The following is a 72,089-nucleotide window of genomic DNA, read 5'->3' as shown; positions in this document are numbered from 1 at the left end:
AAACAACGTAGAAGTATTCCACAGTCTTCTTTAGACGATATTTATACTAAAAAGGCCAAAGGAGCATATCTGAGATCCCGAGCCAAGTGGATCGAGGATGGCGAAAAAAGTACAGCATTTTTCTGTAGATTAGAAAAGATAAGACAAGAGAGAAACGCCATAAATAGAAACCAAGGGTTTGTCCTATTTTTAGATTTTTACAAAGCCTTCGACATGATAGAGCATGAATTTATGTTTCAAGCCCTTGATTTGTTGGGTTTTGGAGGTAACTTCATTAATGTAATCAAATTACTGTATAGAGATACTAACAGTTCAGTGTGTCTTCCACGTGGCACCTCACAAAGATTTAGGATTTGCAAAGGAATAAAACAAGGATGTCCAATCTCGCCATTGTTGTTTATTGCAGCAACAGAAATGCTTTCCATTCTGATTAAAAATGCTGAGTTTGGTAAGATATCTATCCTGGGTAAAGAGCTCTCTATCAGCCAGTTAGCCGATGATACAACTATTTTCCTAAATAACCTGAATGAAATCCCCAAAATTCTGCAGATCATTAAAACTTTCTCAAAAGCTTCAGGGTTAAATCTGAATTTAAACAAATGTGAGATCTTACCCTTAAATGATTGTACTATTTCTAACACTTTTAATATTCCTGTTAAATCCACTGTCAAATATTTGGGTGTGTATATAACCAAGAATAAGACTGATTTAGATAACCTTAATATTTGGGAGAAAATTCAAATCTGTAGAACTCATTTGAATAACTGGGCTCAGAGAGACTTATCGATTCTAGGTGGAATTTTTCTCACCAAAATGGAAAGTATCTCCAGGCTAGTATACCCTGCATATGCGGTAGGAGTGCCTAAATCAGCAATCAAATCTATTAACCAGCTAAACATTGATTTTATATGGAAACGTAAAACCCACTATATTATGCAAGGTAATTTAGTCAAACGTTTTGAAGATGGAGGTTTGCAAGCTATTGAATTTGACAGCTTAAATGGCACCCTAAAAATAAATTGGCTTAGGTCATTTTTAAGAAGTCAAAATAGCCTTTGGTTTCACATTCCAAGCAAAATATTCTCAGATCTAGGCGGAATTAACCATTTACTTAGATGTGATTTTGACATAAAAAAAACTCCCCATAAAGCTCTCTTCCTTTCACCAGCAAGTTTTATTATACTGGAAATTAATATACAAACTATAGCCCACACAACACTCCCCTATGGAACTGTCGTTACATAAAAGTTGGAAACAAATCAATCTTTATGAAAAAATGGTACGATGAGGGCATCTGGTCAGTGATGCACTTGTTAAATGATAGAGGTAAAATTTTATTAGAAGATGAATTATAATCTGCAAATAAATAACAAAGAATTTCAAAAAATTACTAAGGCTATCCCTCAAAACATTCTATGTACAGCATATAATCTTTTTCAAAACCCTGACTATAGATCCCCTGACCTCCCTGAACTCTTGGTAAATGGGCATAACATTACAGCTAACAGGCTAAAAAACTCCCAAATTAGGGAATTATTTACTAATGTTTTTTTTCCCTTATACATCCAATCCAAATTCCATCTCACATCTGTTCTCCGGTGATCAAAAGAAAGAGATCAGAAAAAATTACCTAAAACTTCCCATTCCTCCCAAAGCTAAGGAGGTCCACTACAAAATCCTCTCTGGTATTTACCCTTCCAAAGAATTTCTCAGACGTCGCTTTGCTATTGATAATAATTCTTGCTCTTTTTGTAATGGGGATATTGAATCAACAGAACATTTATTTTATGATTGTATATTCTGTAAAGCCCTGTGGAACGATGTGCACTACTGGCTCTTTCCAAAGATTCCAAACTTAATTGAATTTTCTAAAAATGATCTTATCTTTGGTTCTCTAAGAAAAGAAAAGAAAAGAAAAGAAAAGAAGCTTGAAAATGTTCTAAAATAATGATTATTATGGGCAAATTCTTCATTCACAAATGTCGTTTTCTGAAAACAAAGCCGTCCTTTTTTACTTTTCACAAAGAACTCTGCCTCTTCTTCTCATCTGTAAAATTTATGGACAAAAAACAAGCTCTGGATCTGAATCATATGATTATTAAACTAGATCTGCTAGAAAACCTAAGGTATAACTTATTTTATGTCTTTTAATTATCTTTTAATTATCTTTTTTTCTGGTTACAGCAGGATGATTATGTTAGTTTAAATGAATCAACACCCCCGAGTCATTCTAACTACCAGACACCTCGAAGCACAGGCCGAGGGGGCGGTGTGGCAGCAATTTTTCACAGCAGCCTATTAATCAACCAAAGACCCAGACAGACTTTTAATTCATTTGAAAGCCTGATGCTTAGCCTCGTCCACCCCAGCTGTGAAACTCAGAAACCAGTCTTACTTGTTATCATCTATCGTCCACCTGGGCCTTACACAGAGTTTCTCTCTGATTTCTCAGACTTTTTATCTGATTTAGTGCTCAGCTCTGATAAAATAATTATTGTGGGTGATTTTAACATTTATGTAGATGCTAAAAATGACAGCCTCAACATTGCATTTAATCTGTTATTAGACTCAATTGGCTTCTCTCAAAATGTAAAAGAACCCACCCACCACTTTAATCACACTCTAGATCTTGTTTTAACATATGGCATAGAAACTGAACATTTAACAGTGTTTCCTGAAAACCCTCTGCTGTCTGATCATTTCCTGATAACATTTACATTTACAATAATTGATTACACAGCAGTGGAGAGTAGACTTTATCAAAGTAGATGTCTTTCTGAAAGCGCTGTAACTAAGTTTAAGAATATAATCCACCCACTGTTACAGAGGTGTGGAGTCGAGTCACATGACTTGGACTCGAGTCAGACTCGAGTCATTAATTTTATGACTTTAGACTTGACTTGAAAAAATGTTCTAAGACTTGTGACTTGACTTGGACTTTTAAACCAATGACCTGGGACTTGAATTGGACTTGAACCGGTTTACTTGAAAAGACTTGATATTTCACCCCAAATCTAAACTTACTAATAACGCATATTATATAGAAAGTGTGCACCATTTATTCAATTCATTCATTCATTTATTCAAACCACACTCCGTACGTAGGTGTGTGTGAGCTGTAGCACAGCCAATCAAATTAACCAGATTTTTTTTTTAAGAAGAAAAAAAAACGCTCAAAAATGCTGCAAGGAGTTATTTTTTTCAGGTACATAAACTATGAAGTAGTCAACAAAAAAATGAAATGCAATATGCAAAACATGCAAGAAGAGAATCACAGACAGAGATGGAACAACTTCCAACTTTGTCCGACAGTTGAAGTTGCATAAAAAAGGTAGGTGGTGCTTCTCTTTTGCTACGATGAGATAGCTGACTTCATCTAACTAGCAAATGTCCAGGCTACGTTGATGATACTGTTTGGTTTTAATGTGTATGATATTTTTGTCATGCTATTTTAAAGGTGCAATTTCACAATTTGTGTATATTTTCCAAGTTCACTATTTCGTCATGTGTTGAGAAAAACAGAGATTTAAAAATCACATGGTCTAATATTTACATTTAGCATATAACTGCAACATTCTTTTCTTTCTTTTTTTTTAAAGACTCGAAAGGACTTGAAATTCAAAGTTTCAGACTTGTGACTTTGCTCGGACTTTTACACCAGTGACTTGAGACTTGACTCTGACTTGCCTGACATTACTTGAGACTTGACTTGTGACTTGAGGATAAAGACTTGAGACTTACTTGAGACTTGCAAAACAATGACTTGGTCCCACCTCTGCACTGTTATCATCTTCAATGCCCTGTACCAGCACAGAGCAGAGCAGCTATCTGAACGCTACTCCAACAGAGGTCGATCATCTTGTTAATAATTTTACCTCCTCACTACGTACGACTCTGGATACTGTAGCTCCTGTGAAAACTAAGGTCTCAAATCCGAAGTACCTGACTCCGTGGTATAATTCTCAAACACGTAGCCTAAAGCAGATAACTCGTAAGCTGGAGAGGAAATGGTGTGTCACAAATTTAGAAGATCATTATTTAGCCTGGAGAAATTGTTTGTTGCTTTATAAGAAAGCCCTCCGCAAAGCCAGAACATCTTACTATTCATCACTGATTGAAGAAAATAAGAACAACCCCAGGTTTGTCTTCAGCACTGTAGCCAGGCTGACAAAAAGTCAGAGCTCTGTTGAGCCAAGGACGTGTACCAGGTGTGTCCCTTTAACGTTAACTAGTAATGACTTCATGAATTTCTTGACAAATAAAATTTTTATCATTAGAGGAAAAATTACCAAAAAATACCACAGATGTAATATTATCTACAGCTGCTTTCAGTACCATTGATGTTCATTTAGACTCTTTTTCTCCAATTGATCTTTCTGAGTTAACTTCAATAATTACTTCCTCCAAACCATCAACGTGTCTTTTAGACCCCATTCCTACAAAACTGCTCAAAGTTGTCCTGCCATTAATTAATGCTTCAATCTTAAATATGATTAACCTATCTCTAATAATCGGCTATGTACCACAGGCCTTCAAGCTGGCTGTAGTTAAACCTTTACTCAAAAAGCATCTCTAGACCCAGCTGTCTTAGCTAATTATAGGCCAATGTCCAACCTTCCTTTCATATCAAACATCCTTGAAAGAGTAGTTGTCAAACAGCTAACAGATCATCTGCAGAGGAATGGCTTATTTGAAGAGTTTCAGTCAGCTTTCAGAGCTCATCACCAGTAGCGGTTTTAGATACGGGCGACACGGGCGGCTGCCCGGGGCGGCATCGTGGTGGGGGGCGGCATCACGGGCATCGGCAAAACAAAATAAAAAATTGCTCGTACTCGTGCTGCCCCGACATCATGCCAGCGCATATTGGGGATGGCATAGGCACCGATCGGTTTTCTATCGCCCATTTGCTGGGAGTAAGGGCGCCCTCCGTTTGCGGGGTGCGCCTGCTGCTTGCGGCACAGGGAGGAGAGGGCGGGGCGGCGGGGGATTCGCTGTCTGGCTGGAGCAGCATCTAATAACCAACTAGCAAAATAAAACAAAATAAATGGTGTATAGCACTTTACTCAGTCCCTAAGGACCCCAAAGCGCTTTACACTACATTCAGTCATTCACCCATTCACACACACATTCACACACTGGCAATGGCAAGCTACATTGTAGCCACAGCTGCGCAGTGGCTACATAAAATAAAAACAAACCAACAACACGAAAACACCAGACATTATGATACGGACTTATAATTTGCACCGATGTTTTTCTATATACGAAAAGTGAGCGCGAGAGCCCTCGGCCTGCTCGCTGCTGAAGTCAAAGTAAACTTTATTATCATCTCCGCTACATACAGTCCAGTATAGAGAGAGACGAGACGACGAGGCTCCAGTTACAGCAGTGCAAGTAAACAAACAATAAATATTTAAGAGTAAAAAAATTAATATACACTTTAGGACTAGGGGTAAAGGGATCAATAACAATTTAAAATGTATATTTTATATTTTGTTGATTTAAAGTCTCACACACAACCCGTTTTTAAAGTTTAAAAAAAGAGAAAAGACGAGGAGGAGTGTAGCGACTTCCACAGTCGCTAGAGGCCTGGGATTGAGCCTGCCTATTTGCCTGACGCGCTGTCAACTTTACGCAATAATGCGAGAGGTGGTGTTCTGGGAATCCATCCTACCCGTTGTTTCTGCGCATGCGCACAACACGAAATTCATTGGCAAACCGTCCTACCTTTGTGAATATTAACTAGAAAAATACTCTGACCGGTAACATTCACTGCCAAACCATCCTATCTTTGTGAATGTCACCTACAAGCATATTTAAACAGCTAAAATATAGTGGCAAATCGTCCTACTTTTGTTAATCTGAGCTAGAAGCATACTTTCATAGCTACATTTAAGTGGCGAACCATCCTACCTTTGTGAATATGAGCTAGAAGCATACTTTAACAGCTAAAATTCAGTGGCAAATCATCCTACCTTTGTTAATAACAGCTAGACACATACTCTGACGGGTAAAATTAACTGCCAAACCATGCTACCTTTGTGAATGTTGCCTACAAACATACTTTAACGGGTAAAATGAAGTGGCAAACCATCCTGCCTGTATGAATATGAGCTACAAGCATACTCTGATGGGCAAAGTTAAGTGGCAAACCGTCATACCTACTTAAATTGGTGCTGGAATTACTCTGTGACAGCAGAAATGTGCATAAACTACTTACGGTAGGACGTTTTGCCAAAGTAGGATGCTTTGTTAGAACAGGAATTGCTTGCTTGTTTATTAAAGTGCTAAAAAAATTTACAGAGCAATGTTATCGGCTCGCGATTCAAACTCTTAAAACATCACAGGCTCTAATGCAACAAGGGGAAACTCGTTGGCTGCGGTCAACAAAAACTACGGCTACCCAGCCCTCCTCTCTGTCAAAATCAAACCAGTGAAAGACAGACTGACAACGGCCTCTTAATGTCACCGCTACCACCCACGTGACTCCCGTTACACATCACCATAGCAACCAAACAAATGAAAACCCAGTGATCATTAAAATTCAATACATTTAATTATGGCTCCTACAAGGAGAAACGAGCAAAAGCTACAGGTAAGCAGATGTGTCATTGGATAATGGCAGGTCATGTATCCTAAAACATTAAGAATCAGAATACTTTCTTAATTATGTGGGTTACAGTTCCTCCAAGGAGAAATGGTAAAAATAGTTACAGTAACAGACTAAACTCCAAACAATATATACAATAATAAAATATTAATTAGTCAGTGTTAATTGTTGATTTGTCCTGTTCTCATTGTATGACGAATTATGATGTTTGTTTAGTAGTCCTCTCTCTCGTCATATGTGTGTGTGTGTGTGTGTGTGGGGGGGGGGGGGGGGCAGAGGGAGTGTTCACCCAGGGCGCCAAATAGGCTAGGACTGCCACTGCTCATCACAGCACAGAAACAGCTTTAGTGAAGGTTACAAATGATCTTCTTATGGCCTCTGACAGTGGACTCATCTCTGTGCTTGTCCTGCTAGACCTCAGTGCAGCGTTCGATACTGTCGACCATAATATCCTATTAGAGCGATTAGAACATGCTGTAGGTATTACAGGTACTGCACTGCAGTGGTTTATATCATATCTATCTAATAGACTCCAGTTTGTGCATGTAAATGAAGAGTCCTCTTCACACACTAAGGTCTATTATGGTGTTCCACAGGGTTCAGTGCTAGGACCAATTCTGTTTACATTATACATGCTTCCCTTAGGCAGTATCATTAGAAGACATAGCATAAATTTTCACTGCTATGCAGATGACACCCAGCTCTATCTGTCCATGAAGCCAGGTAACACACACCAATTAGTTAAACTGCAGGAATGTCTTAAAGACATAAAGACCTGGATGGCCGCTAACTTTCTGCTTCTTCATTCAGATCAAACTGAGGTTATTGTACTCAGCCCTGAAAATCTTAGAAATATGGTATCTAACCAGATTCTTACTCTGGATGGCATTACCTTGGCCTCCAGTAACACTGTGAGGAACCTTGGAGTCATTTTTGACCAGGACATGTCCTTCAACGCACATATTAAACAAATATGTAGGACTGCTTTCTTCCATTTGTGCAACATCTCTAAAGTTAGAAATATCCTGTCTCAGAGTGACGCTGAAAAACTAGTTCATACATTTATTACTTCCAGGCTGGACTACTGTAATTTACTATTATCAGGATGTCCAAAAAACTCGCTGAAAAGCCTGAATCCTCCCTTAGTTATGCTGCAATAGACGTAGGCTGCCGGGGATTCCCATGATGCATTGAGTTTTTCCTTTCCAGTCACCTTTCTCACTCACTATGTGTTAATAGACCTCTCTGCATTGAATCATATCTGATATTAATCTCTGTCTCTCTTCCACAGCATGTCTTTATCCTGTCTTCCTTCTCTCACCCCAACCAATCACAGCAGATGGCCCCGCCCCTCCCTGAGCCTGGTTCTGCTGGAGGTTTCTTCCTGTTAAAAGGGAGTTTTTCCTTCCCACTGTCGCCAAAGTGCTTGCTCATAGGGGGTCATATGATTGTTGGGTTTTTCTCTGCATCTATGAAGCGCCTTGAGGTGACTTTTGTTGTGATTTGGAGCTATATAAATAAAATTGAATTGAATTGAATTGAATTGAACTGTGAATTTTACATTTATCAAGTATACCGTTATGCATTCTGCATTATTACTATATTTTCCACAGTGAAATTCTGCCAACCACAGCTGCCAGCAATTTACCGTGAATTCGACATTATTATATTCCACCCCTTTAGTTAAACATTAAAAGCATGAAGTAATCCCCAACCTGATTTTAAGTATTTGCAGTCGTTTCTTTCAATAATGATATTTTCCAGTGGGAAAATGTGGGATGACTCGTGGGAGCCCGGCAGTGAACTTCAACAGCACTTTGCCGTGCCTGATGTGCCACCTCCTTCAGCCAGTGAGCAAGTCTGTTCATCATATTGTGTTGGTCGTTTACAAACAAGTAATATTATATAATTTTACTTGTTTGTAACATTTGTAACATAATATTATTAATATATCTGCAAACTGTAGATGTGTACTGTCTACGGGGAACAGTGTCAAAAATATTTGGAACCAAAGATCCAGATACCACATTGGTCTTTGCTGTTGATGGACAGGATGTGTTCATTTGAAGCAGTTTGATTGGTTACAAATGTTAGACTCATATTTATACTTGTTTAAATGCATTTATGGGATTTAATTGAAAGGCTCCTACGTCCCAGTGAGCCCTTTGCACTGTGAGCCAGTAACAGTTTAAGTGTAACACATTCATCATTTAGAGCCAACATTTCTGAGAGAAATAACTGAAATGTAAAAGATGGCAGACCTCAGGCCAGATGTCATTGATGGTGATATATGCATGCATTATGAAATGTATGTACCCGGATCATTATTTTGCATCTTGTCATGGGAGAGCCACCCCTCCCTCTGAAGCTCACTGCAGCTCAAGATAATTAGTCGGGGCATTTACACACTCACAACCAGTGGGCTAAAAAGAGCAAGTGAGAAACGGGCAGCCTGCACAGCCGCAGATGTGTAAATGATCAGTGACTTAGGTTAAGGCTAAACTTTAACAGTACTGTTGGGTCTGTTCCCACAAACCCCGCTAGTTCTAGAGACTTATTCATCATGAAAGAAAAACAAGGCAACAGCGTTCGATCGATTACTTGCGCAAGGGAGGCCTTTGGTCAAGAACCAGCTCTTGGAGCTCACGCTCCTAACCTGTCTCCAGCCCAAAGTCCTTCAAAGAGCAGCTTCCCTCGCAGCTATTTATTGACAAACTGTTACAGTTCACACAATAGTTTACAACACGTACCTCCCCTCTTAACCCCCCTTGGTTACAAAGACGAGGCACTGTGTGTGTGTGTGTGTGTGTGTGTGTGTGTGTGTGTGTGTGTGTGTGTTGCTGATCAAAGGGTCATAAACTCAGGAAGCTTAGATCAAAAGAAGTAGATCCTCCAGATAGGATGTATCTGCAATAAAACCTTACAGCCCCCTACCCAGAACCCTGAGAATCTGGGGGGAAGGACAGTGGAATCCCTTTCATCAAAGTTGGCAAGCATAAAAATGACAAACATTTAACAATCCACTCTAACAAGTACCTCTGCCTGTGCGGAACATTTCTAATCAGGTTTGAGTCAGGCTGCAACTTTTCTCTGTTGAAAACAGACAAGAGTTTTGAAGATGCAATGTTGAAATCTTTATACGTATACTTTAGTTTCAGCTCTCCAGCCTGGTATTTGGTTAAGCATGATTCAAAAACATTTGATTTGGGGGCAGTTTTAAGTTTTCAGTTTTAATTTTCACTTACTTGTTGGGAAAATATGTTGTTCTGTTCTGGCACACAGCGCTGCAAGCACAAAAATAAATGAAAAGACAGACAAACTCATAACAACTCTGCCTGGTTGGAATTTGAACACACAGCAGTGCAGGAGGCAGCAGCAACTGATGTATATCCGGTGTGAGAGACAAACCCAGAGACACTCGCTGGGGGAAATGTGAACAAATCGATGTGAAATTAAAATGAGGCAGCGTCAGTCAATTCTAACCCAGGTGATCACATGAGTCTCTGTTTTTGACACACAGAAACTTTAACGCTTAGGACGAACAGCTCCAACCATTCAGGAACATTTAATTCTCTTTTATAGTCATCTGAGGGTGTTTACTCTAATGTGACTGAACAATAAAAGGAAGGAAGTCGTCTGTGGTGGTTCTGTCACTTTACACCACAATGAAAGCTGAACATGAAAACTCCAAAGAGACACTGGAAAGCTTCTGGCACCAAAAAAAGTCCTCACTCAAAGAGTCTCCAGTTAATATTTAAACACTAATGAGGAGAGAAGTATTTGCCCCCAATGAAAATGACTGTTTTTTAAAAGTGCTACAGAAAGCTTTTCCAAACATCCTACATCATTTTTACTGAGTAACAGCCTGCAGTTGTTTGTTGAAGTTGTCAACAAGTGGCACACGTGTTGAAAGCACGATACTCCCACCACCCTGTTTCACTGTGGGGACACTGATCTTTGGGTTGTAGCCTTCTTCCTGCAAACATAAGCAGCGTCTCTGTGACCAGAGAGCTTAAGGTTAGTCTAGGTTAGCTTCCAGTGTGAATGATCTTTCTCCAGGCTGTCCTTAACACACGTGACTTGGATCGAAGACGTCTTCTTCTGCAAGAACTGGAATTTTTCTTGGTCTGTGACATCACAGTCCATTTGCATGGAGAGTTTGAGTTATCTGTTTTTTTAACTCCAATTCCTGACTTGGCTAAGTTACTCACAGGTGTCTTGGCAGTTGTTTTGGGGTCTTTGGGCACTTCTCACACCAGTTCCTGACACCTTTGTCCTGCTTTATGAACTTCAACAATATTTCCACAAGTCTAAACTGATTTTTTGTATTTGGTATGGTACATTCTCAAGTGACAGCTCAAACTGTAAGTTTTTATAATATAATTGATGCTTTCTTTGGAGTTTAGTATCTTGCCCAAGGATATTTGGCTTGCAGACTGAGGGAGCCGGGGATAGAAGCACCAACTTCCAGTCAGTAGATGACCTGCTCTACCTCCTGAGCTACAGCCACCCCATTACATTTATATTTAGAAAGGGCATAGTAAGAAGAAGTAATGATATGACTTGCTAACACCTTACTATTACCTTAGTAAGGCTTAATAGTGTGACATTATTATAAAGTGCTACCCAGTACAGTATAATATCTGCACCATGGAAGTCACTTCAAGACATGTCTGTGAAGGTTCTCAGTCATCACGGTCTTCGTAGTCTAAGGCGTTTGGATAGAAAACACTGCTGGTTTTTCAGTAACCATACATTTGACTCACTTTAGATGAGGTCAAACAAAATGCCAAACTATGAAACTAGTAACTCCCTGAATTAACCAATTAATTTATTAGATACTAATATGTATTAATGTAGGTGCACTGCTTTATAAACAATGAGCCAAATGCTTCATATTTATCCCAATATTTTTATATGACATAATTGCCAGACACAATAACCAGAGTTTTATCTTATAATGTTATGGGGCGATACAACAAGTCATATGATGCCGTTACTGCTATTGATGTTAAATGCCATAAGCAACTTTAAAACATTTTAAACAGGAACTAACTAGAAAAAAAGTTGAGGTAAACTAAAAATGTCCCTGTGAAATTACTCTGATATAAAAAAAAGACAAAAGAGCTTAAGAACTTCTGCAGGGAATCCACATGATGGAGCCAGACATCGCTGTCCTGAGTGATTCTGATTGCTTACATTGTCTGTGAACACAACCCCCAGCTTCCAGATCTGGTACTTGACATCAACAGAGTTCAACCTGTGAACATAGTGAGAAGACACAGAGTCTTTTTACATGTACATTAAATAGTAACAGTTTTCATGTTTTGATGAAAACGTGAACAGAAATGGTTTAAATGAAAGAGGCTCTCTGTTATGAGAACTGAAGATATCTTAGCTCCTTTACCTGGTATAAGCACTTTGAAAACATATGTGAATGTGACAGGATCATGTCTTGTTCAGTGTTCAGATAAACAATACTGTAGTTCTGTTTACATGATTGTAGCTGCTATTCTTTGTTGCAGAAAATGTCTTATTAATCCAAATCCCCATAGAGGATGACCCCATGGAACCATTACTTTATTAAAGTCACTGTCAGCCAGACTGACAGATGCAGGAAATCTCCTTTGTGTTCTTCTCTGAAGTTTGAGCTCTACGTGAGCTTTAAATGCTGAAGTAGAGTAGAAAAGGGCTATGTAACCAACAGTTTACAATTTAAAATCCTCCACTAAATACCATTAAAATGCACACCTACAACCTGGTACAAGAAATATTTTTCCCTGTACAGTACAGTTTTAAACTTCATAACAACTGTATGGTGGGTCATTTGGACAGTGATGGTAGGTAAGGGCATGGCCACTTTAAATGACAGGTGACTGGCCTGTAAGTCAGCTGTAACTGATCATTATTCGATTACCTAAGTGACAAACTGCATTTTTAAATGGAATTACAAAAATAGCAATAAAATAATCTGATCTAATAATTAAAAAGAAATTTAAAAAATTCTGTGCTAGACTAATGAGCACAGCTTGAGTCTTCTACCAAAACTTAAACTCTACTAAGGTTTGTGGTTGACAATTTACTGTAAATTGCACTAAATTTAACACTGAAACACACTTTTTTTTCTATGACTGGTATGTGTGTGATAGTTGCTGCTTGGAGGGTGTGCTTATTTGGAATAAGAAGGGGAGTGTGTAACTGGCACGGAAAGTCAATGAAATTAATTTTACTTTGATCTGCTGACAGACTAAATTGATTTTCACATCTTATTATGTTGTGGGACAGTAGTCTTAAACGTTTAATTAGATCTATTTTAAATTTCAGAGCTCTAATATGCCACTGTGCCTTAGAAATAAACAGCCGCGCCAACAGTGCCCTTCAAATGAAATAATTAGCCTAACCTGTCACTAGCCTCAGACAGGTGTTTTGCAACATTTTCAACATCTGTAACTCCCATAAGTCCTGAACCATTTCAAATGAAAGACTTTCAATGGTTCCTGAAAACAGTGACTCTGTGCTTGTCAGTGATTTTAGGGTCATTACAGTAATCCCAGGCACAGTGTTGCAGCAACCCCAAAAAGAAGGTTGGAGGTTTCTTTGAGAGAAGAGAGAGTTAGTGAGTGTGATGGAGCCCTACAGAGAACACACACACACACAGCCATGTTTTTATAGTTTTGTTTTTGTTTTTTGCTCTTTTGTTTTCTGTGTTATTTGCCAAAATTTGGATGTGGCGCCTGCCTGGGCTTATAGTAATGAGCCTTATATCACTGAAAAAGCACAGAGTTGATGCTTTCAGGAACCGTTTGAATTTTTCAATTGTGCCAGTCGTTTGGGAGTTGTGGTAATTTGACCTAAAAGTTTGACCAAAAAATAGGTTAACACTCATGAACAAGACCCCGAGATACTTAAACTCCTTAATATGGGGCTGAAACTCATCCCAGAACTCCTGCCTTTTCAGACTGAGCACCATGGCCTAAGACTTGGAGGTGCTGATTCTAATTCTTGATGCGTCGTACTTGGTTGTGAACCGCTCCATTGTGAGCTGGGTTAGTTTGAAAGGTTAATTTAGAAAAAAAAGGTACTTCTGGCTGCTAACTAATTTCCCAAGGTGTTGCCTCAGCAGATGGATCTGCGTATTTGATTTGGGACTGGTTTAATGGTAGAACAGCAGGAATCTTTAGCCACAGATTCACATTTCCGTAATTGAGTACTTTCAGCAATAAGTCAGTGTGTGTTTAAATTCACATTTGAATTCATTTCCTTATTTCTTTAAAGGTGACAGTGCATGTTAATGAATGCATCAGTGTAAATATGCCAGAGTTAGCCAAAAGGCTACCCTTCATCTGTCGCCCCTGGCAGGTCAGACAAAATCTATAAACACGAAATTTAACACACCATCAGACAATGTAGAACGATCTAGTCCAGACCACAAAAACATAAAATTACAACATGAAATGTCATAGTACAATAAAACAATAAATATAAAACATACAACAATAAAGATAAGACATATTAATATAAAATTAATGATCACTAATCAGATTCCTCTTTAGCCATTGTTTGAGATGAGTTTTAAATGTGTTGAAGGTAGTACATTCTTTTATTACAGCTGGAATATCACTCCAAATCTCACTACCTTTAACTGATAACTACTGTTTGCTGAGTGTTATGTCTAAAAGGTATTGCACAATCGCCTCTAGCAGGGGAACAGGTTTCTTTTCCACTGATATTGGATTTTAACATGACTGGCCACTGATTGTGGAGCACGTCCATGTAGGATTTTATAAATACAACGAGCAAACTTAAATGTTTTAAAATGTTCAAAACTTAAGATTTTATATTTCTGAAGTATGACGGAAGGAAAAAGTTACATTATTTCATAGTTTTAACAAAATCCAATTTCATATGATCAAATTTATGTTAAAAAAATCAAAATTTTATTCCCCAATATGTCATGTGTGAGTACTGTACTGTAAATGTCATGGATATCAGATGATACTGATGACCTAATGCTAATTGCAATAACTATGCAGAGGTCTCTAGGCCTCGACTTTTATGGAGCATGTGAAGTTTGGGGCAGAGTGGACAAAGAAAAGTTTCTCAGCAGGTTCAACAGGTTGCTACAACACAGGCCGATGAAGTATTGCACTCACTCATCCAAACTGGCAAACATGTAACATACACCCTAAGACTGATCCTGCTTTTTACTCCTTTGCTATGATTCAGTCTGATATTATGTAGCCTTGGAGACAGTTTGCATAGATTAGAATGTTAGATTCCTGTGATGTCATCAATGCCCGATGTTTTGTTTTAATGTCTTGTGATAGTTCTAAGTGCATACAAAGTCAGAGTTCAAGTGAGTTTGGTACAAAGAGTACAATTTTGAACCAGTTTCTGACATGTCGTCAAAATCTCGGCCGACCTTTACCACACCACGTGCTGTGGGTGTGCGTAAATATCTAGGTGAGTAAAGTCTCCTTTACCTGTTAAATTCATCTTAATTTGGGGCTTTTACTTCAGGTGTTTTGATTCAGTAGTAACCAAGTGATCTTTTTACAAACTGCAGACCGCCACACTGAGCCCTGGTTCCTCAGGATAGAGGACAGGACGTCAGATGGGCGAATCAAGAGCTCCAAACGAAAAGATTGTGCCACAGAAAGACTGGAAAAAGCTTCCAAAAGAAGCAAGGACAGCAAAAGTCCAACCCCAGGCCTCAGCCATCTTGTCTTGGAGAAGTGTAAGTGAGACATTCAGAGATTTTTTGTTTTCTAGTTATTGATCATCTGTAGGCCTGTGTGGAGTTCAGAGGTCTAATTGGTTTTGGTTTTTGCAGCTGCTTTCAGAAAGAAGAGCAGCAAACGAAAGTCAAGCAGCGATGGAAGAAAACAACCACGCAGTAAAAAGAGCAAGACATCAAACTCACCGGAGGAGGCCAGCTGCTCCGTCTACGAGTCAGATACACACAGCACATACAAAAGTCACACTAAAGGTAAGAAGTACATAGGTAAGTTCACACCACACCTGCAGTGATAGAGTCTCTTTCCCAAGCTCTCAGAGTTTAGCTGGTATCCATCTGCTAATCACTAGGAAGCTTCTAACAAAGCCTGTATGAATGTGTACATTGAGGCAAAGTCAGCTTTCCTACATACAACTTATCACAACCCCTGTGTTTGTTTTGTCTCTCTGTAGAGGACTTTGAAGAAAAATACAAAGAGCAGGATAAGCTGGGTGAAGGAGGCTTTGGGACTGTCTTCTTTGGAAAACGCAGAGAAGACAATTTCCCAGTATGGCTTCTTATGTGTGCACTTTACAATTCTTCTAGTTCCTCCTGTTCTCTTTTTTCTAAAACACATTTTCTCTGTAATGCAGGTGGTGATTAAGCATGTAGCTCAGGTTTTAGTCAGCTACCTACCAGTGGTAAGAAATGTTTGTCTTTTCCCCCCAACGTGTACCTCAAACAGCCTAATGTTTGAACACTGACCTTGATGTTCTGTTTCTCAAGCTTCTTAATGGGAAAATGACCAAGATTCCCAAGGAGGTGGCATTGCTAATAAAAGTGGGGGCAGGACCAGAGGCTACGAGCAGCAATGTGACGCCTGTTTTAATCGACTGGTATGAGTTGGAAGACGAACTCATTATGGTCTTTGAAAGGCCAAAAGAAAACATAGACTTGGAAGCCTACCTGACAAACAGAAGAACCTTTGTGCACGAGAGGGAGGTTAAGGTCAGCGAGTGGCAAGATAACATATATGGCAATCTTTAATGGATAATGTAAATCTGATTATTTGAACGTATTTTTCATTTGTCTGTCAGGTCATAATGAGACAGCTGGTACATGCAGCCGCTGAAATGCAATCCAAGGGTGTCTTCCATCGAGACATTAAGCCAGACAATATTGTGTTTGACACATCGCCTGATCATCCAGCATTTCAATGTGTCAAATTCATTGATTTTGGCATTGGAGTCCCTTTTAGACCAGAAGCAGTCACACGAAGGAATGGTAGGTCGTCAGCCTCACTGTTTAAATGTCCTTGCCTGCCCACACGCTTAGTGCCCACACGCTTAGTGCCCACACGCTTAGTGCCCACACGCTTAGTGTCCACACGCCTAGTGCCCACACGCTTAGTGCCCACACGCTTAGTGCCCACACGCTTAGTGTCCACACGCCTAGTGTCCACACGCCTAGTGCCCACACGCCTAGTGCCCACACGCTTAGTGTCCACACGCCTAGTGCCCACACGCCTAGTGCCCACACGCTTAGTGTCCACACGCTTAGTGTCCACACGCCTAGTGCCCACACGCCTAGTGCCCACACGCTTAGTGCCCACACGCTTAGTGTCCACACGCCTAGTGTCCACACGCCTAGTGCCCACACGCTTAGTGCCCACACGCTTAGTGTCCACACGCCTAGTGCCCACACGCCTAGTGCCCACACGCTTAGTGTCCACACGCTTAGTGTCCACACGCTTAGTGTCCACACGCCTAGTGCCCACACGCTTAGTGTCCACACGCTTAGTGTCCACACGCTTAGTGTCCACGCTAATTCCTTACCATGAATAATTTCTCTCTGGATGTTAGGGACCAAATCACCCGCTGTAAACTGGCAGGACTTTAATGCCACCACAGCAGATTGCGTCACAGTTTGGCAGCTGGGTTCGGTGATGGAGTGGCTGGTACGTCACATCATCCCTGATGACAACAACACATCTGAGATGCACACTGACATTTCAGAGGGTAAGCTGAATGTTAATTCTTTAACCTGTCTTTATCTGTATCACTAATGCACACACAGACTTATATAAACACCAACGTGATAAACTCAAACCCCTCTTTTGTATTTCTGAACAGATTGCAAGTGTTTCCTGTTGGGTTGTTACTGTCAGAGCCTTGAAGACCGCCTCACCCTAGAGGAACTTCAGAATCATCCCTGGCTCAAATGACTTATTGATGCCAAGCAAAACAGGGTTACAGAGCAGAAGCTCTAACAGAGAAGTATTTGGTCACATTCAAAAGCTGTGGCACATTGCTGTCGATGTTCTTCATTTCTATCTTTTTTACAGGGCCCGCCCCTCTGGAAGCACCGCACAAGAGCAAGTGGACCATGAGATCACAGTGGAACTTCCATTCGGTCTTTAGTCTTGCTCCCATTGTATTTTCCAACATGGAAAATACCCCACCCACCCCCAGCAATCCGTGGAAAGGGGATCTCTCTCTGAATTGCCTTTCCCGAGGTTTCTTCTCAAGTTTTTGAGGAGTTTTTCCTCGTCTTCTTAGAGAGCTTGTGCTGGGTTAAAAACTGTTGCTACTATCAGCCTGAGTTATGAATACAGTTGTGGTCTAATGTTTTGTTAGTGGTACAAAGTTTGCTTTTGCGCACTTTGCCACTTCAGTCTGTATTTAGAGCCACAACTGTATACACAACAGACTGAACATGCTCAGCTTTGCCAAAGCTAGCAGGAATTGGAGTTTAATTTGATCAATTAATTATTTATGAAACAATTTAACAAATAAAATGGGCAAATGTAAAGAAATGTATCAATCAGGGAATTAGTAGCAACATTAATTGGACAATCTAAATTTGTTGGTTAATTATTAAATGAATCTGGATAACTCATCCTGCATCTCCTGTGTGTTTATGTCATTGATATTGATTTATTAATGATTATTTGTTTGTACTAATGCGTCATGTTACGGGTTCGAAATTGAGGACGAGAGTAAAACAATGATAGTCCAGAAGAGGTCGGTCAAACAATTGATTTTAATGAATGCACGCAGCGTGGAGAGGTGTAAACTGCAAAAACATCAGTTGTACATCTCTACCCAAAATACACTCTAGATTGCTTTTATAACATCAGGGTATTGTAACGCCCCTTCTTGCGTTTACAAGCACATAATTTGCATGTACAAAACATCCATGTATTTTAAGAGATAACTGCAGACACAGAAGTTCCCCATCCATCCAAATATGGTGAAGATCTCAGGCCTTTGAGGTCCCCATGGACTTGACATCCTTTCGTCACCTGTAACTAAGCAAACTCAAATACCACAAGAAGCTGAATACATTCAGGCCTTTGCTCAGCTACTATTTTACTGTAACCATATACTCAGGCTCTGAGTTATGATATATATATATTAACTCAATCATTTTAAAGTAGTTATAACTGCACCTGTAATAAACATGTTAATATTTGATTATGATAACCCCTATAATATAACTTATAACATAATGCCAGCAGCTTCAATAAACACTTTGATGAAATGATAATTAATGTAATGTTAAGGATGATGGTTAGATACAGTTCAGCAGTGACCTAATTTCTTTAAATATTACAGTCACAATTTCCTTGTCCTTGAACGCGCCTCAGGATGATCATCCTGTCCTGTCAGACTAAGAAATGCAGTTGTGAGTTTTTCATTGCTTCACCTGCACAAAATACCTAGGCACAAAAAATGGTCCAGCTCTCTCCTGCTGTCCTGTTGTATAAGGCGCACACAATTCACCGAGATGAGAGGATAACTTTTGTCACTGCTCCTGTCCTTGATCCTCTGAGCCACTTAAACACCAAACTACTTGTGCGCTGTAGGGGCTTTTCTAATGGTCGTGCTATGGAGTCCTTTCCCTCCCATCAGTTGCAGAATGCACTCAGAGTTGTACAACACTGGTGTAAATATCAAGATGATGCAACTTTGAACATATTTAGGTCAAAAGACTTTTGACTAAAGTAAGAAGAAAAGTGAATCTAACAAATATTATGAATTGGCTTTAAATAGTTACTAGTTACTAGACAGTAACTAGCCCAGGGGATGCTAATCAACTGCCAAGGAATATTAGTGACTAACTTATTGATGCTAGTTAATAGCTTAGGTATTCTATGTGGTAACCTGGCAAGTAATCACTTGCCTTAAAAGTCTCGCCAGTCCCCTAGGGACACTTGTTGGTGGTATTTATTTGTTCATGTTACAGGCCTTGCTGTAGTGGGCGTGACCACAGATGACAATCCTGTAAAACAGGAGAGATAATAAACAGAGGAAATTTGTTCTTGTTCAGTTTCCCTTTCAGGTGAGGTGACTCTGACATATAATATGTGTATTTGTTTTCTGGGCTCTCTCTGGATTCCTCTGCGGCTGATACGTTGGTCTCAGATTCACTGTTTGATGCTGAGCTTGTGGTGATACTCTAAGCCAGTAATGTACTCTGGCTGTTTCAGAGTTTTCACAGTCACTGCTTTCAGGTGTCTCCATCCAGTCACATCTCCCAACACGATGACTTTTCTTTTGGTTCCCTCTACGTGGAAGTGGTCCCCCAGTGGTCAACAGGTAGGTCTTTCACGAGGTGTAGGAGATTTCTATGAAGAAAACACATTACATCTCTGAACACATTTTGTAAATGGGACTGTCACTCACTTGTTGTTTGACCACATACACAGTTTGCTCCTAGTAAGGTCTCAGTTTTCCAGGTCCCCCCCTCTCACTCATGTTACAGACTAGGACGCTGTCTCACCAGGTTGGAGAGTGACTGTGTTCTGTGTGTGATGATCATAGTTCTTCTTACCCCTTGCACTACAGTGCTGGCTGTTCTCAGCTGCAATACGGTGAGCCTCTTCCATCCACAAAGCCCACTTTTTAGCATTGCTCTGAGGTGTTTCAGTCCCATCTCTGGCTAACAGGCCAAAAATTAAGTCTACTAGGAGATGGGGGTGTCGACCAAACATGAGGTAGTGTGGTGAAAAGCCTGTTTCCTCATGCCTGGTGCAGTTGTATGCATGTACTATCTGAGGCAGATGCTCTTTCCAGCTGCTCTTTGCCTGCAGATGCTCTTAAGGGTGGCTTCTCCTCAAGCACTAGGAAACGATATTGTGCTGGCAGCACAAGCTGCCTTCGCTGAGCCGCTGTACGATGTTGCAGCTGATTTTCCATATGAAGCTTTCCCCACTCGTGCATAAGCTTTCTCACAGGGCCACTGGCTCTCCTTCTGCCATCATTAGTTATTACTGATTTTGTTTCTTTCAGTTTGATAAGTTAACTGATAGAGGGATCCTTCCTTTGGGTTTTTACCAGGTCACTGTGACAGGCTGCAATGGTGACATGTTCACAGGTGTCTCTGGCTGGGCATGTTAGGCACAGGGCAGCGACATATGCAGCATCTTGTCTCTTTGCAGACTCTCAACCCTCCCATGTAGCCTGAATGGCCTCTCTCGTCAGCTCTTCAGTACACTTTGTGAGGTAGGTGTCAATGTCAAGCGGAAACCGAGAGAATGAGTCTCGGTTCACCTTCCCCTGCCTGTATTTGACATCAAACCTGAAATCTGCCAGCTCACCTACCCAGCGGTGGCCTACTGCATTCGCCTTTGCAGTACTCATCACATATGTGAGGGTATTATTGTCTGTATAGACCAGGGGTCGCATGTGGCTCTTTCATCCTTATACTGCGGCTCCGCGTAGCTTGGGACAATAAATGATAAGTATTTAATTGAAGTGTATTTTATTTGCGGTAGTTCTTTTTTAAATTGTAGTTCTAAACTGGAAGATTATTGTGATCTTGAAATATTAAAATAAAGTTATATTTTCTTATTTTCGTTGCTCAAAATAAGCGTCACATAACGTGGAAGCCGGTGTACCCGCCAAAGCACCGTGCATTTATCGAGACTTTCAACCCCGGGTAGGCCAAGTATGGAGAAATGCAAGAAAAGAAAAATATATGAAGAAAATAGAACATTTAATGATGCCTGGGCAGATTCATTTGCATTTACTTCTGACAAGAGTGGCCTACCAGTATGCCTAATTTGTGGAGAGAGACTGGCTAACAATAAAAGGTCAAATGTCGAAATTCAATTCAATTCAATTTTATTTATATAGCACCAAATCACAACAAAAGTCGCCTCAAGGCGCTTTATATTGTACAGTAGATACAGAGAAAAACCCAACAATCATATGACCTCCTATGAGCAAGCACTTTGGCGACAGTGGGAAGGAAAAACTCCCTTTTAACAGGAAGAAACCTCCGGCAGAACCAGGCTCAGGGAGGGGCGGGGCCATCTGCTGCGACCGGTTGGGGTGAGAGAAGGAAGACAGGATAAAGACATGCTGTGGACGACAGACAGATTAATAACAGATATGATTCAATGCAGAGAGGTCTATTAACACATAGTGAGTGAGAAAGGTGACTGGAAAGGAAAAACTCAATGCATCATGGGAATCCCCGGCAGCCTACGTCTATTGCAGCATAACTAAGGGAGGATTCAGGGTCACCTGGTCCAGCCCTAACTATATGCTTTAGCAAAAAGGAAAGTTTGAAGCCTAATCTTGAAAGTAGAGATAGTGTCTGTCTCCCGAATCCAAACTGGAAGCTGGTTCCACAGAAGAGGGGCCTGAAAACTGAAGGCTCTGCCTCCCATTCTACTTTTAAATACTCTAGGAACAACAAGTAAGCCTGCAGTGTGAGAGCGAAGTGCTCTAATAGGGTGATATGGTACTACAAGGTCATTAAGATAAGATGGGGCCTGATTATTTAAGACCTTGTATGTGAGGAGCAGGATTTTGAATTCAATTCTGGATTTAACAGGAAGCCAATGAAGGGAAGCCAAAACAGGAGAAATCTGCTCTCTCTTTCTAGTCCCTGTCAGGACTCTTTTGGATTAACTGAAGGCTTTTCAGCGAGTGTTTTGGACATCCTGATAATAATGAATTGCAGTAGTCCAGCCTGGAAGTAATAAATGCATGAACTAGAAATAAACACATAGCCTTTGCTGAAAAATATCCAGAGGGAGAAGAGAGAAAAAAGTCATTTTGGTACTGATGTGGAAGGCTGATCTGTGGAAAAATCAATTCAAGAAGTGGATGAAGTCTGCAAATTCAACTACATATGCAAGTTTTGTGGCCGCTCAGGAAATAGTCAGGCGTGGGAAGCCGTTCATGGACAGAGAATATATGAAGGAATCATTCATTAAGATTTCAGAACATCTATTCGCTGACTTTAAAAACCAGAGTGCACAATCTCTGTGCAGAAAATCAGCGCGATGCCTCTTTCTGCGAAGACTATCAAAGACAGAACCATCAAAATGGCAGAAAATATCATAAGACAGCAAATTAAAGACATCAGTTCAGATGCAGCGTACTCAATCGCCTGTGATGAGTCCAAAGACAAAAGTGACAGTGAACAAATAGCGCTGTTTTAGCGATACGTGAACTCTGCTGACCACAGCAAGAAATGAATGAGCTGATAGCACTAAAATGCCAGACATGGGGGGAGGACATCTGTGAGGCTGTGATGATTGTTTAAGAGTCAAAGAAATAAAAACAAGCCACCTAATGTCAGTGGCTACTGATGGGGCACCAAGTATGACTGGAGGGCACAGGGGCTTTGTGGCCTGGCTGCAGAAGTCACTGGATAGAAAGCTGCTGACGTTTCACTGCATCCTGCACCAAGAGGCATTGTGTGTGCAAACCTTTCCTCCAGAATGCACAGAGGTCATAAATGTTGTCATTTAGATCATCAGTAAAATAATGGCAAAAGGTTTAAATCCCAGTCAGTTCTGTTCATTACTGGATGAGGTGGAGAGCATTTACCCTGATCTCCTGCTGTATAACAGAGTCCTGCTGTCCAGAGGAGAGGTGCTGAAACGCTTTGCTGCACGTCTGGGAGAGGTGAAAACTTTCATGACTTTCATCGATCCTCCCTGTTAAATGTGACTGGATTTTCAGGTGTGAGTCAACCTGATCTGGAGCTGGCTGACATAGCTGATAAAGATATGAGGGTGTCCAAATTCAAACGCTTGACAGAGGATCTTGAAGATGTTGCCCATCAGAAGGCCACTCTTGTTCAGAATCACAAATGGAGTGATACTGAGAAGCTTCCAAGACCAGACAAACTCGTGATGGAAAACATGAAGAAATATGCATTCGGAGTCCTGTCGATCTTCAAATCCACACACGTATGTGTCAATGGAAAATTGTACTGGTAGTCAGTATAAGCTTTTAATGATATAAGTCTACATATGATAGAATACTGCATGATGACCTTTTGATGACTTAGACCAGGGGTGCCCAATCCCAGTCCTCGAGAGCTACCGTCCTGCAGCTTTTAGATGGATCCTTGTTCCGACACACCTGAATCAAATGAATGGCTTGTTATCAGGCATTTGCCAAACTTGATGGCATGCTGAAGAGGCAATCAAACCATTTGATTCAGCTGTGTTGGAGTAGGGATGCATCTAAAAGCTGCAGGACAGTAGCTCTCGAGGACTGGGATTGGGCACCCCTGACTTAGACTGTTGTCCACTACAAGACTGTTTTATAAATTCTTTCTCACAGCGATAATAGCTGAGCAAGCAGGAAGAGGAGAGCTGGACACTCTTATCTGCGCTCCCTAACAAGAAGAGGGGCCGCGTCCTTCTGAATCTCACAACACACACACATACACCTGAACCACTCTTATCTTCACTCCCTACGCACTAACATTCCTCTGCCTATGAACAGACGTATTCACTGTTGTATTGCTTTGTATATAAATAAAGACCAGAGCAGCAACAGAGCGCACATCACAGGGCCCCCACTCTGGTGTGAGCGTTCTGTGATCGCCCTTGCAAGTAAAAACTGCAGCGTCTGTGTGTTTCTTCAGCTAAGAGTCTAAGGGTAGAAGTGTCTTTAGAATAAATCTCTTGACATTTATTTTGGTCCTTCGAGAGCCGGATCAGAAACATCAGAACTGTTATCTGTGACTCTGTTCCAGTGATCTGGCGGACTGATTTCTGACGCCGTGGGGAGCCAGCACCGAAGTCTGTGCACAGCCCTCTTAGACGAGGAGGAAAGACCCGGGACGTTCGAGTCCGGGCCGGTCTGGTCCACGGCGGTGGGATTCAGTCTGACGATCCGAACCACCAGTGAGACGTCTGAGGGTGAGAAACACTATTTTGATATGTAAGATGGCCGCAAAGGTTTAAAGAAACGTGATAAAACAGGTTTAAGTTCACCAAAAAGAACTAAGTTTAGACTGGTTTTAGAGGTAACCAAAATTACTTCGTGGCAAATTAAAACACGTTGAGACAAAGAAATTAAAATAGGTTCAGGTTCGCCAAAAAGAACTATGTTTAGACTGGTTTTAGAGGTAGCCGTTAAATACTTCGTGACAAATTAGCGCGCAAATGTCTATATGTGTATGTGTCTGGAAGTAAGTTGATTTTACAGCACAATACGCTGCTGAACTACTTCCGTTTTTGTTTTCTTTGCTGAGGCTCACGTACTGGTGACAAAGGAGAACGGTTGAGTTTCATCTCATAAAACTGATACCGCTTCACTGTTAGAAGTGAAGTCGAAGGGCGTATCAGTAAACCACTCTGAAGTCAAGCGTGCCAGTGACGGCCCAGCAAAATCTTTGACAATGGAGAATAAACAAGCAAAATTAACACCTGATGAGAAATGTTTAGACAAACAACAAGCCGGAGCAGGAATAATCCAAAAGAAAGGGAGAGGAATGCATAGTGAAAGAGCAAGAGGTAGAGGCAGGCCTAGACACACACCAAGCAGTGGTTTTAGTACTACATGTTGCAAGTGTGGAAAAGAGGGACACTTTGCACGTGACTGTAAGACACAGAGAACACCCGACACAGACTGATTAGCTACAACCACTGTGGCTGCCAGCACCCAGACAGATGAAAACTGCTAAGCTGATGAGCAGGTTACACATTTTTTACAGCAGGAGCTACATAAGAACACATCAGAGGGAGGGAAACAGCTATTAAAGCTCAAACATGCAGCTGTCTGTGGGCTCAGTTTTTTCCCCTCACACTTCTGATTTGTCTTTGGCAGCAGCCTTTTTGCATCCTGATTTATGTGTGTAAAGCGTTCAAGCCATCAGTAACTTTTTTTTTGTTTTGTTTTTGTTTTGTTGTTTTGAAAAATGAATAAATCTGTGATCATACTTGTGGATCACAGTGACATAATGATTAGGCATATGATTTACTAATGCAGATGTAATAAGTTTATTCTAAAATTCAAGGAGAACAACATCTTCACTTGTGTCTTGTTGTTGTTCTCTGTGAAGTGTGCTGAGTTTTGTTTTTTGTTTCTTTTGTTTTTTGAAATGTTGCTTGAGTGAGGAGTACTGTGACTTCTTTAGCAGCTCTCACCATGCGACCTTGATGATGATAAGTTCAGAGCCAGCTGAGAGCTGGTTTGTCTGTTTTGGCAGAAAAAATTAAAACTTAGTTTCTTGTTTTGAAAAAAGAAAAAAGAGGTTTTGTGTTTCTCAGCCAAGAACAACTACAATTTCATTTTCTGTTTTTGAGAAAGAATAATAATAATAATGATAATAATAATAAAACAAAGAGTGATGTTTTGTTTAAGTGGTGAAGCAGGCTAATACTGCAACATACCGTTTAGTGCATGATCCGTGAGCAATATATGAAATCATCTTATTTATCTTTAAATAAACACCAATTATGGAGACCTGAAGTCACATGCTTAGGGCACATCCTCAGGTGAAGGCAGAAAGCTACTAAACAAAGAAAAGAAGCCATACAAAATGCGCCACGGCCACAAACTAAGCATTCACATTCTTTCTGACTCTTAGTGAGCCTGAGTTATGACCTTGGCTCCCTGTTTTTCTGCTTCTCCACCAAAGGTGGGGGTGACGCTCCCGTGGCATGTGCTCTGTTCTCCTTACTATCACAAAGAAAAAAAAGGCCCTGACTCTCTGAACATAATATTCTCTTCATAACTCAGCAGTATGAAATGTCATGAAACAGTGTAACTCACTCACAGTAAATCAGCAGTATAGGATAATACAAACCTATCTAATGAATCTAATGATTCTCACATTCTTTTAACTCAGAAGTATGCCTTTCTTAACACACGTGAGAGAAAGGCAACTGTTAAGAAAATGCTCTTTTGGGTGAGACAGGCCCAGAGGCCCTGCATGCAAGCGTACTAACACACATACATGCAATAAAGAACAGCTTACACTATAGCACACACTATACATGCGCCTATATCTCTCATTGGTGTTAAAACAGGGAAAACTTAATAGTTTTGTTATCAAATGCTGAATTTATCCACTGCTGACATTTAACTCTCCAGCTTGCAGAACAATAGGTGAAACGTTTGTGAAAACAGAAAAGAAAAAATAAAGAGAGAGAGTCTGGTATGACCAAGCAATAATCAGACAATAAATTTAGTTGGTAATACAATAAATTGTGAGATGCTTTCTGTTTGATTGACACAACACAAGTAATTTACTGTATGGAGGAAATTCTCTTTTGTGATAATATTTTGAACGTGCATTTCTGTTGACCTGTCAACTTAGCGCATTATAAGCTGATATGCAAATTAGTTGATTGATATTAGATTTGAAAAAATAACTGTATTATAAAATAAGTGAATAAGATATAACAACGGTTGAAATTAGTTTCTTATTTCTAGTGTGTGGAGAAGGTTTTATCATGGCACACATCTGTTTACATGGGAGGAAACTCCTCATGTGATACGACATTTAGCAATTTGCAGATGTTCAGCACATCAGAAGAATGACTCTGAAATTACAAAGGGAAACAATTTTGCTGACAAAGCTGCAAAAACAGCAGCCATAGCAACCATAGTCTTACTAACACCTCATGAAATTCACACTATTCCACTATCTTAGTGATGACAACAACATTATCATCCTTCCGGCAGACAAGGGTAGGTGCACAGTATTGCTAAACCAGAAAGACTATCATGAGAAGATTTTGTCACTACTCAGTGATGAAAATACTTATGAGCCCCTGAAACGAGACCCAGGAAGTGGCTACAGGAAGAGGGTGATAGACTTGTCTGAAGCAGTTAGAACAAGACAAGGCTATTGACTGGACCTCATACCACAGGCTGTACCCAGGGGAGTCTACACCAAGTCTGTATGGTTTACCGAAGATACATAAACAGGGTGCACCCTTACGACCGATTGTCTGCATGATCAACTCTGTCACCTATAACATCTCCAAGTTTCTGGCTTCGATCCTCAACCCGCTGGTGGGCAGCTCTGAACACCACATCCAGAACACCCTGGATTTTGTTGAGAAGGTGAGAGATGTCATTATGGAGGCAGATGAAACCATGGTCTCGTACGTCTCTCTTCACTTGCATCCCAGTCACGGAAGCGTTGGAGGTAGTCCGTAAGAGATTACAGGATGACACCAACCTCAGCAACAGGACCACTCTCAGCATCCACCAAGTGTGTTTGAACTGTGTCTTCATTCCACCTACTTCACATACAAGGGTCAGTTCTACAGGCAGAAACATGTGTGTACCATGGGCTCCCCAGTTTGCTTAGTCTGTGTTTGGAAGTTTTGTACTTGGGTCAAATCAGCTTTTGTCTGTGTGTGGCTGGGTCTGAAGTAAAGTGGGATGTCACTTTTGGAGAAAATTCTCCTGTTTTTCTTACAAACCTGCTAAATAAGGGGTGCAAAGTTGTTCTGTTTGTCTTTCTGATCCTCCCTATCTGGTGTCTGACCTTCTTTCTGTGCATCTTTGCTGATTTGATGAAAGCCCAATTAGGATAACCACATGTTTTAAGAGCTTCCTTTACATGTGTGTGTTCCTTCTTTTTCCCTTCAGGCTTAGAGGGAACATGTTCTGCCCGGTGGTGTAGGGTCCTGATTACTTCAAGTTTGTGTTCCAGAGGGTCATGGAAGTCAAAGAGGAGGTACTGGTCTGTGTGGGGGGGCTTCCGGTAAACTTCAATGTTGAGGTTTCCATTCTCCTTAATGCGCATGGCACAGTCCAGGAATGGCAAACAGTTATCCTTTGTGTCTTCCGTGGTGAACTTTATGTTTTTAACCACTGAGTTGATGTGAGCAATGAAGGATTCTACTTCTTGGATTTTGATTTTGACCCAGGTGTCATCAACATATCCGTACCAGTAGCTAATACTATCCCTTTAAAAGAGCCAAGACTATACTTCAGACCCAGCCACACACTCAGATACAAACTGGTTCATCCCAAAGACAAAACTAAACACAAACTTAATAATGTGGCGTATGCTGTACAGTGCAGCGAGGAATGCCCAGACCTTTACATTGGAGAGACCAAACAGCCACTTCAATAAACACATGGCACAACATAGAAGAGCCACCTCCACGGGTCAAGACTTGGCTGTTCATCTGCATCTAAAGGTCAAAGGTCACTCTTTTGAGGATGCCAATGTTCACATGCTGGACAGAGAAGACAGATGGTTTTAAAGAGGACTGAAAGAAGCATCTACGGCCACTGTGAACGGCCACCTTTGAACAGAGGCGGGGCTTACGACACCAGCTGTCCGCCATCAATAATTCTGTGTTGAGATCCCTTCGCAGACGCCTTAACACCCACTCACTGCCTTCTGCCCTTAGTAAATCACATGATAGGGTGGGGCTAGGTTTCACTATGGGTTCACCCTCAACCTTGGCTGATTGGCTGATAGTTTGCAAAAACTGTGTTTCTATACAAAGCCAAATTAAAATAAAATGTGTATGTAAGTCACCCACTTAGCATTATTTACTGCTCTTCACTGAGCAAGTGTCCTCTGCTAGGCAACCATTTGAATTACAGAAAATGTCTGTGCAATGAGATTAATAGCAAGCTGAAGTGCTCCTCTAGATCTGGTTACAGTTATATTTATGCTCTATGTTGTTCTGTGGTGTTCCCACCTGTTCCTGTGGGGGAGATCTGAACTCTTTGGTCTTCTTGGCAGTAAGGGCTGCAGACATGTTGAGTGCCAGCATCACCTCATTGTAACGAAATCGTTGGTTTTCTTGGAGACAAGCCACAAAGTCATCAGAGAAGGCCACCACTGCCTCAATACGATGGCGCACCTGACAGTCACACAGGTACTGCAGCACATGACACATCTACACACACACACACACGCACACACACACACACACACACACACACACACACACAAACAAAATTAAATGGTTTAAAGAAGAAATTTTAAAAAACTGCACGTAGTGGCCATTAGGAAATCTCTTTCTAAAGCGATTTCGATATTAGGGGAAAGTTCTCATTCTGTGAAAAATGCCAAATTATACTGTTCCCTATCTATAATTGTAGGATTTCAACCCTCAACCTAAGTCAAGACCATGCATGACCCTACAAAACTGACAGATGACGCCAATGCAGAAATCCTGCACAAATGAATTGGTGTCATTACATCAGTAAAAAGCTTGTTTAAATCTCGGTACAAGAATGTCTCGTTTCTGTTTTTTATGGTAAGTATGATAGGAATTTTACCAGAAATACCAGGTCTTCCTCGGACTCGAGATTTCTTTGCATGCACATGGAGGGTCCTAGTTACTAGTTGGAAAAACTATAATAATCCCAACTGAAATATAAACAGAATATGACCTTTACCTTAGCAAACAAAAATGGTAAACAACAGTGAAATTCTATATAAGAAATGCATTTCCAAACTGGGAGCTTCTACTGAGTGTCACCTGGAGTTTTACAGGCTCTGGCAGCTTCATCTCTAACAGTCCTTCTTTGGGGACATTCAGCACTCCCTCCTTTCCTCCTCCTTCGGCTTCACCCTTCTTTAGCACCTCCAACTCCATGCAAAGTGCATCCTGCTCATTGCGTCGTTCACAGAACACAGAAGGTTCAATCAGTCGGAGGATATTCTTCAGATCTCCGTTTTGGAAAACGCCCATGATGAGCATAGTATATAACAGCTTGATGAGTGGAACAAATAGAAACTCGGTGCTTCCTCCTACTGGGTCCCGTACGTGCATGCTTCCCTCCCGTACTGCCTCTGTCAACATCTCAATGGTTTTAACTTTCAGTATACCTAAGGGGAATTCAGGGCTGTACTGGAAACAATCTCCTGATCCACTGTTGCCTTTGTTAAAGCACGATGGTCCGGGCCTGGAAACAAAATTTGGGGATGTGAAGTGCATTCTGGGTCTCAAAGAGGTGCTGAGTCCAATGCCTGGCAGGCCATGTTTCTTCTTTTCATTTGGAAACAGAGTGATGCTCTTTGTGTCATTCGTCATGGGAACAATGTACTCGTTGTTCATCATGAGGCGAGCTGTAGCATAGCTGCTCAGGTGGATGTCGATGAGGAGGTCATAGTAGCCAGCACGAAGAAGACCTGTGAGTTTAGGACAGACGGAACAAGTTTGATGTCTATCCTGTAACATTTATATGCTTCTTTATCATGTTCAGTTCTATTGCACATATTAATTCTTCTTATGTTTATTGTTTTATGGACTATCTAAGGTGCCAAGGTCAAAAAATTAAATGAAATGAAAAAAAACTACATTATTCATATTCTTAACCAGCTGTCCGATTAAGGGTTGTGGTTTTACTCAGACAGTTGGAACAGTATTTTATAAGGCTAACGCTGAGAAACAGACATAGATTAAAAAAAAAACATACAAGACTTTCTATAAAGTAGGTTTACTATATAGAAAATTGAGAATGAGAATATGCTTTATATGCTGTGTGTCTATTACCTGGCATATATTTATTCTCTATAGCGTAAAGGAGCTGTGCCTCATCCACGTGGGAGCAGAGGGCATGAGCTACTCGGTTGTTTCCCAGAGCACAGACTCTGACAGCACTGACTGATAAAGATCTCGCTTCCTGAGGTCTGAGTCCAGCTTTGCAGCTCCAGCCAGGTCACATGACACAGGGGTGCGCTCTGATGTGAACATGGCCTTACCACTACATCAGGTGAGTTTTTCACTGTGCAGTGACACAAAACTCATTTAACAACACAAACTATTTAAAAAATGCTTTTTAAAATGATGTAGGCCGATCAAGGCAATGTTACAGATTCAGTAAGAACGGAAGTTTATCGTAATCCTTCAAATATGCAGGGCGTCACACTAACACAGCTGCTTATGTCCAGCATAGTTCTGTTATTATCAATTGGATTCAAAACGCGACCAGTTTAATGTCTTAAACTAAACTGGCATTAAAGTTTCAATGAACTAAAGTGGTTCCCCTGAGTCAGCACCCAGTGTCTTTGAAAAATGTGGCCATAAATACGAGTGTTGCTAGGATCTTAAAACACTGGGGCTAAATCCAGACCTGAAATCTTTGGAAGTTTCACTCAGTAACAGCACCTTTTTAATATTATTGGCTATATTTTATAGACACATTTATATGAAATGTCAAACAATCACAGAGTGATACTGAACTAAACAATCAATGCAATTTGAGTTGTTCTTGTTTGTTCTTTATATTGGATTTATCGTAAGCAGCGGGAGTAAAAGCTAAAGCCAAAATAGTAAAAATATGAATGAATCTCTGCTCTTACAGCTTTTATTGTGCCATAATGTCTCCTTTGAAACTGTCCTCTTGCTCGTCTATTGGATGCTCACCTCTTCTTCACCTTTCCTCTTCCTTTCACCAAACTGCTGCACTCTTGTTCTCTGCTCTCGCCTCCTGTTCTGGTTATAATTAGAATGCAGTCAGCATGTGCCAAACAAACTCCCCCCAAATCTATCCTGTTTGATATGATGATGAGGTTTTTGACATCTTATTTATGCACTTATTTAATACACTGTATCGATCAATTAGTAAACAAATATCAGACTGTAGAAAAGCAAATAATAATGCACTGAGCAAGTTCATGCCATAAGAGCTAAATGGCCATCAAAGAAAATCCTGAATGCCTAATACAGGACAGGCCAACATTTAATGCAGCCACAGATCGACATCAGTCAGCTTTCTGCACTTTCCACCTGATCACATCTGTCTTCAAAGTCATGTCACTTCCTCTTTGGGTCATTTATGTTTACTTTTACATTTGCAGTGACAATAACTTTAGTGACATAGTGCACACATTATTTCCTATGGACTGCTGGGTTATCTTGGTTTATTTAAGTTAGTATTTTTAAAGGTGCAGTCAGTCATTTTTTAGGTTACTTGATAGAAAAAAGGATCTTGTACTCAAAAACATCCATAGAATAGTGGATAACAATGACACATTGTTAAACGTGTCATTGGTCACTGCTTAATTCCTCATTCTTTAAGCATTACTCATCCTTAGTATGTCATTTATAAATACAGATATACATTCTTAGTAAAAAAAAAAACCCCACTTCTGAGCCTGATCTCCTTACTCCAAGGAGCTTTTCTGTTAATTGATTTTGTAACACCAAGACTTTAATATTTGAGACTGCTGTTAAGCAGGTCAAAAATGAAGTTTCATGCTCATCTGAGGCTACATATATACAAAACCCGATTTACTTCACGCCAGATCATTTCTCATATGTAGGAAAAGGTAAGTTCATTAGATGAAACTTAAAGGATCTTTGGCTCACGTCTTCATCTGGATGGTACAGCATAACCAGGTTAAGACATCTCTAAAAAATACATTTCTGAGTGTTTTTCAGTGTTTTTAATTTTTTAAATTCTATTTTCCATTGTTCACTGTGGCCTGGTAAGCATTTTATTAATATATATTTCGTTAAATATTTACAAGAAATCAGGCATTATACAGTGTGTAAACTTCAGTCCAGTGTGATTTGGATGCTCACCAGAAAATGTAGTGTAACACTGATGAAGCGCTAATGAATTAATACAGTCTAGGTGTTGAGTGAAATATTAGGTTATTATTAATCAGAAGATTTAGGAATGCTACTGGAGCTGATGGGCAGTAATTAATAAATACACACAACACAAAATGCTTTTGCAGGTACCATGTATTTAACCGAAACCAAAGAAAAATAACAAGAAAAGAAAAGGAAAACTTAAATAATCACTCTTGCTGCAGCTATTCAATTAATTGAAAAACCAAGTGGGGGTGCACAAAGACAACTAAGCAAATTCTTCTGGCTTATACCAAGCAATATAGATTCTCAAAAAAAGTTCCCCATAAATAACACATGTTAACATCAAAAACACTGATCCATACTGAAGTCCATGAGTTTTATCTGAATGTCCATGAGAGATGTCCAAACGCTATTGTCCACAAACGGGGGGAATGGTGTGTATGATTGTGGAAATTAGTGTATTCGGAAAATGGGGTACAGAGCGTCGTCTTTGATAGCTTCCTACCCGACCAGTGGAAGCTTCAATGCAGAATGATTCCTGCTCCTAGCCGTTCATTGGCTCGCCATCCTTTTCCATACCCAAAAAGGTTCACCTGGCCTGCATTAAATAAACAAGGCCAATAAGAAATCACAAGAATACAAAAATATCAGCCAGTTAAGCTAAATACATTAAGTTATTCTTGTTCCTGTGTACACAATTTATAAATAAATAAACAAACAGTATATTTAACCAAAAAGGATTTAACTAAAACATTTCAACTGCTATATACATACTATATAGCTTCACAACATTTTTTATTCAACAAATATCGGTCAAATCAAAATCAAATTGTTTGGACCGGCAGCAGCCAATTAGCGTCAGCTGGTAACAATACAAACAGTCAATTAAAAGTTCAAACTCACCAATTCCGTTCTGTTCAGTGCACGACAACACTATGGCTCTGGCTCACAGTAATCAGCGTCTAAGTCGCATAAGTTAATTGGTGTTAAAAAATGCATTAAAACGGGAAAAGCAAGTGTTTGCCAATACAAACCTGCAACAGCTCTGTCACCTGGCTTGCCTCCACGCATCTGACGGGAGGAAGCCGGTGTTGTGCCAAAAAGTGATTGTCTGCCAAAAACTGACTGCTTGTATTTAAACTGCTATAAATAACTTGTTGGTGTATAATATGTGAAACATATGTCAAATGTATCCCTCATTAATGATATCACGTCATCTTGAGCAACAAACAACATTTCTGTAACAAGGTAGAAGCCACAATCAGTTTTTGGCAGTGAGTTTTATGTATCCTTTATTTATGCAGTTAAAAAAATACTGTTGACTTTTAAAATGTCTCTTTTAAGAGTTATCTTGCCAAGAGGACAGCTGAAATTGCAACAAATGCAAAAATAGTTCTGTAAATATATTTTAAGTGGACAAAAGGGAGATGATTGCTTATAATGTAAGTACAATAACACAGTCACAAAGATACTTGAGAAACAGGTAATTTTAAAATTTTATATATAACCCCTTTGTAATACATGTTCACCAAAGTCTATGTAGCAACATATGTAACGATATTACACATAAAAAACACACGGAAACATTGGAAATCAGTTTTTGGCAGGCAATCACTTTTTGGCACAACACCGGGACAGGCTTACTATGACCTACATGCCATCCCAATGGCTGAGCAAAGTCATGTGGTTGGAGTCATGTATTTGTGATGTGTTCAATGGCAGGAAATAAGTGCAGGAAATTACTAAAATCTAGTAAAACAGATTTTACTCTGGGTTACACCAGACAGATATCAGCTGGGTTTAGATACAGTTCAGATAAGTTGGGAAATTCAAATTGTTATTGCAGCAGAGTACACAAGGCAGGAACAAATGAACACGTGCAGCATACCTAACAGCAATAATGCTATGCAAAAATAGAAGAAATATAGACTATGCAGGTACAATAAATACATATGTACTTATATATGTAAATCACTCTACATACACACACACACACACACACACACACACACACAAATACACACACATACATATAGAGACATACATATATGATGCAATTATACAGATTACTAGTAGGAGAAGAATGAAACATAGTGCAGTGTTTGGGTGTTAATGGTTGTGTGTATTTCCTTTGGGTTACTCCATCCGTAACTAACAAACAGCAAAAGAGCATTCCACTTCTGACCTGAGTGTGGATAAGGAGAGGTGGTGGCGGTGTGTCTGATCTCGAATCGTCATCATCTGTAACGGTGGGACTGTGTGACCGGTTGACTTCTTTTTTCCCCCCAATCTGGCCAATCCTGGTATGTGAGTCATTTTGACCTGGTGAGGCTTCCCCAAGCTGTTCTTTCTCTGAGAGAGACCTCTACTGGACAGGGAGGAAACTGCAGATCCTGAAAGAAAAAGGGCACAACAAGCTAGAAAAGTGGGAAAAGCAAGAAAAAGAAAAACCAAACAAACCCAGACTAATTACCTCTGCAGGCTGTGTACGAGTTCAAATGCTTGTTTTGAATTCCAGCTGCAGAAGATACAGCAGTTTCCTCTACTTTTGGCCCAGATGAGTGTGGTAAAAAGCAAACTTAGAAATCAGATGTCCTTGAAGAGCCTTAACTCCATCCTGTACATCTGATATGGACTGAAGCTGTCTGGTGAGGCTTGCTATGATCACCAGCTGCCTGATAATGTTGATGACCCACTCTTTCTGTGAGCCAGCACAGCCTGTGTGTGTGGAGGGATGTCTGAAAGAAACAAAACAAAATTAAAAAAAACAAAAAAACAATTAGCCTGAATTAGGACCAGTTGTCATCATTTTTTCACATAGCCACGTTTTTTTCTATGGTCTGTTTTTGGGCCATTGATGTAGTTTGGTAACAACATTATGCTTAAAAATGTTCATCTTTTACTGTTACCTTTTGTGGATCACAAAGTTTGAAACTACTTAAAAACACACACAAACACAACAAAGTAACTCCACCCTGTGTGTATCCGGCCTTTAAGTTTGTCCCTAACCATCGGGAACCCTTATGTTAGCTCTTATCCAGTGGAAAAACGTTCCTGTTCATCACTGTGTTATTGTTATGCTAACATAGCTGTTTCGCTAGCGATCACATAGCACATCACTATATACCAGCTAGCCAAACTTCAGTAACCCTACAAACATCACTGCTGCTTACTTTCCTGTCTTCATGTATGTCGGAAGTGACAGCAGAGCTGTGCCTTTTAATTTGTTTCAGAAATCCCTCAGTCAGAACCTGGTATATTATATTTAGATGGAAACTAGCGAGCTAACTCTCTGCTAACTTCTAACTCCTTTACATTTCAGAAATTCTTTTTTCATGGATGCCTGGATGTTAAACTTCATTTTTACACCTGCTAGAGCAGCCACACTGATCATTTTATTACAGATGAAAGAATTTAGACAGTTTTTCAACTCTCAGTGAGCCTGCAGAGATCGTTTGACTTTGGGGACCTGCTGTAGTTTGGGTCCAGTGGAAAAAGCCAGGACTACAGTGATACTGGGAATTCCACAGTGTTCACTGTCTTCAGCAACCTTACAAGGGCCGGTTGAACGGCTAGGGTCTTATGATACATGTGCAGTGTTCCTACAAGCCATAAGGTTACCTTGAGTGAGGAAGATGATGATTGAAAGTCCGTCTGAGTCCATAGGTTGAGGTGCAAGCACGTTTCTCCCGTTCCCCACAGAGGGCAGTGGCGCATAGGTGTGACGTCACTAAGACTACAGCGACAGCACAAGATTGTGAGCGTTACACCATGTATGCCGCTTGAAGTAGGCACACATTGCTAGGGATGTGGTTGGAAGGGCTGACTAGATAAGGCCTGGTGTCCAGCTAATGAAAAAAGGCGAAATTGGGGGTGCGGCTGTGCGCAGGTGTGCACTTTAAATATAGCACTTTTGCCCCCCAAAAAATAGAAGATAAATATATCAGAATTGCTGCCATTCGATTGGCCGCCCAAGTGGCTCGTGGGAAAGTGACAGGCCCTATGGCAGAGATCGAGGACAGAGGGCAGTGGTTCGAATCCCACGCGAACCACATGTTGGGGATCAGGCAAATTGGAGAAACAACAAAAAAAAAAAAAAAAAAAAAAAAAAAAAAGATATCCCTGGCTCTGAAATTCACCTGCTACGCTTGCTTAGAAGCCTACAGGCGAGCCTATAGACGGGCTCTCTCTGCCTTTTTACCAACGTCTCAAAATACCTCAATATTGCTTCTTAGCGTTGCTACCGACCGCCAAACGCGCCAGGCATTGTCCCTTTCTCAATCTCTTCTTCACGTCTCAACAAACGCTCAATTTTGCCGTAATTAACACAAATTATACATCAAAACCTACGTATTTTTCTTGCCTTTCACAAAATGCCACCGTCATTATCGCAGGAGTTGCCGTTTTCTCGCAAATGGCAAATGGGGGTAGCAGTGAACTGTTGTTTTCTGTACAATAATTACACTGAAATAAAAACACAATATAATGTAAACCTGTTGTCAAAATACATTTTTGAATGAGCTTGATTACAGTCTCCTATTGAAAAAGCACAGAAGAGCTGTATAATACAATACATGTTTTTTTAAATTCAAAAGTTCATATTTACATTCAATTACTGGCAGCTTTTGTAGCCAGAATGTCCCGGAAAAAATGACGGTCCAACAAATGAGGTAATAATCAGAATAGGGCTGATTGGCATAACATTTACATTCCTTGACTTTTGCTAGAAACATTAATAAAACCCAATAGAAACAAAGATTAAATGAAACAGTTAATATTAAATAATCAAATGAATGAGTAAAAAGCCACTAACATAATTAATATTAACCTTAACACAACCAAAACCAAAAAGGCACATAATAAACAGTGAAATCAAATTGAAAACACTTGATACTTGCAGTGGTTGACAAAGTTTCTTATTAAGCAGACTTGATAGCTGAGAACTTTGAAGATGGAAAACAGTCTGTGATAGTGTCGGAGGAAGTGTAAGAGGTTTCAAACATTGTATGAAGCAAATATCCAGTGAAACAAAAAGTAAACACACAAAAAAAAAAATAGAAGATAAATATATCAGAATTGCTGCCATTTGATTGGCCGCCCAAGTGGCTCGTGGGAAAGTGACAGGCCCTATGGCAGAGATTGAGGACAGGGGGCAGTGGTTCGAATCCCACGCGAACCACATGTTGGGGATCAGGCAAATTGGAGAAACAACAACAAAAAAAAAAAAAAAAAAAAAAAAAAGATATCCCTGGCTCTGAAATTCACCTGCTACGCTTGCTTAGAAGCCTACAGGCGAGCCTATAGACGGGCTCTCTCTGCCTTTTTACCAACGTCTCAAAATACCTCAATATTGCTTCTTAGCGTTGCTACCGACCGCCAAGCAAGCCAGGCATTGTCGCTTTCTCAATCTCTTCTTCACGTCTCAACAAACGCTCAATTTTGCCGTAATTAACACAAATTATACATCAAAACCTACGTATTTTTCTTGCCTTTTCTGCTAGCATGCTACACACCTGTTACTCTAATACTCTGTATTTTTTGAATAATTCAGCGCTTCTTTGCTTTTGTTCTCAATTTTTAGACAGTAATGAGATCAGCTGCACACTCCACAGAAGTCCAGAGTTTCTTTTAATATCAAAAATATAATGTTGTCCTTTGGGTTTTTAACAGAGATCTTCACCACCAGCTCCCTCACAAGGAAATCTTCTGAACTCCACTGTAGGCATGGCCCAGAAGATGGATAAACCCAGCATTTCATGAACACACTGGAACCAATCTATCTTCATAACAGTGAGTTTTATCAACAGATCATATGCTCTTGTTACATAGTCTCATGATAACGATTATACCCAAATCAGTGGTGTAATATAACTGTAGCAGCTATGTGCTGTAGCCTATACCAACATGTACTGTGTGCTCTGGACTTTGTAGGTAGGTGAAGGCAGCATAGGTCACTACAAAAAGCTTTCATGGTCAACATTTGTGCGACTATAAAGCAAAAAAGTTTTTAAGGAATTCGTAGATAAAACTTTATGCATCTCTCGGGTGGGTTCAACCTAGCATGCATATTAATCTGCCTTACAATAAACACACTGACATTATTTGGAACTTGAATTGAATGGATTAAGCCTAGTGCTAGGCTTAAAGTTGTTTAAATGGAGGTCTTCACTGAATTATTCTTTTAATCTGGGACCAGAAATAATCCATATCTGGGAAACCCTTTGAGAACATCTTTGGTAAACATTATAAAAAACTTGCTGAACTGCATTTTCAGAATAATTTGAAACATGAATTGTTTATGTCCATGGTTACTTGCTAAATGCAAGGATGATAGTTGCCTCGGTCTCTCATAGTGTTCGATGTCTGTACTTTAACCCAGACAGATCTGTGTTAAACCACTGTGAGATATTGGTCATCTGTGTGCTTGTGCAAGTGTGTCTCAAACTGGGGAACCTGATCATAAATGCAAAAATGTTTCTCCATTGAGCTACAAGTGATCAAAGAAAACATGATCTGAGTGCTTCAAAGTGTTGCTTCTTGGATATAAATGAGACAGACGCCAGTCATTTGGAAATTTTGCAGTTAGGCGGAGTCTTTTAATTGCTGTGGGCAAATAATAAGCCAAGGGGCAAATAATATACGAAGAGAGGGGAAAGATTTTTTTTATTTCATGACTCTTTGGCATTATGAGGAAACAGTAGCAGTGGCTGACATAAGTCTGTGACGCTGACATATCGCTGTAATTTCCGCAGCCCCTTGTGTCATGGCTGTAGCCAGCAGTGTAATGCAGATGCACACGATTCAACAGCAACAAGTGTAGTAAGCTGTGTGTGTTTTCTAAAGCTGCTTTGTTCTCCACCTGGTGAACCTCACATTTCCACTCTTTAGAAGTTTTTAGCAGTTCTGAGTCAAACAAACAAAAATAGTTGGGGTTTTTTTTTTACTGCAGTTTTTATTTTCTCTGACACATTCAGAAGCTCCAGGAAATTAGGATTTACTCAAATTGAACACATATGGATGAGAGTGCTGCTTTGTAATTGCACCGAGGAAATCCATGAGCTGTCAGATACTGTAGTTCTTAGGATTTATCTTTTAAAGGTTTTTATTCATTATCAGGAAAAGAATAAAACATAACAAAGCAGACAAACAAGAGAAAACCCCCAGAGGAAATCACCTAAGTAATTAAATTATATACCTGTGCAAATACACATATGGGGGGAAAGGAAAAAAAACCCAAAAGAATACAGAAGGAAACAAACAAACAATAAAGAAACAAAAAAAGAAGGAAAAAAAGAAAATAAATATCTTTTCATTCATTTACCCACAGATTTAGAAAAAAAAGAAACTACAAGAGTGAACTGTTTTCCTTTATGCTCACTTCCTATTTACCTGAGGACATCTTAAAAGCACCCCCCCCCCCCCCCCCCCCCCAACAGTTGGGACAGATCATTTGGCAAATAAAAAAGCAAAAGGGACCAAACATTGAGAGACAGATCCTCATTTCCTCCTAAAACAGCAGCAGTTCTTTCATGAGGAATAACTTTAAATAATTCCCTGTACCACAAAGTCACAGAGGGAGGTTTATCCTTAACCCAGTTAATGAGAATACATTTCCTAGCTAACAGCAATAGTTTATCACATAGTTTGCGCTGGGAGTAATTTAATGTTAATTCTTTTGAGGGTAGGTCGAGAAGAAAATATCCGGGGTCCCTTTGGAGCCGATGGAGCCGATTCTTAAAAATATTACTTAGTTCTTGAGATATGGAACTCCAAAATCTTTTGATTAATTTGCATTCCCAAAAGTAATGAAAAAAAGTGCCAGTTTCTTTTTGACATTTACTACACAAGGGGGAAATATGAGGTGTGATCTTATGCAAAACATTAGGAGCTATGTATGGGCGGTGTAGGATTTTGTATTGGGTTTCTCGCAAGCGGTTGCAAGTAAAAGTGGATCTACCTGTGTTAATGGCTCCTTTCCACTCCTCCTAGGTATATTGAATATTAAGATCTCTCTCCCATTTATGAATAGCGCTCAGTGTGTTGCTATGGAGAGTATATAGAAGAGAATAAAAGGCAGAAATAAAATGAGTTCTGTCTTTTCGCTTAATAAGAAATGTCTCCATATCATCATACAAAACTATTTCTGAAGACTGTGGAATTTTGGAATGAACAAAATGACGAACCTGGAGAAAGCCAAAAAACTGGTCTCTAGGAATATTAAAATTTGACTGCAATTGCTCAAAGTTCATCAGTGTGTTGGTTTGAAACAAGTCGCCAATTACCCTTAATCCATTTTTGTGCCACTTATCGAACATACTACGAGAGATTCCTGGAACAGATTCTTTGTTTCTCAGTTTGTAATTTTATTTTTTTTTCACAGACAACTAAGCTCCAAAGGGAAGAAAGTAAATGGTAAATGGACTGATTCTTATATAGCGCTTTTCTACTCTCCCGGAGTACTCAAAGCGCTGCATACAACATGCCTCATTCACCCATTCACACCCACTCAAACAAGCACTTCTAAACGCAAGTGCAAACTATAACTACATTCACACACATTCATACTCCGATGAATGCATCGGAGGGCAATTTGGGGTTAGTATCTTGCCCAAGGACACTTGACATGCAGACTGGGGAAGCCTAGGATCGAACCACCAACCTTCCGATCAGTAGCTGATCTGCTCTACCACCTGAGCCACAGCCACCCCAAAGTGAAATAGACCAAGAGTCTAGGTGAGAGTGAGAATTTAGATAAGCATGTCGCCACTCCCATAGAAAACAGCTATGACATGCCCAATTATAAAAAATTAAATTAGGTAACCCTAAGCCTCCCCAATCTGTAGGCGGTTGTAAAATTCTAATCCCTAATCTAGGTTTCTTGCCACGCCAGATAAATTTTGAAAAGACTTTTTCTATATCACAAGAAACTTTCTGGGTTATCCATAGAGCTACCTCTATGATTGCAAATAAATCAGGAAAGGACTTCAAACTTACTGAGACTAAGGCCTCTGTTACAAATCTGTCTCATACAAAAACATGTTGTACAGGTAGAGTACGGTAAGAGTTCATAGTAATTCATAAGCCGGCTCTACCTGAACCCCTTCAATATTTAAAAGTTTGTGTTTTTTAAATTGCAGTCAGAGTGTGGCTGCTAAAGATGAAAACACATACAGAATGTAAACTGAGCTTGGAGACCTTTGTTAGTAACAAATGAGGCCAAAAAAAGAAAACCCAAAACACACAAACACGATATTCATTAATAATTAGAAAGCATCTAAACATTCTGGTGGTGGATTTTTACAGTCTTCCGCTCGCTGTCATCTTCATAATCACCGTGATCGATACGTGGCTCGGCGAGGTCCTGAGGTAGGCGGGCTGTCTCGGGTGATGTTACCTTCACAGGCAGGAACAGCGTCTGGCACGAATTGGGGAAACATCCCAGTGCACTGGTGTAGTTTCCTTTCCAGCTGTTTGACATTTGACACTTCAACATTAAAGGGAACAAGAAGAAGCAGAGTTAGGTCAGGTGACCACATGGACTGCGTTATAGTTCGTGTAGTTAGGTAACTATACTTACCAAACGCAGAAGCACACAGACGAACAAGGATCAGATGCTGAATGTTGCAGTTGCTCATGTGTGGTGGTCCCTGGATGCTGCTCTGTTCTTGTCTCTGTCCTTTCTTGAAGTTGGCAGGTTGGACAGTCCAGTAGTGATATCCTGCCCATCTGAGGAACAGTTTGAAAACACACATGCAATGCTTTGTTTGTCTTACAGTCAAAGTTGGATGTTGATTTTTGTCCTTTAAAAATGTTCCTGTATTTAAAAGTACTCTAATGGCTCTCTCTAAGAGTGTCTCCTTTGAAAGCAGAGACGAGTTTATCCTCTGATCCACATCACTTTACCCGGATGTTTTCTTTCAAGCTGGATGATGACTCCTCTCTCCCTCACTCCAGTTCCAGCTTCGCAGACCAGTTGCCCTCTGAGGTCACAGTGATCATCGGAGACAGGAGACGGGAAATTCAGATCGGTTTCTTCCATCTTTTTTCTCCATGTTTTAAAAAAACACTCCTAAAATACCCAAGCAAATAAATATTATTAAAGATTTACACACTTTCTGTGGGTAGGATTTCATTTTTCAACACTTTGAAGCACTCAGATCATGTTTTCTTTGATCACTTGTAGCTCAATGGAGAAACATTTTTGCATTTATGATCAGGTTCCCCAGTTTGAGACACACTTGCACAAGCACACAGATGACCAATATCTCACAGTGGTTTAACACAGATCTGTCTGGGTTAAAGTACAGACATCGAACACTATGAGAGACCGAGGCAACTATCATCCTTGCATTTAGCAAGTAACCATGGACATAAACAATTCATGTTTCAAATTATTCTGAAAATGCAGTTCAGCAAGTTTTTTATAATGTTTACCAAAGATGTTCTCAAAGGGTTTCCCAGATATGGATTATTTCTGGTCCCAGATTAAAAGAATAATTCAGTGAAGACCTCCATTTAAACAACTTTAAGCCTAGCACTAGGCTTAATCCATTCAATTCAAGTTCCAAATAATGTCAGTGTGTTTATTGTAAGGCAGATTAATATGCATGCTAGGTTGAACCCACCCGAGAGATGCATAAAGTTTTATCTACGAATTCCTTAAAAACTTTTTTGCTTTATAGTCGCACAAATGTTGACCATGAAAGCTTTTTGTAGTGACCTATGCTGCCTTCACCTACCTACAAAGTCCAGAGCACACAGTACATGTTGGTATAGGCTACAGCACATAGCTGCTACAGTTATATTACACCACTGATTTGGGTATAATCGCTATCATGAGACTATGTAACAAGAGCATATGATCTGTTGATAAAACTCACTGTTATGAAGATAGATTGGTTCCAGTGTGTTCATGAAATGCTGGGTTTATCCATCTTCTGGGCCGTGCCTACAGTGGAGTTCAGAAGATTTCCTTGTGAGGGAGCTGGTGGTGAAGATCTCTGTTAAAAACCCAAAGGACAACATTATATTTTTGATATTAAAAGAAACTCTGGACTTCTGTGGAGTGTGCAGCTGATCTCATTACTGTCTAAAAATTGAGAACAAAAGCAAAGAAGCGCTGAATTATTCAAAAGATACAGAGTATTAGAGTAACAGGTGTGTAGCATGCTAGCAGAAAAGGCAAGAAAAATACGTAGGTTTTGATGTATAATTTGTGTTAATTACGGCAAAATTGAGCGTTTGTTGAGACGTGAAGAAGAGATTGAGAAAGCGACAATGCCTGGCGCGTTTGGCGGTCGGTAGCAACGCTAAGAAGCAATATTGAGGTATTTTGAGACGTTGGTAAAAAGGCAGAGAGAGCCCGTCTATAGGCTCGCCTGTAGGCTTCTAAGCAAGCGTAGCAGGTGAATTTCAGAGCCAGGGATATCTTTTTTTTTTTTTTTTTTTTTTTTTTTTGTTGTTGTTTCTCCAATTTGCCTGATCCCCAACATGTGGTTCGCGTGGGATTCGAACCACTGCCCCCTGTCCTCAATCTCTGCCATAGGGCCTGTCACTTTCCCACGAGCCACTTGGGCGGCCAATCGAATGGCAGCAATTCTGATATATTTATCTTCTATATTTTTTTGTGTGTTTACTTTTTGTTTCACTGGATATTTGCTTCATACAATGTTTGAAACCTCTTACACTTCCTCCGACACTATCACAGACTGTTTTCCATCTTCAAAGTTCTCAACTATCAAGTCTGCTTAATAAGAAACTTTGTCAACCACTGCAAGTATCAAGTGTTTTCAATTTGATTTCACTGTTTATTATGTGCCTTTTTGGTTTTGGTTGTGTTAAGGTTAATATTAATTATGTTAGTGGCTTTTTACTCATTCATTTGATTATTTAATATTAACTGTTTCATTTAATCTTTGTTTCTATTGGGTTTTATTAATGTTTCTAGCAAAAGTCAAGGAATGTAAATGTTATGCCAATCAGCCCTATTCTGATTATTACCTCATTTGTTGGACCGTCATTTTTTCCGGGACATTCTGGCTACAAAAGCTGCCAGTAATTGAATGTAAATATGAACTTTTGAATTTAAAAAAACATGTATTGTATTATACAGCTCTTCTGTGCTTTTTCAATAGGAGACTGTAATCAAGCTCATTCAAAAATGTATTTTGACAACAGGTTTACATTATATTGTGTTTTTATTTCAGTGTAATTATTGTACAGAAAACAACAGTTCACTGCTACCCCCATTTGCCATTTGCGAGAAAACGGCAACTCCTGCGATAATGACGGTGGCATTTTGTGAAAGGCAAGAAAAATACGTAGGTTTTGATGTATAATTTGTGTTAATTACGGCAAAATTGAGCGTTTGTTGAGACGTGAAGAAGAGATTGAGAAAGCGACAATGCCTGGCGTGTTTGGCGGTCGGTAGCAACGCTAAGAAGCAATATTGAGGTATTTTGAGACGTTGGTAAAAAGGCAGAGAGAGCCCGTCTATAGGCTCGCCTGTAGGCTTCTAAGCAAGCGTAGCAGGTGAATTTCAGAGCCAGGGATATCTTTTTTTTTTTTTTTTTTTTTTTGTTGTTTCTCCAATTTGCCTGATCCCCAACATGTGGTTCGCGTGGGATTCGAACCACTGCCCTCTGTCCTCGATCTCTGCCATAGGGCCTGTCACTTTCCCACGAGCCACTTGGGCGGCCAATCGAATGGCAGCAATTCTGATATATTTATCTTTTATTGTTTGGGGGCAAAAGTGCTATATTTAAAGTGCACACCTGCGCACAGCCGCACCCCCAATTTCGCCTTTTTTCATTAGCTGGACACCAGGCCTTATCTAGTCAGCCCTTCCAACCACATCCCTAGCAATGTGTGCCTACTTCAAGCGGCATACATGGTGTAACGCTCACAATCTTGTGCTGTCGCTGTAGTCTTAGTGACGTCACACCTATGCGCCACTGCCCTCTGTGGGGAACGGGAGAAACGTGCTTGCACCTCAACCTATGGACTCAGACGGACTTTCAATCATCATCTTCCTCACTCAAGGTAACCTTATGGCTTGTAGGAACACTGCACATGTATCATAAGACCCTAGCCGTTCAACCGGCCCTTGTAAGGTTGCTGAAGACAGTGAACACTGTGGAATTCCCAGTATCACTGTAGTCCTGGCTTTTTCCACTGGACCCAAACTACAGCAGGTCCCCAAAGTCAAACGATCTCTGCAGGCTCACTGAGAGTTGAAAAACTGTCTAAATTCTTTCATCTGTAATAAAATGATCAGTGTGGCTGCTCTAGCAGGTGTAAAAATGAAGTTTAACATCCAGGCATCCATGAAAAAAGAATTTCTGAAATGTAAAGGAGTTAGAAGTTAGCAGAGAGTTAGCTCGCTAGTTTCCATCTAAATATAATATACCAGGTTCTGACTGAGGGATTTCTGAAACAAATTAAAAGGCACAGCTCTGCTGTCACTTCCGATATACATGAAGACAGGAAAGTAAGCAGCAGTCATGTTTGTAGGGTTACTGAAGTTTGGCTAGCTGGTATATAGTGATGTGCTATGTGATCGCTAGCGAAACAGCTATGTTAGCATAACAATAACACAGTGATGAACAGGAACGTTTTTCCACTGGATAAGAGCTAACATAAGGGTTCCCGATGGTTAGGGACAAACTTAAAGGCCGGATACACACAGGGTGGAGTTACTTTGTTGTGTTTGTGTGTGTTTTTAAGTAGTTTCAAACTTTGTGATCCACAAAAGGTAACAGTAAAAGATGAACATTTTTAAGCATAATGTTGTTACCAAACTACATCAATGGCCCAAAAACAGACCATAGAAAAAAACGTGGCTATGTGAAAAAATGATGACAACTGGTCCTAATTCAGGCTAATTGTTTTTTTGTTTTTTTTTAATTTTGTTTTGTTTCTTTCAGACATCCCTCCACACACACAGGCTGTGCTGGCTCACAGAAAGAGTGGGTCATCAACATTATCAGGCAGCTGGTGATCATAGCAAGCCTCACCAGACAGCTTCAGTCCATATCAGATGTACAGGATGGAGTTAAGGCTCTTCAAGGACATCTGATTTCTAAGTTTGCTTTTTACCACACTCATCTGGGCCAAAAGTAGAGGAAACTGCTGTATCTTCTGCAGCTGGAATTCAAAACAAGCATTTGAACTCGGACACAGCCTGCAGAGGTAATTAGTCTGGGTTTGTTTGGTTTTTCTTTTTCTTGCTTTTCCCACTTTTCTAGCTTGTTGTGCCCCTTTTCTTTCAGGATCTGCAGTTTCCTCCCTGTCCAGTAGAGGTCTCTCTCAGAGAAAGAACAGCTTGGGGAAGCCTCACCAGGTCAAAATGACTCACATACCAGGATTGGCCAGATTGGGGGGGAAAAAAAGAAGTCACACAGTCCCACCGTTACAGATGATGACGATTCGAGATCAGACACACCGCCACCACCTCTCCTTATCCACACTCAGGTCAGAAGTGGAATGCTCTTTTGCTGTTTGTTAGTTACGGATGGAGTAACCCAAAGGAAATACACACAACACAGTGAATGTGAATAAGTCACTCCAAGTGTGAAAAGGTGATAGTCAGAGTGAGACTACACATGAATTATTCAAGGAAACGCAGACTCAGTGAGAGAGTAACCATAATTCAGTGTCACTGGGGGATATAACTTGAAGATGATGTGTCTTCATTTATGATTCATTTTGAAGAGTGATGAATGTGGAAGTAAATGAGACTTTCTGATCCCTCCACAGACTCTGCTTTGTCTTTCTACTGAGAGTTGACAACAAATCCACAAAGGTCAGTGAATAGTTTTAAGTTTGGGGTTTATTTTCACGTACTACTCAATCTGATTGGCATAGTGTTTTGTTTTGGGTATTTTTGGGCATCAGTTTTTATTTCTGTTTTATCACCTCCCAGTGCTCTGCATCCCAGTGAGGCCAACTCCTGCACTGTGTCGTGGCTGTGTGAGCAGGCAGCTCAGCGTTACTACCAGAAATGTGGCCTCCTGCCTCGTCTCTGTCTGCAGAAAGAAGGCGCCCTGCTCTCCCCGCAGGACCAGCTGCTGGCCGTCCTGCAGACAAATGAAGAGGTGAGGTCACACTGAGGAGAGCCAGAAGTGACCAAACTTGGACCACAGACAATTTAAGAGATGCTGAAGACTACCATGATTGGTTTATGAAGTCTGATCTCGAGTCTTTAAGACAAATGTTGTCACCGTTGCTATCTTGGGTTTAAAAAAAAAGAAAAGAAACAGTGACAAGAGGACGGCTCTGACTATGAAACAGCTTGCATGTCAGCCAGTGAGCATACTCCTTTTCTTAGGCACAGTATGACCAAATTCATATAATAGACTTCCTCATAGACACAGAGGTCTTTTTGAAATCACTGATAGAAGGAATGGAGGTTCTAGGTCCTTCCACAATGACTTCATTTTTCTTACCCAGATGAGGCGTGCAGGTTTCAGACTGTATGATTCTGGTAAGAAGGTGAAGGGCTGACTATGTTAACAAGCTGCCTGAGAAACTACAATCTGAGAAACTATAAAGATTAGAACCATTTCTGTACCAGACTGGATGCTGACTGGCTTTTGGAGCCAGCTTCCAGGGGGACATTGAAGGAATCACAGTTTTTGGGATTGAATCCTTGGCGACACTTTCCAGCACCAGTGCAGGATAACTGATGGGTTTGTGTTGCAGGTTCTGGCTGAAGTTTGCTCGTGGGATCTCCCTCCTCTCCCTGAGCGATACAAGAAGGCCTGTCAAAGTCTGGCAGTGGGTGAGCAACACAGAACAAACGCACTATAAAACGCACACATGTGCATTTTTGTATTCTTTTATGAAGTACCGTCTCTTTCTGCCTGTAGATGAGAACAAGCGTGTCTCCCGGCTATGTGAGGTTCAGGACCGGGGTTCCTCCGTGTCAGTGTGTGGCCTGGGTTTGGCCGCCTCTTCCCTCGGCCCGCTCCTCCGTGCCCTAAAACTTCAGGCCAGCCTCACCGAGCTGCGAATTTCTGGCAACCGTATGTCTGACGACCTTCTCCCTGAGTCTGCAGCTGCTGGACATTTCCGCCAACTGCATTACAGGGGACGGGCTGGAGAAGGCTGTTAATGCTTTAAAGGGACAGAGTGCACCTGCATTCCCGGTAAGGGCCTCAGCTCGCCAATATTGGCAGCTCCAGGTTGACCTTCTAGCCTGTATTTGAACTACCTGTGGTCTTAATAAGGCCCTTAGATCATAATAACAAGCTAACCTGATTGGTATCAATGATATCTGTCAAAGAGAATTGGCTCTCGTGATCATTTGCTTTTTCTGCTTGTTTCCACTCAAAGTGCCTGGAGGAGCTGGACCTCAGTATGAACCCACTGGGGGACGGCGTGTCTGAGTCTCTGTCCTGTCTGCTGTCCTGCTGCCCCGTGCTAGCCAAGCTGTCTCTGCAGGCCTGCGGCCTCACTGCTCGTTTCCTTCAGCAGCGTCGACTGCTGCTAGCCGGCGCGCTCACAGGTGACTCTCTAACAAGCAGCTGACTGAAGCCTTAAGCTTGACTGAACTCCCACCCATAAGCAAAACTGCAACTACACTGACTTATATCTTCTGAACTTTCAGATACAGACCATTTGAAAGCAGTGTGCCTGTCCCACAATCCCCTGGGCTCCAGGGGCTGGTTTGAGCTGGTTTTAAAGACTCTGCCCCTCCACTGCCTCACACACGTGGACCTGTCGGCTGTCTGCAGAGGGCCTGCTGATTACCCGGCACTGGAACACCTCGCCAAAGTCCTGTCACAGGTGTGCACGCAAAAAGCATGCAATGTCATTTATTGTCTAAAGATATAACTGTGCAATCAGGTTAAGACTTTTGTCTTTTTGCAGGACGAGTGCTCTCTGACCCACCTGAGCCTGGCTGCAAATGGGCTGACAGACAGCAGTGTAGCTACCTTGGCGAGGTTTGTGTGTGAGGGCGTCATTTCTACGGCTCAGTTATTACTTATGCTGTTAGGGCTTTGCCTTTGTTTAAATTGTCACTCTTTACTGGCATGTTGGACTTTTTATTATTATTTCACAGGTGCCTCTCGTCGTGTCCCACGCTGGTGAGTCTGAATCTGTCAGGAAATCCGTCTGTTACATCAGCGGGACTTCACAACATCCTGGCGTCTGTCAGAGAGGCCCGTCGACCACTGACACTTCTAAACCTCGAAGGTGTGCATATGTCTGAACTTGGAGATACTCCATGGACTTCCTTTTTGTTCCCCTAAAGCTATTCTTAGATTCACCGTTTCACACTAATTCACAATTTGGATTTCTTTGATGTTTTTATCACCTGTGCAAAGTTGTACTTGGCAACAGTTTGTTTCTTGCTATGAGTCTGTTTCCTTTTGACACATTTCTAAGTTTGAACATTTAGTATGTATGCACAGAGGTGTTCCCTGATGAGTACACACACAGACATTACAATATAGAAGTGTGGTTTAAAGATTAAAAAAAAAAAAACTGATTAGTTGTGAATTAATTTTCCATTTTATGGAGCAGAAAACATTGCTGGATGCTAGCTAATAGGCTACATTTGGATGTCAAATATTTATAGGGGGGAAAATGGAAATTATGGATATGAAATAAAATGTCTCTTTGTTGCTTAACCTGCAGGTCGTCAGGTCTCTGGCCCCTGGGAGAGTGAAGACCTGGACAGTTTGTCAGAGCTGGTCCAGGATATCCGTCTTTGCTCTCAGGCCCTCAACAAGCTGGACCGACAGACCTTGAAGCAGAGCTGGGACAGGACTCAGTCACACGGACACTTTCTCGACCGAAACTCCAAGTGCCTCCTCTCCGCCACCTCCACTTGAGGGTGGCAGGTGTGACGATGTTGACAGAACTTTGCTTCTGATGTCTACTCTTTATCACTGACGGTGGATTTTCAGCAAGTGGTCATTTCTATAAACATTTTGTTTAATGAGGCTACACCAAAAACAAACAAGATCAAACCAAAATAAAGTGACATGGTGTCCGCCAACAATCTGTTGATAGCTTGTGTTTTATGCATGTTTGTCTGCCTTATTTATACATGTAAAGCTCTGTATCTGTATAAAGAGTTTGTGTTAGTGTGTGAGAGGTTTTGTGTCACAATGGTCCTGTTTTGTAGGATTTCGTTTAAAAAACAAACACAATTAAAGTAACCGATGATGCTACACGTTGACATCGTTCTTTCACTGTAAGAATCAGCAGGCTATGGTGAATAATCACAGCGACTTTCAGGTCTCTGAAGAAATCTATCTAGGAGCTATGACAGTGTAAAGACACCCTGCAAATTTAAATGTGCAGCGACATTTGAATGAGGTGCGTACCAGTAGAGGGAGCCAACGCACCACGAATGGTGCACAGCCACAGATGAGCTTTGTGGAATTTATATGTGACATGCAGGAGTGTCCGCAAAGAAATGTGGATAAGTTGTAAATCAAAAGCTAAAGAGCTCATTCTTGCACTGTTTTGATCAGAATGTTCAAGTGTTGATAATTTGTAATTAAAAAGTGAATAGCGAAAGATATTAGATACTGCCACTGGCTAGATTTCAACCCGGGTCTCCCGCTCCCAAAGCCCGTTCTCTACTCCGCGGCCTGCCCTATAATATATTTCAAGAGTTTAGCACAACTAAATGGCTGAGAGGTGAAAACTGCCGTTTCTTCGTGTTACAAAATGTTCTGTAACTCCAAAAGTACAGCGGCTGTCGACATCATTCTTTCACTGTAACAATCGGCAGGCTTTAATATAAAAAAACCAAAACAATCAAGGCGATTTTCAGGTCTGTAAAGAAAAATAGGTCTAGGAGATATGACAAGTTGAAAAGTCCTCCCATTACAGAATTTCAGCTGTCACTTTTCACTCGAGTCTCCATAGACTTTGAATGTGAACTTTTCTGACTTTGTGTTGCTTGGAGGCCATTTGCGAGAAAACGGCAACTTCTACGATAATGACGGTAGCATTTTGTGAAAGGCAAGAAAAATACGTAGGTTTTGATGTATAATTTGTGTTAATTACGGCAAAAGTGAGCGTTTGTTGAGACGTGAAGAAGAGATTGAGAAAGCGACAATGCCTGGCTTGCTTGGCGGTCGGTAGCAACGCTAAGAAGCAATATTGAGGTATTTTGAGACGTTGGTAAAAAGGCAGAGAGAGCCCGTCTATAGGCTTCTAAGCAAGCGTAGCAGGTGAATTTCAGAGCCAGGGATATCTTTTTTTTTTTTTTTTTTTGTTGTTTCTCCAATTTGCCTGATCCCCAACATGTGGTTCGCGTGGGATTCGAACCACTGCCCTCTGTCCTCAATCTCTGCCATAGGGCCTGTCACTTTCCCACGAGCCACTTGGGCGGCCAATCGAATGGCAGCAATTCTGATATATTTATCTTCTACTTTCTTTTGGTGGACGCTACTTTTTCTTTCGCTGATTGTGCCACCTCTGTGTCACATTGTATATTTGCTTCATACAATCTTTACATGGCCATTTCTTTTGAAAATCCACACTTTGCTTTATTATGCTTTCTATTTGCTTTCAACCCAAAAACAAAACAAGCCTCATCTACACCCACCATCTCGGATGGCGGATTGACAGAACGAAAAACACTGGAGAAGAAGGAGGAGAGAGGACGGATGGCAGCGGCGTCTGCTGGCAAACTTGGTTGGAGCACTGCCAAAAATTCAAACCTGGTTGGCAGTCCACCCGTGGTGGCGGTTGAGCACGACTGTTCCGTGAGTGGGTCAGCTGTGGGCAGCTGGGAAGACTATGTTGATTTTGACAAAGAGGAGGAAATGCCTCTGGAGCAAGTGCAAGGTGAGCAGAGGAGGGAAAAGCGTAAAAGAGGTGGGAGCATGATTCTTTAGAAGCTAGAGAGGGAACGAGAATATTTGTTGTTCTGAGATTCAATGAAAGAACACAAGTCCTTATTAAAAAATTGAGTCCGTTTGTGTTGACAGCTGAACTTAACAGTAAAGTGGGAGATATAGCTTCTGCTAAAGTACTCTCAGATGGTAATCTTCTTGTGCAATGTGTGAATGAAGAGCAGCTCAAAAAGGCTTTGAACTTAAAACAATTGGGGAAGTTTAAAGTAGAAAATGCTGGGCAAGTGGGTGCACAGACGGGGGGTGGATGCAAGGGGGTAATTTCTGGGGTGCCCATTAGTGTGAAAATGGATGATCTGAAAAGCAAAATCAAAGGAGGAAATGTGATTTCTGTGGTCAGAATGAAAGCAACAAAAGAAGGACTTAAGGTAGACAGTGAGAGTGTCCTGATACACTTTGAAGAAGCAAATCTGCCAAGGAAAGTGTTTTTGGGTTTCATTAGTTATCCAGTACGAGCCTATGTTCCAAAACCTCTGAGGTGCTTTAACTGTCAAAGCACCTAGCGAAAAACTGTAAGGAAAAGAGGAGATGTGCTCGGTGTGGTGGAGATCACGAATATGGGAAATGTGGAGATGGAGTTCAACCAAAGTGTTGTAGTTGTGGTGGGAGTCACAGTGTTGCGTATGCTGGATGTGAGAGGATGAAACAAGAAAATCATATTCAAAAAGTGAGGGTGGAGAAGAAGATCTCCTATGCTGAAGCAGTGAGGGTGATGAGAGTGAGTGAACAGGTCAACGTTAACCCAGGACAGGGTGCATCTCAGGATCAAGGAGTTACCCGGCTCAACACGAATACTATGGTTATTGATAAGATGGCATTGGTTACATTCATTGCAGGAGTGATAAACACCACAGCTGATGTGAGATCTAAGCAGGAGAAAATTCGGCTCATTGTTAAGGCGGCGATTAACCACTTGGGGTTAGTAGGACTGACATGGGAAGAAGTGAGGGACAACCTCAATTATCAGTCAAGTCAGGAAACATGATGTTCTTTTATGTAATCATGGTACTTATTCTTCAATGGAATGCAAGGAGTCTGTTGGTCAATGGCCAGGAGTTGAAGCATTTCATCAAACTCCTTGATGTTAAACCGGATGTCATTTGTGTAGAAATCATTTGTGGCTTAAATCTTCTTTGGATTTTGTGTTGTATGGGTACAAGATAATAAGAAATGACAGGGACCGTGGTGGAGGGGGAGGGTGTGCAACGTTTGTCAAACAAGACATTCCATATAGACTCCTGGGTAAAGGCAATGATTTGGAGTATATTGCTATTGAGGTTTGGGACAGGAATGAACCAAATGTTATTGTGAATTTCTACAATCCTTGTGCCAGATTGGAGCTGCCGCGTCTTCGTTCGATTGAAGGAAGTGACTGTCGTAGAGTTATTTGGTGTGGGGATTTTAATGCCCATAGCAGAGTGTGGGGAGGCACACGCACGGATAAAAATGGTAAGGTAATTGAGGAATTGATGGATACATGCAATCTGGTGTGCCTGAATGATGGTAGGGGGACCCGATGTAATGTTGTTAATGGAACAGAGTCAGTTTTGGATTTAACTCTAGTCTCAACTGTCCTTGCAGGAATAAGTCAGTGGACCATCAGAACAGACACTACCATAGGCAGTGACCACTACCCTGTTTTCTGTGATGTTGGAGGGCAGATACGGGTGTCTCTAAGAGAGGTGCATCAGAAGTGGAGTTTTCATAGGGCTGACTGGACAAAATTCCAAAAACTATGTGAGGACACAATTGGCAAGGTTGATGAGTCTGGTAGCGTTGAACAAATGAATAATCAGTTTATTGAAGTGCTTATGGTAGCCGCCAAGGCCTCAATCCCGACCAGTAAAGGCATGGAGAGTAGGACTTTGGTGCCATGGTGGACAGAGGAATGTCGAATTGCTGTGAAGGAAAGGAACAAGGCATTTAAATTTCTCCAAAGAACCCTTAACACACAAGCTCTGATTGCATACAAAAAAGCAGTGGCAGTGGTCAGGAGAACAGTGAGACAAGCTAAGCGGAGCAGTTGGAGGTTGTTCTGTTCTAAAATAGGAAGAACCACTCCAGTGGGGGAGGTCTGGGGCATGGTCAGAAGAATGGGAGGTGACCGGCGGGAATGGGATTACCCAGTTCTATCTTCGGGCCAACAGAACTTTGTAACAGCTCAGGAAAAAGTGGAGGTTATGGTGAAAACTTTTGCTAAGATTCATAGCTCTGATAACATCTCAGTGTTGGGAAAGGACAGAATGTGCCAAACTAAAACACGATATTCGGAGGATGTTATTGTGCCATTAAGAAAACCCGGGAAGGATCCATCTAAACCAGATAGCTACAGACCAATCGCTCTTACATCAAATGTGTGCAAGTTAATGGAACGTATGATAATGGCAAGACTGTCCTTTGAACTGGAAAGAAAAGGGGCTTTAGCCAATTACCAAAGTGGTTTCAGGACAGCTCGGAACACAACTGATGCTATTATTAGACTTGAGAATGTTGTTAGGAAAGCGCAGGCCAATAAAGAATCTGTTTTGGCAGTGTTTTTTGACATAGAAAAGGCATATGATATGTTGTGGAGGGATGGGCTTTTAATCAAGTTGCATAAGTTGGGTATTGGTGGCAGGACATTTAATTGGATCCAAGACTTTTTATCTGGTAGGAAGATCCAAGTGCGAATTGGGTCTACAATTTCTAGTCAGTGCACGGTTGAGAATGGGACGCCACAGGGCAGTGCGATTAGTCCCCTGCTTTTTGTTATAATGATCAGTGATGTTTTTTCTGATGTTCCTGAGGGTATTAGGAGGTCTTTGTTTGCTGATGATGGTGTGTTATGGAAAAAAGGAAGAAATATTGAGCACCTAGTGGGCAAGGTTCAGGAGGCTGTGAATATGGTGGTCGAGTGGGGATTTGACTGGGGATTCAGGTTTTCGGTGGAAAAAACAAAAATGATGTTCTTTACCAAAAGAACAGTAAGTGAGACTTTGACATTGAAACTGTATGACGAGGAAATTGGGAAAGTGAGCTCTTTTAAGTACTTAGGTGTTGTGTTTGATTCAAGACTGACATGGAGGGAGCATATTGACCGGATTGAAACCAAATGTAAAAAAGTTGTTAATGTTATGAGGTGTGTAGCTGGGAGGGGTTGGGGAGCAAGCTCTTCTGCTTTGAAAAGACTTTACCAGGCATTGATTAGATCTGTCTTCGATTATGGGTGTGTGGCATATGGTTCAGCAGCTCGTTCTGTGTTGAGACGTTTGGATGTTTTGCAATCGGAAGCCCTTAGAGTGTGCTGTGGAGCTTTTAAAACATCTCCAGTCAGTGCCCTACAGGTGGAGATGGGAGAAATGCCCCTGGATCTTAGGAGGAAGCAAGTATCAGTGAATTACTGGGTTCATCTTGGTGGTCATGGTGACGCACATCCTACAAAGGAGGTACTTTTGGAGTGCTGGGAGTATGGAAAAAGTCAGAAGGATCATTTTGGAAAGGTGGGGAATCAGTGGGCTAAGGAGTGTCATGTGTATGAACTTAAAATATGTCCTGCAGTTGTGTTCCCTGTGGTTCCTCCATGGTTATTGGAGACCCCTCCTGTGGACTGGTACTTGCTGGATCTGAAGAGGAAATTGAAAGGAAAAGTCGATCTTGTTTCAGCATTTCATTTTCACAGCTCGAATGAATACCCTGGGTATGTTCATGTGTTCACGGATGGTGCTAAAAGTCCAGATACTGGGATTACAGGGTTTGGAATAGTAGTTCCATCCAAAAATATTGAAATAAACAGACGCACTTCGGATGGCCTTTCAGTGTACACGGTTGAAATGGTAGCAATTTTGGTAGCATTGAAATGGATAGAGTGTTCAAAACTCAGGCAGGTAGTAGTATGTTCTGACTCAGCAGCTGTTCTTTCAAGTCTACAGTCGTTTTGTTCGAAGACAAGGCAGGGTATGCTGTTTACTATTCTGGAGACTATAAGCAGAATAAGGTGTTGTGGTGGCAATATTCACTTTCTTTGGGTGCCAGCTCATGTAGGAATCAGTGGAAATGAAAAGGTGATAGGTTGGCAAAAGGAGCATTGACTAAACATAGGACCGAGATGGAAATTAAAAGCAGTGGATCTGAAGCAAAAGGTATTGTTTGGAGGCAGGTTGTTCAGGAGTGGCAGGAGCGGTGGGATTCAGGGAATAAGGGCAGGCACTTGTATCATTTTAAGAAGGAGGTGGCAGGGTGTAGGTTGTATGGGGGTAATAGGAGAGAAGAGGTGGTCATTACCAGGCTTAGACTGGGACATTGTGCGTTAAATAAAACACTACAGATGATAGGAGAACATGAGACGGGGCTTTGTGGGGTGTGCCAGGAGGAGGAGGAGACGGTAGAGCATGTAATACTGCGGTGCAAGGGTTATGATGTGGAGAGAAAAGTTCTGCAGAATAGATTGAGGGAGCGGGGAATCGGGGAATTTAATCTGAAGAGTGTGTTGGAGGGTAGTAGGGCACAGGTGAGGGAATTGGTGGGGTTTTTGAAGGCTATAGGTGTGTATGAAAGAGTGTGAGGTTGTTGTTGTTTTTTTCTTTCTGATACAGATTGTAAGCTCACGGTCTGACCCATACTCCGGAACAGTAGGAGGCGGTAATGCTCCTTTTACGTTGGTTGCCAACCGCCGTTAAAAACAAAGAAGAAGAAGAAGAAGAAGCGGAGAACGTCTCTTTCTGTGTCCGTAAAGGTACGCTTAGTCTTGCTGCTTTTTCTTATGCTGCGTGGTTCCCAACCGGCCGACTTCACCCACAGTCTGAATCTTAACCACTGTTTCCTCAGGTGAAGTTCTTGGACTGTTGGGCCCCAACGGAGCAGGAAAGAGCACCATCATGCACATGTTGGCAGGTGACACTGACCCCACTGCAGGCCAGGTACAGTAGGATGATACTGAAGCATTCCTCTGTCTGTTTGTTTAATCATTTCAGTCATGTAACTCATGGAACACTTTTTTTCTTTTTGGTGTTTTATTTATGCTGTTTTTGTCAGCTGAACCGCGGTTACAGTTTGGAGGTGAAACTTAGAGAAGAGCTGACGGGGCTCCAGCAGGTGGCGCTGTTGCATAAGGAGAGCCTACGAATATTCCCTCACGCTGCTCGGCAGGAGAGGTGAGCCCTGACCTGTCTGTGTCTGTGTGCAGTTCAGGGATGTCAGACTCGTTTTACAGTCATTTTGATCTTAAATGAGTTGGATTGGTAAAAATCCTTCTCCTGTCATTGTGAAGAAGTTTAACTGCACATTTAATCCTTGTGCAGTTTCAAGCGTGTGTCAGTGTTTCTACATGATAAAGAAATGCTGCTGTAGTTAATGAAAGGCATCTGTGTGGACACAATAGAAAAACATAAATATCTCCAGAGAAGGAAAAAGCTGCAACTCTTCAGTCATTTAATTGTTCATTACTTGAATGGATGGACTTTGGTGTAGTATGAATGGAAGTGGGAAAGGTGTTTTTCAGTAGGACAAGCTGTGAAATTCTTTAAAAGACAGTCCAAAATTTATTTACGTTTACTAAACGTGTCCACTGGGCTGGATTGTATATTTTTGATCATAAAGCCAGCGAGCACCGATGGCGGTTGGAGAGAGTACCAGATGGGAGTGTGGTCACATAACTCCACAGCAGCTCGTCCAGCTGTGAAACCTTAAGTGTTTTCTTCCTGTAGATGGCTCCAGTTGATTAACACCGGTCTTTCTTCCATTTCAACTACACAGTGATGGACACTTAATGAGTGCCAACAGCACACTGTAAAGGAAAGCAGTGAACCTTATAAAACCGAGAAAGCAAAAATCAAATCCAGAGTAAGAGTTTTGTCCTGACTGAAAGACAGAATTGTGCTTGAATATGATTAATGGAACAGCCCAGTTTCAGCTGTTCACAAAAACTGTGACAAACATTAGAATGGTCCATAATCGTACCAAAGCAGCACATCTCTGAACCACACCTCCTCACGTATTGGCACTGACGAGTATCTTTGGTTTATTAGTGTCGGTAGCACGTGCAGAAATTGCTCTGTCGTTGATGTGATCCTGTGAAGTGAACGCCTATCTACTAACATGCCTAAAGAGACATGGTACAGCTCTTTAAACCTTTAAAAAAACCCCTAACATCGTGTTTGCTTTTTATTCTTCTGAAGCTGAAGAAAAAAGTCCCTTCTCCTCATCTTACACCAGCATCCTCATCTTAACGTCCCGACCTTCGTTCTCCATAGTTTTTCAGCATGCACGCTCACAAAGAGGAGGCTGGATATTTTCAGAAGTGGTAGCCGGATTCTTTGGGGCGAGCGATGAGCGTCGCCCGGCAGCAGGATGCAGGAATATAGTGTAGAATATGCACACCAGTACATGTAGCACTCCGCCCTCATCTCATGACACTAGAGAGACGAACGACCTCCGAGGTGGCGCGATACGTTGGATCCAGACGGGGCTCGTTTAGGCGTTCTTTTCGTAACAGATGTTGAATGTACGCTTGGCCTCCGGCGAGAGGAGGGTTCGTAACTCAGTGACCGCTCCGTGGAGCTCCTGTCGTCACTCGTGTTTCACGTTGGTGCCCCTTTGGATCATGCAGCTGTGTTTTGTTAACTCTGTCTAGCTTATTTGATGTGTGTATATTGTGCTGTTTATAGTGTTTGTGAGTGTATTCTAGCACAGGGGTGTCAAACTCATTTTAGATTCTGGGTCCAGTTTTTCCTGATGCTGTTCCTTACAAACGTGTAAAGAAAGCAGATTGTTGCCTTTTTATTTGGTATAAAGAAGTTTAAACTCTTAAAGAAATCAGTCTGTAAAATAACAAAGTACCAGCTGATCATTGCCTGGACTTTGATCTGTAATGAAAACAGAAACTTTTAGTTAATTCCCAGAATTTTACTTTGTTTCTTCTTCTTCTTTTTGTACAGTGGGAAAATATGCACATTTTCCCAGGATTCGTCCTGGATCAGAATGGGATTTTTAGGTGGTGACGATGCATGTAAGCACAATTACTCCACATACACTAAAGGCAATAGTCTGTGCTACCTTACTTAACAAATCTCTCTTTCCTTGTTATTTCAGTCATTTCATGAAAAGGGGGGGAGGGATTTAAGATATGTTCTTTTTTTAGGGAAAGTGGTGCCAAATTGTTTTATATTTAGGAAAAACCATCCTTACTTTATAGGCATAGTTTAGTTTGGGGGGGCAGAACTAGTTTTAGGAAGAAGGCGGTAAAGCGACCTCTGGCTCAGATGAACTGGACGAGTCAGACTCTACTTTCTTAAGCACAAAACACAGTCCAAGCTGTAAAGCTTCTTTTAATCTTAACATTATGTTTGACACCCCTGATCTAGTAGATTTGTACTAGGGAGTAACGTTGTTGGTGCAATACCTATCAGCAAACCGACAAATTGTAATTCTTTCATGACGTTCAGGTGTGAGGATTTTGGGTTAAAGGGAATTTAAGACACTTTTTATGATGTTTGTTTTATTTCTTTAGTGATCATAAATGCAGCCAGGAGTTATTACCTTTTCTTGGATTTCTTCTAATTTTCAGAAAACAGCCAGCAACATTTATTCCAGCATTTATTCTATTTCCTGTCCTGAGCCCGGTCGTGTGTGTGACTCTGTTTTTGAGGTGTCAGGGATAAGTTACCTTCATGTGTTTATGCAGTAGATGCCATTCATCTGTAAGGCGCTTTTTACTGGAGGTGAGTAGGAGCTCAGTGTCAGAGCTGTGTTTGTAAAGATGTATTACATACAAGAAACATTGAAATAGACCTTTGGTGGAGGAAATGAGTGGGATTTCTGCTATTGTGTCCTTATTAAATGTGAAAACTGAAGCCCTGTGGGTATGTTTGTGCACACATGTAGCCTTTAGTCTGCAGACTGAGTAGAAACACTGGCTCTGCTTTAAGTTAAATGTGTGTGCTGAGTATCGACAGGTGGGCCTCTCTGGACTGTCCCATATACACTAATGTATAGAAACTCATTTTATATTCGTTTTCCCAAGTGCAATGAAGAGTTTGTTTGCATGTGTGTGTTGTGTCTCAGTAACATGTAGCCATCCTGAAACATCTGCTGTCCCAGCCCTGCCTCCAGACCGCAGAGCATTTACTTCAAAACGGTTCACACGTTAGCCTGACCTCTGTATACAGTTACTGCTGACTTTATGGGCTCGGTCATTCATTTTGGGTCATGCTGTCATACAGTCTTGGTCATACCATGTTTCAGAGTGAGGGATCATCTGTGAGATCATCACAGTTTGACTCGCCCCTCTCGTCACATGACGGCCACAGTAAAAGAAACACTAGTCCTGAGGCTTCAGAGCTCTTCAGAAACGGCGGATAATGTTGCCTCAAGTGGCTACTAGAGGAAGTGCACTTTCCAAAGCTTCTATGTTTTCGTCATTTTTCAGCCATGGAGGTCGCTCTTAACTCTTTCCCCCATAAAGACGATATATGAAGACCTCCCCTGCACCCTTAATGACACATTTTGACACCTCAATATGTGTCAATAAGGATGCATTTTGATGACCATTACAATAGGAGGGTTGCTGGATAGGAAGAGGCCACCCTCAGCAACCTCCGCTGCACACCCAGTCGTTTTGTTCTATGAGCAGGTCTGAAATATGACAGAAACCGCTCAGCTCAGAAAAAGAGCTGCAAAAGTTTCTCCTAGTAAGCTTTCAATGGGTAAAGCATTAAATAATTGTTTTAATAATATTCACTGAATTCATGTTAACCGTTTGCTTGCTTGTTTTCTTGCAGTACGGCAACTCTGGAGGACCACTAGTCAATCTGGTAAGTGAAGGAGAAAAAATGAGATGAGCTGTATCCGTATAATTTTAATTAAGAATGATATCTGTGAAGCAGAAACAGAGCTCTGCATTTACTTGGAACACATCCACGTGTTGCAAAATGGAGAAATACATAACCTGATATAAATAAAGACCAAGAAGCATGAAGTCCTTATTAGGAAAGGTAAATAAGGAGTTTAGGTAACGCTTGGCGCAGGGTCCCGGTCCACAGCTGACTCTGATTAGAAGCTTGTTTTCAGTCAGCCACAGAAAAAAAGAGGCGTCAGATTGACTGTTTCACAAGCTTCATGTGGGACTCTGGCTTTTACTGAGAAACGCTGGCAAATTAAAGTTTGTTCCTGTGTGTGTGCTGCAGGATGGGGAGGTGATCGGCATCAACACTCTGAAGGTCACAGCAGGAATCTCCTTTGCCATCCCCTCGGACAAGATCAGACAGTTCCTGTCACGCGACAGACAAGCTAAAGGTTTGTAGCAGTGTTATCACAGAGCTGATGTCAGAGAGACGGAGCAGACGAGGCCAAAGAGAGCAAGACAACAAGTCTCACATGCTCGAACACTCACACAAAGCTGTGCGTTTAAAAAATGGATCCAGCCATTTCCCCTCATAATTTACAAAAAGTAGACAAATGTCTCTTTAAGTTATAGAGAAAGACCCGTGCAGTTTAAAAAGCAATGAAAGCTCAACGCAGATGAAGAGAAATTCCTAACTGCTGTGAACATGCAGTAACATTAAGTCAGAATATTAGGAATATTGAGGTCATTCCTTATGAAATCAAAATAAACGTTCACACCTGAAATCAGATTTTTTAAAACTACATTTTCAGCTCAGATTTACAAGGAAACACTTCTTTATGAACTAAAGTTGTTTTGTCATGTGATATAAGGGTTAAGGTTTCTCTCAGTTATCAGCTGCAGTAATCATTCATTACTTCTAAATTGAAGTTTATTTAAATGGCATCAAATCACAGCAGTCGCCTCAAAGAGGTTAAAGCCGTGGTTAAAGTTCCGTCATCATTTGGTGAGAGCGTGTGGACGTCCATGTGCCTGCGTGTTTTTTGTGGCTGCTCAAGCTTGTCCGTGAAGAATTTTCATTACAATGCACAAGCACGCACAACACGCCCCCACGAGCAAGCATTAGCTGACAGTGGGAAGGACAAACTCCCTTTTAACAGGAAGAAAGTAGAACCAGGCTCAGTATTTAAGAGGCGAGAGGGAAGAGAAAATAAAAAGGAGAGTATCGGGAACCACAGCTAGAGGATGAGCCTGGGATTAAATGTGGGTAAAAAGGAGACCTTTCATATGTTATAACTTATTTTGACGCCCACCTATCTCAGGTGGAGATGAGAGCCCTGAAAGTTTTCTCCAGTAAATGCTGAGAGAGCATCAACACTTATTGTTATCACTCTAAGAGACAAATTTTTTGCAATTTAGCTTTTAAATTACAAACAAAACCCAGATTTTGTCTCTTTAGATTGAAATACCTCAACTGGATCTGAAATTGACTTGAGTACAGTTTTGAAATAAAGCTTAAAATCTGTTTTTCCAGCCCAAAAAGTTTCATGTGGGTATCTGTGGATTTTAGCTGCTTCGCCGGTTAAATAAATCTCGGGTTTATTTTCCCTCTTGATGAAGTTCGTTTTTTTCGGTAATCATGCTCGGGTGCAGACCAAAACAACTGCACTGAGACCCTTTCAACTAAACTAAACTCCAGAGTGGTTCGCTCATGGCAGACCGTGATCTGACCAAACTGTCAGATGTACGCAGCAGATTTGAGCTAACCCAAAACACAGCACCTTTATTTCTCTCACCCCAGACTGATTTAGCCAATAAGAAGACTGATGGTGGTTTTCAGTGATGCATTTTTCGGTTGCTTCTAGTTTTTCTCTTTGAAATGAAACCAAATCAAGAGAAAAAGCCACACATTTACACACTCATGAACTGATTCTGACCAGAGTAAACAAGCTCCAGGCTATATGTGCCACATCCACCTGCAGTACTCGTACCTGTACCTGAAACTCTGAGATGTTTGCATGGCTACGTTAAGTTACTGTGCTGTAGCTAAAACTCAAAGACAGATTTCAAAGCTGCCTGTTAAACATTTCACACTTCACTGTAGACTCATTGATTTTAAAACTAGATAAACGTGATAAAAGAGGATGATGATGTTGACCATGACATGGACATCATGGGTATTTTTGTTATGTTCTGCAGGTAAAACACCACAGAAGAAGAAATACATCGGCGTCAGAATGATGAGTCTCACTTCATTGTACGTCCCAGCTTCCCTCACCTCTACTTCTGACATCCACAGAAAAATCATCTAAACTGCATTTAAACAGGATTAAATAGTAAGATTATTTAATGTGTCGATTTCTGTGAGAGCAGCCTGGAAAATCTAAATCCTGACTCAGTGTGTTGTTGAAGCTCCCTGGATCCCTAAAATGGATGTTTCTCAATCCTGACTTTCATACATAATCAGGGCGGTGATCATATCGACAGGGTGATAATAATTTTAAACATGCCCTCCGGTACTTTTAAAATGAACTGCCATCACATTTATGCTTTTCAAGTTTCACCCTCCATCCAAGTACCAATTTTTCTACATTTCACAACACTGCGCAAGAAGCCAAGATAATAGGTAACCTCCTCGAGTGATCATCAGTCAGCTTTATTCATGTCAAACCTATCGTGTGGTAATGCACTTTCAAGCCTGCTGCAAGTGAAAACATGCTGCTGCTGCACATTGGGACACAATTGGCTGATGTATATCAGTCCTTACATGTTGGAGCTTCCTTAAATAAAACAGCCAGAAAAAAACACAAAAGCTGAAATTTATCAATAGTCATAAAAGGCTGAGTGCAAAAATCCAACCAGCACACTTGAGAGTGTAACAGAAGCTTTGAGAAAGGGAAGGGATACAGGGCCACTTTGTTGGGGACACCTGCTTAACTCCTTAATGCAAATATATAGTCAGCCAATCGCGTAACAGCAGCTCAGTGCATTTAGGTGTTTGCACATGGTCAATATGTCCTGCTCAAACTGAGCATTACAATGGGGAAGAAAGGTGATTTCAGAGACCTTGATCATGGCGTGGATGATGGTCTGAATAGTTCGGATCGTCACAACCATCTCCATGTTTACAGAGAATGGTCTGAAAAACGGACGATGTCCATCCCTGTGTTACCACAGTGTACCATCTTCTGATGGTTGCTTCCAGCAGGAGAAAGCACCTTGTCACAAAGACTCGAACGGCCACCACAGCCACCTAAACTTAATCCTGTAGTAGATCCTCATGATTTGGTGGAACGCAAGATTCACATCATGGATGTGCAGCTGCAGTAGCTAAATGATGCTGTCATGTCAATAGGGACCAAAATCTCTGAGTAATGTTTTCAGCACCTTGATGAAGCTTTGGCACAAAGAGCGGTTCTGAAGGCAAAAAGGAGTGCTAGCAAAGTGCAGCTAATAAACGGCACCCAGGTGAGAGCAGGAGGTCAGTAACATCAGGGGAAACAATCAAGGAATCAGTGACTCACTGGGATATAATCCAATCAGAACAAGGCCCCAAACCCCCAAAGGATCACTCAAAAAGAATGAAAAGAAGAATCAAAACTCATAATTACCCATAAACTCAAATACAACCATACTGATTTTAAGTATTAAAAGGACTTGGTGTGAAGTAACAGCTCTGAACACACAACAATTAGAAAACACCTCCCAGGTTTGACACCATTTCTTGTGAAAGACATTTTCAGAGGGATTAATGCTCTCAATATGGCTCCAGTGTGGAATATGCTGTTTTAGTGATAATGCAGTGTGAAGCACAGATGCCTACTCTCAAATCATTCTGACTGCTGTGAATCAGGACTGGCAACACAATGTTATTATGACTGAGAAGATAAAAGGCTACACAACATTTCTGCTGATTTGGAGCACCATTTAACCTGCTGGAGACACCAAATGTCCTGATCAGCATAATGAGAAAAATGCTGCATGTGTCATATTGCAGCGTCTTCATCATATTTGGGGCAGTTAATCACTTTTATTTGTGCTTACAAACCACAGAATACTTGACGGAGCCTTGGGCACTTCAGAATAAAATACTCTTGCTTTCTGACAGGCCTTAATTATGCTGACAGTCAGCGTGGTTCAGGCACCACAGACATTTAAATCTGGGCCTGTCATTTCAGACATTTTGCTCCAGAATGGTGGTGAACACAGTGACTGCGTGATGCAGGTCATAGTTCATCGCCATCAGCTTTGTTGAAGATGCAGCTTCTCAGAGTTTGCCCTGTCACTTCTAATCTGAGTGAAGTTTTAGAGCCCAGAATGCATCAGAATGACGTGCTGAAAACCTTCGGTGCAGAAGCTCATGTTCTCACTGGTTTTCTCCTCTTTTCTCAGGCCGGCTAAAGAGCTGTAGGAGCGCCAGTCAGACTTCCCAGATGTCACTTCTGGGGCGTATGTCATTGAAGTCATCAGCAGAACTCCAGCTGAGGCGTGAGTGTTTCATTTCATCCTCTTATTTCCATTTTATTTTAGTGTTCACTGTCTACTAAGTTCACATCGGGGTATAAGAGTTCAGGATATGGACAGGACAGTTCTCTATCCAGAGAGTTTTTTTATTTCCAAGGCACAAGTGGCACATTTGGCATTGGCGGGGTTCTCGTATGTTAAAGCAGGTACAAGAGTGCACGCTGGGTGGTTACAAACATGCTTCTGCAGACTATACTCTGTCTGTGGAGCGGTTTTTGCTACTCAAGCGTGTTGAAAGCAAACCGCAGCGGCCCACCTGAGGAAACAGCAGGCAGAGTTTGTTTTCTTGTTGTCTGCTTGGTTTATGCAGAACATAGATGGCACTCAGGAGGAGCTGCGGGGTATGGAAAGTTCACCTCTGATTTTAAAGCTGCTGTTTTGCTTTTGGAAACATCCTGGAAGCTGGCAGCAAAAACAGAAAAACGAGTGTTTCCCACCCAGAGCGTCCAGCTCGCTCTGGCAGGGAGGAGAAACTGCTTCAGTCATAGCTGCGCAGATCTGGGTTTGTCTTTGGCATCGCTTCAGCTCTGAAAGTAGAGCCTCTGTGTTAAAGGACTATAAGAGGTGGCTTTGGGTTCGTTTCACTGAACAGCTGGGAAGCACTCTGTCCTAAATGTGTTTTACCAAAAAGTAATCACTTCTTTGTCTTTACTTTTTTGTATTTCCTGGTGCTTCTCAGTCTAACCAAAGATGCCTGACGTCCCACATTTTCAGGGGGGCAGTAAAGTATTCCCAGTATTGCCAGCTAAGAGATATAATCTCTGAAGACTCTGTCCTTGGGCCTCGTCCCAGCTGTACATGGCTAAAACATGTCACTTTGCAGGCATGTCGTGTGTCCGAACCACCACAACTAGCCTCCTTTTGGTGTGGAGGACTAGGTGCTCTACTGTCAGCTCCTCGCAAATTAGTGAGCTCCCCACCTTTTCTCTAGGCTGACTTCAGACCCCTTTAGAGGATTTAGAGCAGGGGTGGGCACCGAGGGCCGGTGTCCCTGCAGGTTTTACATGTGTCCTTGAACCAACACAGCTGATTTAAATGGCTAAATTATCTCCTAAACATGTCCTGATGTTCTCCAGAGGCCTGGTAACGAACTAATCATGTGATTCAGGTGTGTTGACCCAAGGTGAGATCTAAAACCTGCAGGGACACCGGCCCTCGGGGCCTGGAATTGCCCACCCCTGATTTAGAGGAAGCTCATTTCCACTACTTATGTCAGTCTCATATTTTCAGTCACTACCACAGCTAATAACCTCTATGAGAGCAGAAACACAGATACACGCTTTCAGTGTCATTTCCATCTATACATTTTTATTCTTGGACTCTACTACAGCAGCTTTGTGTGATTTGCAGTACAAAATAATCCTTCTTTGTATTACACTGGATCTTGTGCAGCACTTCAGTTCATCCTCTCCCTGGAATAAGGAGGTGTGTGTCAGGAATACCTTTTTATTCTTGGTAGTCCAGAATAACTCGTCTTTTCTTTTCATTTTTTGTAAAAGCCGGCCTGAAGGAGAGTGATGTCATCATCAGCATCAACGGCGAATGAATCCCCTCTGCCAGCGACGTCAGCGCTGCCATAAAGCGGGACGAAACGCTTCGAATGGTGGTGAGGCGAGGCAACGAGGATGTCATCCTCACCATCATCCCCGAGGAGGTCGACCCTTGACCTCTCAGTTGACTGAGCTACCATTCAACGCACCATCTTAACCGCTCACGCGATCTCGAGCTGGCTCTCAGTGTTTTTCAGCCAATCATGGACACTTAAAAAAAGAACAAATATGTTAGGGTGTGTCTGGGGCCACACCTAGAATTTGTAATTATTATTCTTCCATTTTTATAGCGCTGACACACCTTCGTAGGTTCGTCACTCTGGGATCTGATGCTTCACCCCTGTCATTGTACGGCTCATATTAGCTCTCATCTTTCCTCTTTTCCATCCTCACAGACCTTTTATATCCTACTAACACCATCTGTCGCCACAAAGAGGTTACTGCAGGTTTCCGTAGTATCACTGTGTACTGTATGTTCTCCATGGGATATTTTTAAGTGGTTTTTTTTCTGTACATGTTTGATGACGTTTTCAAAAAAGGGAATAAAATTATTTTTTAAAAAAAAGCCTCTTTATTAATAATCATGATGCCCCCGAAAAACACTAATAATTTATCCAAGTATTTTTTTCCTATATTTATATTTTCCTATATTTTCCCAACATTTGTGCAAATATTCACTACAAATGGTGCATCGACAGAAACCGCTGACCTTCTTAGTCTCGGCCAGTCTAAATAAGAACACCAGGCTTTGAAATTTGTGTAACATTTTTGCTTTTCTCACATTTTAACTGTTCCTGAACTCCAAGGATCCGTGCTGGAGTCCCCGAATATTCCTCTTAGTTTCTCTTACATAAGTCATCATGATGAATTTTCATCACTTCCTTGTCATAACAGGAAACTTTTCGAGCTTTACTTTGTTATCTTTACAAACCAATAGGAGCTGACTTTTCCTAACATGACAAATGATATTTTTTATAACAAGAGTTTCATTCCTGCACTGAGCTCTGACTCACCTGGAGAAGCCTGGAAGCACTGTGAGAATTATGTTCTTTGATTTCTCCAGTGCTTTCAACACCATCCAGCCACGACTTCTGAGGGACAAGCTGGAGCTATCGGGAGTGGACCACCACATGTCCCAGTGGATACTGGACTACCTCACAGAACGTCCACAGTATGTGAGGTCACAGGGCTGTCTCTGACACGCTGGTCTGCAGTACGGGGGCCCCACAGGGAACTGTGTTGGCACCGTTCCTCTTCACCCTCTACACTGCAGACTTCTCCATCAACTCCCCACGCTGCCACCTACAGAAGTTCTCTGACGACTCTGCCATAGTTGGCCTCATCACAGGTGAGGACGACTCAGAGTACAGACAGTGGACTCTGGACTTTGTGGACTGGTGTCAGCAGAACCAGCTGCTGATCAACGCCGGGAAAACCAAGGAGTTGGTGGTGGACTTCCGGAGACGCAGACCCACCACACTGACACCGGTGAACATCCAGGGAGGGGACATTGAGATAGTGGACTCTTATAGGTACCTGGGTGTTCACCTGAATAATAAACTGGACTGGAGCCACAACACTGATGCTCTTTACAGGAAGGGTCAGAGCAGACTCTACCTGCTGAGGCGGCTGAGGTCATTTGGAGTACAGGGAGCGCTTTTAAAGACCTATGACTCTGTGGTGGCATCTGTCATTTTTTACAGTGTGGTATGTTGGAGCAGCGGTTTATCGGCAGCTGAAAGGAAGAGGTTGGATAAACTCATCAGGAAGGCCAGCTCTGTTCTGGGATGCACCCTGGACCCAGTGCAGGTGGTGGGAGACAGAAGGACTCTGGCCAAAATAACATCTCTGATGGACAGAGTCTCCCACCCCATGCATGTAAATGTTGCTGAACTGCAGAGCTCCTTCAGTGACAGACTGCTGCATCCTAGATGCATGAAGGAGCGTTTCCGCAGGTCCTTCCTCCCTGCAGCTGTCAGACTGTACAATCAGAACTGCTCCCAACAAACATAGATGTTTACATCAGCACTGTAACTGCAATAAGTTAATTAACCAAGTTGCACTACAACCTGGTTTGCCTCTTATCTGTAGTTATTTTTATTTAATTTAATAACTGTACAATACTCTGTATATAGTAACCATTGTCCTTAATGTAAATATTTAAGAAAAATTGTGTATGTTTCTGTTCTGTGTCCTGTGTACTGTTTGTTTGTATATGTGTCTTTTTGCTGCTGTTACAACCAAATTTCCCCTTGTGGGACAATTAAAGGATTATTCTATTCTATTCTATTCTATTCCCTGAGGAGCCTTTTAAAAAAAATACCGATTTAGTTAGAACAAGAAGTAGAAAAGAAGACAGTGGGTCTCGTTCACTAATATGGGCAGGTATTTATGACCAGAATATTTATTCTTAACTCTGCGTTTGTGTTATTGAATCAGTTTTATTCAAAATCCTCACACTTGTGTCCACTCTTGCATAATGTCATGCACCCAGTTCTATGTTTATAGAGAAGAACAAATATCTCACGGTGCATGGGAGAAAGTGGTGGAGTTTCTCTGAGAGAGAAGCCCGCACAACTAAACAACAACAGCTGGAAGAAACTCCAACAAGTGTCTGAGAAGGACACCTAAAAAGGCAAACCTTTCCTGAGCTCTTCCTCCGGAGTGCAGATGGCATAAAAATTAAACTGTGTGATAAATGTTGACGCAGACTGTGGCCCGAGTTAAAAACAAAAGACTGATGTGAAAAAGAGGTTCCTGAATGAGGCCTTTTATGTTACAACAGGCTAGGAGCTCATCGGCGACTCTGCCTCCCTCTTTCTGGCCTCTGAGGACAAAGGTCAGTATTTGAGCATAGGCTGTATATTATACATGCAGAAAGCTAAAGTGATGCCACATAGTGATCTGTGACGTGTTTTGAAACCACACATGACAAGTGACCACCCAAAACCATTGGATCCTGCTTTTTGATTCTAATGAGGATGCTAAGTCAACTTCTTTATATATTTATATATATATTTAATAAGACTTTAAGCTGTTATTTGAGCTCATAAACTCATCAGGACAGTGTTTACTGGTGGCACAGAGTATAGCGTGAAGTGTACAGGTCTACAGTTTCTGCTCAGATTTATTCCTGAAAAACTGACTGAAGATAAAAATCTTCACAATGCAAAAGACAAATAATATCAATTCCTGAATAGTATATAGTTGAGTTTTAGAATACTTACACCAAAAACAAAACTATCAGTAGATTGTCCGATCCAAATAGAACAAAATTCTGGAGTTTGATGTGCATATTTTTGATTATTTGTGATTTGGGTCCTTCCTTCTCTAATGGAACATGTATGTAACATATATGTATATGAACATATATGAACACAAATATGTACAAACTAAACTAAAATACTGAAATTTTCTGTTCTTTGTTAATGGTCTTTTTCCACATCTCGGTGGAGGAAATTTGGTGAATTCCGTGAATCCAGGCAGTTGATCTGATTCTGTGGGTGGCGCTGTCACATGGTGAAAGCCGTGATTCCACCTGTAGTGTAAAGAGGTAGCTGGTCTTATTACATATGTTTTATTTTGTGAGAAATGTTGCTCCGAGACACACCTCTGCTATCCTGACGTTACTGGAAGGTTTGATAACGATGATTTCAACAGGTCTTACTCTTTGTGTTGTTAAAAGTAGATAGTCTGATGTATAATGTTTTTGTGTAATTGTGGTAAATGTTTGTTTATTGTTTGCAAATGTTACATATATGGTTGAATCTGTTGAGATATAAAGAATTTCCAACGGTAATCATGAGCAGATTAATCGCAGTGTTAACATTACTGCACAGAAATATTGTTGATGCTGGATAGCAGCAGAATTTAGCTACAGATTTATTGTAAATAAGGAGACGATCAGAACTGTTATTGATCCAGGAAGCTGGACCCTGCCCCTCTTATCAGATACCTGCAGGGCATCGCAGACGGCTTAGAGCACAGGTGTCCAACTCCAGGCCTCGAGGCCCGGTGTCCTGCAGGTTTTAGATATGTCTTTGATCCATCACAGCTGATTTAAATGGCTAAATTACCTCCTCAACATGTCTTGAAGTTCTCCAGAGGCCTGGTAATGAGCTAATCATTTGTTTCAGGTGTGCTGATCCAGGGTGAGATCTAAAACTTGCAGGACACCGGCCCTCGAGGCCTGGAGTT

General features: G+C 41.2%; 2 protein-coding genes and 1 pseudogene across 2 annotated transcripts; 2 read left to right on the top strand and 1 right to left on the bottom strand.

The window, feature by feature from the left end:
* Positions 1-29,211: 29,211 nt before the first annotated feature.
* Positions 29,212-43,119, bottom strand: LOC134633015 (ryanodine receptor 2-like). The gene is made up of 6 exons (XM_063481879.1): positions 43,070-43,119; positions 42,698-42,846; positions 42,454-42,604; positions 31,072-31,226; positions 30,055-30,707; positions 29,212-29,466 (listed from the first exon to the last, which is right to left on the bottom strand). The coding sequence occupies exons 1-6, from the start codon at positions 43,117-43,119 to the stop codon at positions 29,212-29,214; spliced, it is 1,413 nt and encodes a 470-aa protein (XP_063337949.1).
* Positions 43,120-47,539: 4,420 nt separating this feature from the next.
* LOC134633014 (tonsoku-like protein) lies at positions 47,540-51,015 on the top strand (annotated as a pseudogene).
* Positions 51,016-61,723: 10,708 nt separating this feature from the next.
* Positions 61,724-64,154, top strand: LOC134633012 (serine protease HTRA1B-like). Its single transcript, XM_063481878.1, has 3 exons — positions 61,724-61,789; positions 62,162-62,270; positions 64,018-64,154. Exons 1-3 carry the CDS (start codon positions 61,724-61,726, stop codon positions 64,128-64,130), a joined length of 288 nt encoding a protein of 95 aa, XP_063337948.1. The 3' UTR covers positions 64,131-64,154.
* The last annotated feature ends 7,935 nt before the right edge of the window (positions 64,155-72,089 follow it).

Source organism: Pelmatolapia mariae, linkage group LG8 (assembly GCF_036321145.2).
Source record: "Pelmatolapia mariae isolate MD_Pm_ZW linkage group LG8, Pm_UMD_F_2, whole genome shotgun sequence".
Taxonomy (NCBI): domain Eukaryota; kingdom Metazoa; phylum Chordata; class Actinopteri; order Cichliformes; family Cichlidae; genus Pelmatolapia; species Pelmatolapia mariae.
Note: the sequence above shows the minus strand (reverse complement) of the source record. Positions and strands in the feature narration are given on the sequence as shown.

Bases quoted from the DNA above. Each gene is read 5' to 3' on its own strand.
- LOC134633015 (XM_063481879.1), bottom strand. From the start codon at position 43,119: ATGATCACTGTGACCTCAGAGGGCAACTGGTCTGCGAAGCTGGAACTG. The intron at 42,847-43,069 runs GTGAGGGAGAGA...ACTGTTCCTCAG, and splicing joins TCTGCGAAGCTGGAACTGGA to ATGGGCAGGATATCACTACT. The intron at 29,467-30,054 runs GTGACACTCAGT...GTGTGTGTGTAG, and splicing joins CAGAGCCTGTAAAACTCCAG to ATGTGTCATGTGCTGCAGTA.
- LOC134633012 (XM_063481878.1), top strand. From the start codon at position 61,724: ATGTTAACCGTTTGCTTGCTTGTTTTCTTGCAGTACGGCAACTCTGGA. The intron at 61,790-62,161 runs GTAAGTGAAGGA...TGTGTGCTGCAG, and splicing joins GAGGACCACTAGTCAATCTG to GATGGGGAGGTGATCGGCAT. The intron at 62,271-64,017 runs GTTTGTAGCAGT...TATGTTCTGCAG, and splicing joins ACGCGACAGACAAGCTAAAG to GTAAAACACCACAGAAGAAG.